General features: G+C 34.1%; 4 protein-coding genes and 2 long non-coding RNA genes across 11 annotated transcripts; 3 read left to right on the forward strand and 3 right to left on the reverse strand.

Moving 5' to 3' along the window:
* Positions 1 to 880: 880 nt before the first annotated feature.
* LOC123882873 (WD-40 repeat-containing protein MSI4-like) lies at positions 881 to 6,666 on the reverse strand. The gene is made up of 15 exons (XM_045931516.1): positions 6,258 to 6,666; positions 6,096 to 6,159; positions 5,833 to 5,919; positions 5,324 to 5,386; positions 4,821 to 4,886; positions 4,647 to 4,721; positions 4,361 to 4,436; positions 4,048 to 4,249; positions 3,707 to 3,788; positions 2,985 to 3,058; positions 2,716 to 2,827; positions 2,533 to 2,607; positions 2,347 to 2,423; positions 1,569 to 1,668; positions 881 to 1,249 (listed from the first exon to the last, which is right to left on the reverse strand). Exons 1-15 carry the CDS (start codon positions 6,533 to 6,535, stop codon positions 1,133 to 1,135), a joined length of 1,548 nt encoding a protein of 515 aa, XP_045787472.1. The 5' UTR covers positions 6,536 to 6,666; the 3' UTR covers positions 881 to 1,132.
* Positions 6,667 to 21,975: 15,309 nt separating this feature from the next.
* Positions 21,976 to 23,919, reverse strand: LOC123882874. The gene is made up of 2 exons (XR_006800017.1): positions 23,143 to 23,919; positions 21,976 to 22,930 (listed from the first exon to the last, which is right to left on the reverse strand). It is a non-coding gene; the product is annotated as an uncharacterized LOC123882874 (long non-coding RNA).
* A 1,595-nt stretch (positions 23,920 to 25,514) lies between these two features.
* On the forward strand, positions 25,515 to 26,611 carry LOC123882875 (rRNA 2'-O-methyltransferase fibrillarin-like). The gene is made up of 2 exons (XM_045931517.1): positions 25,515 to 26,102; positions 26,183 to 26,611. Exons 1-2 carry the CDS (start codon positions 26,009 to 26,011, stop codon positions 26,422 to 26,424), a joined length of 336 nt encoding a protein of 111 aa, XP_045787473.1. The 5' UTR covers positions 25,515 to 26,008; the 3' UTR covers positions 26,425 to 26,611.
* A 3,213-nt stretch (positions 26,612 to 29,824) lies between these two features.
* On the forward strand, positions 29,825 to 30,572 carry LOC123882876 (glycine-rich RNA-binding protein 3, mitochondrial-like). 2 transcript variants are annotated; one of them, XM_045931518.1, is made up of 2 exons: positions 29,825 to 30,011; positions 30,088 to 30,572. In XM_045931518.1, exons 1-2 carry the CDS (start codon positions 29,918 to 29,920, stop codon positions 30,378 to 30,380), a joined length of 387 nt encoding a protein of 128 aa, XP_045787474.1. In that variant the 5' UTR covers positions 29,825 to 29,917; the 3' UTR covers positions 30,381 to 30,572. The 2 variants fall into 2 exon arrangements, with proteins under 2 accessions (XP_045787474.1, XP_045787475.1); XM_045931519.1 differs by having other exon boundaries at positions 29,831 to 29,999.
* A 298-nt stretch (positions 30,573 to 30,870) lies between these two features.
* Positions 30,871 to 46,321, reverse strand: LOC123882878. Of its 4 annotated transcripts, none has more exons than XM_045931521.1 (22): positions 45,734 to 46,321; positions 44,910 to 45,035; positions 44,462 to 44,542; positions 43,999 to 44,247; positions 43,772 to 43,906; positions 43,178 to 43,405; positions 42,950 to 43,084; positions 38,747 to 38,995; positions 38,519 to 38,653; positions 37,968 to 38,108; positions 37,750 to 37,872; positions 37,509 to 37,643; positions 37,227 to 37,304; positions 36,322 to 36,450; positions 35,691 to 35,897; positions 35,361 to 35,453; positions 35,158 to 35,253; positions 34,600 to 34,971; positions 34,212 to 34,511; positions 33,015 to 33,392; positions 32,208 to 32,451; positions 30,871 to 32,055 (listed from the first exon to the last, which is right to left on the reverse strand). In XM_045931521.1, exons 1-22 carry the CDS (start codon positions 45,804 to 45,806, stop codon positions 31,395 to 31,397), a joined length of 4,368 nt encoding a protein of 1,455 aa, XP_045787477.1. In that variant the 5' UTR covers positions 45,807 to 46,321; the 3' UTR covers positions 30,871 to 31,394. The 4 variants fall into 4 exon arrangements, with proteins under 4 accessions (XP_045787477.1, XP_045787476.1, XP_045787480.1 ...); XM_045931520.1 differs by having other exon boundaries at positions 35,361 to 35,461; positions 35,690 to 35,897; positions 45,734 to 46,305; XM_045931524.1 differs by lacking the exon at positions 44,462 to 44,542 and having other exon boundaries at positions 45,734 to 46,315.
* A 6,535-nt stretch (positions 46,322 to 52,856) lies between these two features.
* On the forward strand, positions 52,857 to 54,855 carry LOC123882879. 2 transcript variants are annotated; one of them, XR_006800019.1, is made up of 3 exons: positions 52,857 to 53,227; positions 53,910 to 54,090; positions 54,296 to 54,855. It is a non-coding gene; the product is annotated as an uncharacterized LOC123882879 (long non-coding RNA). The 2 variants fall into 2 exon arrangements; XR_006800018.1 differs by having other exon boundaries at positions 52,859 to 53,227; positions 53,932 to 54,090.
* The last annotated feature ends 17,234 nt before the right edge of the window (positions 54,856 to 72,089 follow it).

Genomic DNA, 72,089 nt, shown 5'->3' on the forward strand with positions numbered 1-72,089 from the left:
TCGTCGGCGAAGCTTCGCTCTGATTGTGACACGGGAATAAGGGGTTTTATATGTATATAGAGTCCCTTGTCTAGGTTGTTTTGTATAATCAATAAATACACTATTTAATTCTATAATTTGTATAAACGAGTTTTACTAATTAATTACATTAGTATTATTTTTGTAAAGAGGAGTGTAATATCTCGAACCAACAATTTATCAACCATTTGACTTAAGTCTAGAACTTTATTCCATCTGCTGCGTCGTTTTTGAAAAGGAAATTTTTTTAAAGCCATAATAAAGACAATAAAGGGTTTGGGTGTTACACTAGAGATCTCGGGTTCGATCCCCAGCTCAATTGCAAAATAATAAATAAATTATTTAGGTGTGTTTTCGAGAATGTAAGGTAAAGAATCTTACATTCTTAGGGTTGTTTTAAGTCTTAACAAGTTATGTCCACTCTTTTTATTCAAGGAATGTATACTACCAAAACAAAACAAAAAGATAAGTTAGACATGTTAATACTTTGTAATTTTATAGGAATTTGCACTACCAAAACAAAACAAAAAATACAAACATTTGAAGTTGTTTGTTGTAATATCAAACAGTTCTGAAATATTATAAAAGAAAATAAAATCTCTTATTGGCAGCTGAATCAATAAAATTTAATATTTATAATGAAACTACAAAGCTCTTTATATACAACAAAATTAAGCATCATTATGAGTTGTTAAATTTGATTGGTATAGAGAAGGATCCAAACGTTTCAATCTTATCTAACAATTTCGCATCATGTCGCTCATGTTTTTGAAAGTATTGTTTTCATTATATTTTGCGCTTAGTAAAGTTCGTGCCTAACAGGTTAATGAAAAACGCTCTAAAACTCGAGAAAGAAGGATCATTACCAAACAACTCTACTTTGATCATATAGTCATACGCTACAAGATTTAGACGATAAATAAGCTAATCTGATTTGCTTACAGTAGAGAACATGTCTCGAGTTAATGAGCCTAAGCATTTCAAATCTCCAACCTGCATCATGTTCTGTCTGAGAATGGAGCCATATGAACTAAGAATTACATGTTGTGTTTTCTAAAATGGCTATGAAACATCCACACCATAAGTTTTTACAATTCATTGTCTACGAAGTAAATCATTTTTCGGCCTTCTCGGTCTTTGCAGCACAAGCCACCACATGAGCTTTGAATTTCTCCAGCTCTTCCAAAACCTCATCCTCTGGTCTGTAAAGCAAGTCACTCATGCGCCATATCTGCATAAATGAATTTGAATGAATCAATCGAAATAATTTATGTTAACACGACCGAAAAACATTTTCATAATGGAAAATGCTGATAAAACGTTATTGAACACAATTCAAGTTTGAATGTGAACGTTTGGATGACTTTGTTTAGGTAATTTGCGTTTTAAAAGGGAGGGAAAAGTAACCAAACGTGGATATTTAAATATACAAGTGGATTTTCTATTTAATTGAAGTCGTTGTTGCCACAAGTAGGCAATAGCGACTTCAATTATATGAAAATTGGATAATTACTATCTATACTTTAAACATGGAAAATTATTTAACATACCTGCAATGTTCCTCCTCCGCCAGTACTTTCACAATCATCGGACACACTAACAATTGTCCATGGATCATATGCATTCCAGTGAAAGTCAACAACTTTGTCTCTGCAAGTAAATAAGAAGTTCGTGTAAAAAAAAAAAATAATAATAATAATAATAAGGTTGGGGGAAGGGAAGTAGTAAATATTTTGACCAACAAAGTTAATACAAACTCCAACAAATCCAATATTTTTTGACATTTCACAACATCGGATAGACAACGCACAAGGAGAAACAGTCAAATCAAAGCAATCTGAGGATGACACAATGCTATGCAAGAAAACCATTAGATCGATGTTCGATGTTACCTAAAGAGATCTGTTCTACTGGAATTCATCAATTGGTATTGTAAGCCTTTGACAGGTACATCTTAAATATACAGTTTCTAGCAAGACTATGTTTAGAGCAAATCGCGGATAAAGATTTTGAAAAGACTAATATTTTATGCAATTATAATTGATGCTCTCGGACTTCATATGAAGTTGATATCAAAATATGGTGGAGCATTACAGATGAACATGTTAAATATAGAGAATCAGACAACATAAGAGACAGAGAAACCTAACAGGTGTAAGAAGCCTAGGAGAAACATCGGATGAACAAAAAAACAGGTTAAGAGTCAGAAAAATTTGTTTAACAATCAAGTTAAGAAGTAATCCTTCAGCTACAGATCTAGATGGCTTACATGATTAACATTAAAGTATAATTATGTTAAACATAGTGACAGTCACAGTAGGTTCATACCTATGACCAGCATGTTGGAAAAACAGCCCTGCAGGAGAATTTATTGTTTTTCCAGCTCGCTCTATCTTTTTACCAACCTGGTCACAAAACAAAAGTATAAAAAATTGACACCTAGCGGTAAATTATTATTGTTGTGGCAAAAACACAAAGCAAAATAGTAAATACTATTCAATTTTGAAACTGCACCTTCTCATAATCCCAAATGTTCAAGAGACCGTCTTCTGCTGAACTTCCAAATATGGATGCTTTGTCTGGAGACCACTGAATTAAACAAACTGTTATTAGCATATTCTGCGGCATTATCATAATATCTATAGTGCCAGAAGGCGTGGAGAATTATCAGAAGACAAAAAGTGCGTCTGAAATCACCTGAACACAAAGAACAGCAGCTTTATGAGCCTCAAATATATGGATGGGAGATCCAACCCCATTGGAGGTGAGATTACGACGATCGAACAAGCGAACAGAATTATCCGCAGACCTGAAGTGACATGGTTATAAGTCGAACACAGACGTCATATGATAGGAACCAAACATATATTGAAATATAAACTGCATCAACGGAAACAACTCCTACAACTAAAGGCTGTTAAACAACCGATTAGTGATATTTAGACATATAGAATGGAAGAGCATACCCAGTAAGAATCAGATTATTATCATGGGGATTCCAGTCAACACAGTGAAGATCAGCATCGTGAGCTTTTTCAACCTGTCGCCAAAATAATGAAAAATCAGACAATAATATAATGACCCTTTACTTTGTTACACAGACACAGTATGAAAAGAGCGTTCAAATGTGTAACTATTAATGAGTATGCAAGTAGTGTTAAAAATGTAACATAACATCAAATTAGGACAAAAATATTGTCAATCCAAATCTAATTTGATGCAAACTCAATTTTGGTATACAATTAGTAAACATGTTATAACACATACCAAATCACATTTACATTTTCAAATGTGATTTTACACACTACAAATGGTAATCCAAAATGCAAGTTGTGTCTTCTTTTGCTAACTTAGATCTATTCCAGTTTCAAAACACTTTTACATGAGAACCACAATTTATGACACTACTAAGTAATAACTTCTATTGTTCAAAAAAAGTAATAACTTCTATCTTCTGTTGCAATTGTCCACGTTTTACGACTCTTATTTGACATTGTACTTAAGTCATACAGCATGTTGCATACTGGCAACGACCTAACAGAACTATTAGTACATCGGCAATCACTGCCATAAAGATTCAACTAAGTTTTACGTTCAATACCAACAGCCTAAAACAACCCTCTTTTATGTTATATTAAATCAACAATAAAGGAAAGCAAATTAAAACACATAAGTATAAATCATATACCTTAACCGCAGGACTTGAGCCAACACGTGCGTCCCATAATATGAGACAAGAATCATCTCCAACACTACAGAATTCCTGCGCACTACAGCATGATCATACTGATGTCAGAAAGATACGGTCATCCCGGAAATTACATATTAAATCCATAGTGCAGATAGATGAAAAAGGAGCAGTTAGCTCATTGACAAAGGATAATATGAAGTTGAAGGAACGGAAAGAATAGAGGGTGACCTAGATTTCACCGTAAGTTCATAATAACGTGAAAAACAAAATGAGAATAGTGACTTCAATAAAGAAAAAACACGTAAATAAGAAACTACTTAGTAGGGTAAACAACATACCTAGAAGGGCAAAAAGCCACATCTTCAACAGTATCATCATGACCAGAATAGATACCTCTTGGTCCGACAGAAGGGCTATCAACATTTTTGTCATTACCTTCCCCAGATTTTTGTTTGATAATGGATCCACCAGATTTGGAGTCTGTAGCAGAAGATGTTACATGGTCTTCAATACTCCACAACACCACTGTTTTATCCTTTCCTGCAATGCAACTCAGTTTTTTCAGATACCTAGTAACCACGTCCTCAACAATGAATGAACCAGGATTTCAAATCCTAATATTTTAGTGCGAAAACAAACAAGTTTGCTAACCTCCGGAAAGCACATAGGGCTCAGTTGGGCACATTGCAAGAGCAAACTCTGCATTATCTTGGTGTCCGGTCAATATCTGCAAAGAAGCTCTATGAATATACCAACAAAAGAAGCATCAACCATGACAAATAAAAACAATAACATAGGAATAAGTTTTTTGAAATAGGACGATTTGAGGGAACTAAAGATGGAATCCATATAATTCAAATTGTAGATTTTGCTTCAATTTGTAGAAGGAAGAATGTTACGAATTATTAGTGCACGCTGCACAGTCAAATAGGCATACCAAATCAGGTCGAGAATTTGTAGCTCCAAGGACAGCATGACGGTTAGGTTGACTTTCAACATCCCAAATGAGAACCTGATATTTAAAGAGTCACAATTAAGGAACAAAATAGCCACCAAACAAACAACTTCGCAATAATAAAAACAACAGAAAGGAAAACTGTAAAGTTCTTACATCAGGGCTGTCCGTGTGAGTAGCCACAATCTTGGAATTTTGTGGCAATTCTCTAATTCTGTTCACCTACAAAGCATAAAGATCAGATCAGAAAACATGAATACCAAAAATCACCAGCATAATGATATATTCAAATCAAACCAATACTATAAACCATTTAAAAACGTATATTAATGAACAAAATCTTGTTCAAATCTCCAAAACAAATCCAGGGCAGATTAGGTAGCGAAGTTATTATTCATTTATCTTTAAGCAACATTGTCAATCTCAGATAGTGGAAAATAGTGGATTGTAAAATTCCGCTACGCAATAGTGCTATAGTGCCGCTATACCCTCTATTTGAAAACATTTTGTACTAAGTAGCATATTGCAGAACAATAGCAGTTTGTCTAAATTCCGATATGCCATAGAGATATAGCGCCTATGGCTGCTATTTAACAACACTGACTTTAAATAAGCTTCAAATGCATCAGCTTTTCAGAATGTCAATTCGAAATTTATACCTCTCCTGGATGTATGATAGTCTTGTACTTCTTCACAAATGGAGAGCGGGCCTCTTCATTAAACTGAAAAACAAGATAAAAACATTAGCACATTAATTGAATTTTAAACTATGTAACACCATCATGTGTGGCTCCATTCAATAATTCCATTTTCTCAATTATTACACGTGTCAATGTGTTAATGACGTGTCTAGTGTCTTTGTCAGTACTTCATAGATTTTAAACTATGTAGCACCAACACTTCAAATTGAAATATTGTCACTTAACCGACAACACCAACATGGTGACTACATTCAACTATTCCATTTTCTCAACTTAACTAATGTCAATGTGTTAATCTCATATATAGTGTCTATGTCGGTACTTCATAGATTTTAAACAATATAAACCGAAACTACGAAAAGGTAAGAAACATCACATGGCATCACATACTGTCAAAAAAAATCACATGACATCACATCACATTCAAATAACAATAAATCAAAAAAAAATAATAATAAACAAATCACCTGAGAAATATGCTCTGCAGCTGCAACCCTAGTCTTGACAACCTCACAATTCGCAATCACCAAAGTATTCGGAACACTACCATCAGTCTACAAAAACAAAAAAAAAATCAAAAAATCAAAATGGGTTTCTTCACATTCCATTACCCACATCAACAAATCCACATTACACCAAAACCCAACTTCAACAACAACAAAATCAATCAAAAAAATCAATCTTTAAATCAATTTCAACAACAACGAAAAATAAAAATTCAATCTTTCACCTGCTCAGAAAGATATAATCGCTGTCGATTCTTATAAGTAGCTTGTTCAAGCTGAGGACCCCAACTATTACAAAATCACAACATTCATCAATTAAATCAAAATCAAAATCAACCCTAAAATTTCACAAACATAAACCCTAGAGAGAGAAACAAAAAACAAACCGGCAAGAGAGAGAAGGCCAAACAAGATTATGATTAGCGAGCCAATCATAAAGAACAGGAACAAGAGATTTCCATTGAGTGTATTTCTCGTCAACAGAAGCTTGATGTTGTTGTTGATGTTGTTGATTTTGTTGATGTTGTTGTGATTTTTTCGATTCTCTTGGTGATTTGACATTTTGTTGTTGTTCATCTTTTTTGTCTTCCTTTGGTTTAGGTTTTCTACCTCTTGTTTCCTTCTTCTTCACTACACCACCTTGTGTTGAAGGAGGAGTCTCCATTTTTCTCACTCACTCACTCACTCAGTTCTTTCTCTGCTACTTTCGATGTGTTGCTGTTACACTCTCTCTCTCTCTCTCTCTCTCTCCCTCTATTTATTTCCACTTCAAAATTATGGGTGAGTTCTTTTTCTTTTTTAAACGGTGCGTGAGTTTTTTTTTTAAGTTTTTTTAGGTTATTGCTAGTTGTTTGATTAATATTCGACGGTTTAGGTTTAAGCTTTTTTTTTTTGTAAGATTTAGATTTAAGTTTGTTAATTTTTAATATGTGAAGATTCTCTCATTTTGCACTTAGGTGGACAACTGGATATCTGATTGTACATTTTTTATGACATGACATGTATACGCGGAAAAAAATTATTTTTTATTTATTTTTGATGATGTGGCATGCAAATTTGAAAAAAATTAAATTTATTTTTTAATAATAAATTATCTGACGTAAAATTAAAAATAAATTTAAATTTTTTTCACGTGTGCATGCCACATCATAAAAAATGCACAGTCAGATAATTAGTTATCCACTCAAGGGGCAAAATGAGATAATCTTCATATTACAAGGGGGGTAAACAGAAAAGAAAAAAAATTACGCAGGTAAATCAAATTTCGCTAACTTTCCAAGAGATAAACAACCATTTACTTTTTTTTTAATTGTTGGATGGAGATCAACCGAGTTTCTATATTTCAAAGGCATAAGTTATGGTGCATAAGCCTTGCTTATGCACACCATGCATAAATACCTCAGATTGCTTAGCGCACCCCCAGTTTGCTTAATGCACCCCCATATTACTTAGCGCCCCCCAGATTGCTTATTGCCCTCTAGTTTACTTATCGCACCCCCCAAATTGCTTTGTGCGCCCCCAAAATTTCTAAGCGCGCCCCCAAATTGCTAAGCGGCCCCCCCACCCCCAACATAAATAACACACAAAATCATTCCACAAGCCGAATGGTTTTGGATTACAACCCTCTAAAATCATTTGACAGTAAAAATGGTTTTGGCATTATAATTTATAAGTACATCTAATGTGAAACCATTCCAAAAAAAATGGTTTTGGGGGGTGCGCGAGAAAATTGGGGGGGTGCGTGAGAAACAATTGGGGGCGCGCGAAAAATTTAGGGGTGCGCTAAGTATATGGGGGGCGCTAAGCAATTTGGGGGGTGCGTTAAGCAATTTTCATTATTTATGCATCATAACCCCTCCCTATTTCAAATGTATAATCATATATTAATGTTGAGGATTCAATTTTTTTTTATAAACTTTTTTTGGTAGAAATACTTTTTTATAATGTAATAAAAGATTTAATCAAAATAAATTATGTAAGAAAAATATATCGGAGATAAACCTAATTCAGATGAAAATTAATATTACCTTCGTCCCTAATTTATAAGATTTCATTGAAAAATTACAGAGATTAAAAAAGTGGGTTGTGGAGTATTGTTTTTACAATTTTATGTTTCAAGAAAGAGAATGAATTAATGTTCTTCTAAAATATTTATTACTGATTGTAGACAAATATGTTTTTTAATTAGGGGTTTGTTGATAAAAAAATAATTATTGTCCTTGAAAATTTGAAAGTGGTCTTATAAAAAGGTGACAAAGAAAAATATGAAGAGGGTTTTATATTTAAGGACGAATGTAGTAATCACTATATAAAAAAATTAATAAATAAAATAATTTTCTTCAAATTAAATAGAATTTGTACCATTATGAAGGTTAAAAATGAGAACCTAACTTTGTGATGAAATTTAAGAAAGACAGTTTTGAATTGTGTTTCACAATTTTTGAAAGTTAATTATTTTTCTTATTAACACAGTTTACAAATTATTTATCAAAGCAATTAAATTCTGTAAACGAGTACTTTAAGAGTTGAAGTTAAATCATATATGTTGGGTTTTTGTATATTGGCTACATTTTGCAAAAACATATTTTAGCCAAGTGTTGAGACAAGTGTGCTGACCCCAAGTGTTGTGACAAATGTTGTTACACTTTGGAACAACACCTGACTCTGTTCTGCGCGCGCCAGCTGGATGTTATTATTTTCTACTCAATCTTTTGAAGATCTGTTTGAAGAATTATGTCAAGGTTTCTTACAGAAGAAGGCGCACGTGTTTAATGTGTTTCATGAGGCAGCCAAACCCTAGTTTTATTTTCCAAAGGAATTATATTTTTGGAAAATATATTTTTGCGGTTTCAAAAATATAACTATTATTTTCAGAAATATATCACTGCTGCCGCAATTCTAGAAGCCCTAATTTTGTCTTGAAGCCCAAGTCGTTCTACTGCTATAAATACGAAGGCAAGCATATGGTTTCAAGCATCTAAAATCGTGTTCTTACAAAGCGTGTGTTTTAGGATTTTAGAGTGTTAATTGTGAGCCTTTCTTGTGTCTCATTGATGCAAGCTTAGGACCTGAGTGTTATTGAGTTGTAAGTGTGAACTTCTCCTAAGCTTTGAAGTACGGAGATTGTTCTATTGTGTTGTGTGGTTTACTCGCAAGCTTTTAAGCAAGAGTGAATCCTAGTTTCTTAGGAGTGTGTCTCCACCTGTTGTGTTCGTGGAATTGAATAGCAGCGCTGTCTGTGTTGCTAAGGTGGGAATTGGGACGGGGTCTCATATCTAGGAGTTCCTAGGTAGAAGGGTCATTGGGTAGTGATTAAGTGAGAAGTTGTAAACGGGTGAGTTTAGCTTCGAAGTAATACTGCTGATAGTGGACTTCATTCCTGGATTGGTATCCCCCAGAGTAGGCTTTAGGCTGAACTGGGTTAACAACTCTCGTGTGTTATTTACTTTACTGTTTGTGTTGTTTTATGTTATTTGCTCTGTTTATAGACAAGTGTTGGCGCACCAGTTACAACATCTGTCTACAACAGACAAGTGTTGCTACACCTTGAGCAACACCTGTCCACTGTGTGCCAGGAATTTCAATTGGCATCAGAGCAGGCACCCTGTTCTGAATTTTAGGGTGAGCTCCAGGGAAATCGTTTCTGGCAAGGATGGACAAAGAAGGAGGTTTTGTTACCAGACCACCTCTCTTGGTTGGCGCTTCAAACTATGACTATTGGAAGTCCCGCATGATGGCCTTCTTAAAACAAATTGATAGCAAGACATGGAAGGCAATTCTGAGAGGATGGACTCCACCTGTGAAGATGGACAAAGATGGTAAACCAACTCTTGAGTTGAAATCTGCTGAAGAATTGTCCAAAGAAGAAGATGAGCTTGCTCTTGCAAACTCAAAAGCATTATATGCGCTATATAATGGTGTTGACAAGCACATATTCAGACTCATCAAAAAGTGTGTCTGTGCTAAGGAAGCTTGGACAATTCTTGAGACTGTTCATGAAGGTACCTCTAAAGTGAAGCTGTCTAAGCTACAACTCCTAACAACTAAGTTTGAAAATCTAAGAATGAATGATGATGAAACCATTCAGGATTTTCACATGACCATACTTGATTTTGACAATCAATTTGATGCCTTGGGTGAAAAGATACCTGAAGAAAAGCTGGTAAGAAAAATGCTCAGGTCTCTACCTAAGAAGTTTGACATGAAAGTCACAGCTATAGAAGAAGCAAAGGATATCACAGATATGAAGCTAGATGAACTGGTTGGTTCACTACAAACCTATGAGGTAGCCACAAATGAAAAGATGGATAAGAAAAACAAAAGTATTGCTTTTGTTTCAAATGCTGAGGAAGAAGATCAACTGAGTGACACAGAATCTGAACAAAGCATCTCTGATGCAATGGTTCTTTTGGGAAAACAATTTAATAAGGTGCTAAAGAGAATGGACAAACGCTCTAAGACAGGTGCAGCTGACACTGGTCGCAACACTTACAGGAATTTCAGAAAACCTGTAACAGATGAGAAATCAGCTCCAAATAAAGGTGTTCAATGCCATGAATGTGAGGGGTTTGGTCACATTAGAAGTGAATGTGGAACCTATCTGAAGAAACAAAAGAAGGGGTTAACTGTAACTTGGTCAGATGAAGATTCTGAAGGAGAAGCCGATACTGCAAAAGCTATACATGTATTGACAAGTGTTTGCACATCTGACACTGAATCATGTGAAGAAGAACTAACCTTTGATGAACTTGCTGAATCATATAAAAAGCTGTGTCTGAAGAGTGCAGAAGTCTGCAGAGTCTCTGAAGAGCAAAAAGAGACAATCACTAAGTTGCAAACTGAGAAAGCTGCTAATTTGTCAAGAATCTCTGAATTTAGTACTAAATGGGAAGATAGTTTAAAGATCATTGAGGAACAGAAGGCAACTATCATCAACTTAGAAGCTGACAAGATCAAACAACTGACTGAGATAGCCCATCTGAATGAAGAGGTAACTGAATTAAACTCTCATCTTGAGAATTTAAAGAAGCATGTTCTTAGGCTATTCAAAGGAAGTGATCTAGATGAAATCCTGGAAACTTTGCCTGCTCCTAGTAGATCCAAAACAGGCATTGGGTATGAATACAAAAATGTTAATAGGATTATGGATTACAACAAAGAAGGGAAATATATGCCTGAGATAAGTAAACAACCGTCTCCAAAAATGCATGACAGGATGTCGTCACACCTGTCTCCTAGACAGCAGAGACAAGTGTTGCCACATGTGGCACCACATCAGCAAAGATGTCAGAGACCTAGGTTTATACCTAGACCAAGAAGCAGGTACCATTCATGGAGATGTCATCACTGTGGAAGAAAGGGGCACATAAGGCCTTATTGCTACAAACTGTATGGTTATCCAAGTGAAATTCCACAAGAATCTGATCAATCCATCACTAAAACAAAGATGGAATGGAAGCAAAAAGATGATGCAACCAATACCAAGGAGTATACAGCTGAAAGCAGTGGGAAAAGTTTGATTGCCCATACATCACTCAGAGCCTCATCAAAAGAAGACTGGTACTTTGATAGTGGTTGTTCCAGACACATGACTGGTGTTGAAAAGTATTTGAAAGAAATAAAATCCTATGCCACAAGTTTTGTGACATTTGGAGATGGAGCAAAGGGGGAAATCAAAGGTATTGGAAGACTGATTGACCATGGTCTACCAAAACTTGAAAATGTTCTCCTTGTAAAAGGACTAACTGCCAATCTAATCAGTATAAGCCAACTATGTGATCAAGGCATGAAAGTCAACTTTACAAAAAATGAATGTCTGGTCAGCAATAATGAAGGAGACATCCTTATGAGGGGTGTTAGATCAAAAGACAACTGCTACTTGTGGATCCCTCTTGAAGAAGGTAATGTATCTACATGTCTCTTGGCTAAAAATGAAGAGGTTAAGCTGTGGCATCAAAAATTAGGACACCTTAACCTGAAGAGCATGAAGAGAGTCATATCAGAAGAAGCTGTCAGAGGACTACCAATCTTACAGATACAGGAAGGCAATATCTGTGGAGAATGTCAGATTGGGAAGCAAACCAAAGTGTCGCACCAAAAGTTGCAACACTTGTCCACCTCTAGAGTTCTTGAGTTACTACATATGGATCTGATGGGGCCCATACAAGTTGAGAGTCTTGGAGGTAAGAAATATGTTCTTGTTATTGTTGATGACTTCTCTAGGTATACTTGGGTAAATTTCATTAGGGAAAAATCTGAGACTTTTGAAGAATTCAAAAATCTTTGTGTACAACTTCAAAAGGAGAAAGACTGTGGTATTGTGAGAATCAGAAGTGACCATGGTAAGGAGTTTGAAAACTCTAAATTTGCTGATTTTTGTGCTGCTGAAGGAATAATTCATGAATTTTCTTCACCAATTACACCTCAACAAAATGGTGTGGTTGAAAGAAAGAATAGAACCTTACAGGAATCTGCAAGAGTAATGTTGCATGCCAAAAATGTTCCTTACAAGTTCTGGGCTGAAGCCATGAATACAGCTTGTTACATTCACAATAGAGTAACATTAAGAAAAGGTACTGCTACAACACTGTATGAATTATGGAAGAATAGGAAGCCTACTGTGAAGTATTTCCATGTGTTTGGGTCAAAATGTTATATTTTGGCAGATAGAGAACCTAGAAGAAAATTAGACCCCAAAAGTGATGAGGGGATATTTTTAGGTTACTCAACCAACAGCAGAGCGTACAGGGTTTTTAACTCCAGAACAAGAACTATGATGGAATCAATTAATGTTGTTGTTGATGACAGTGATACAACAAGTGCAGATCCAGCTGAAGAGACAGATGTCATAACACCTGTCCCAACACCTGATGATGATCAAACTGAACCTGAACCTGATCAACATTCTGAATCTACTACAGAGGTTCCTAGACCAACCAAGGGACCATCTACTAGAACACAGAAGAATCATCCTCTGGAACTTGTCATTGGAAATCCAAATCAAGGAATTGCAACAAGAAGATCAAAAGAAGCAATCTCCAATTCATGTTTCATATCAAAGATTGAACCAAAGAATGTTAAAGAAGCTTTGACTGATGAATACTGGATCAATGCTATGCAGGATGAACTAACTCAGTTCAAAAGAAGTGAGGTATGGGATCTAGTACCTAGACCAGATGGTATAAATGTTATTGGTACAAAGTGGGTGTACAAGAACAAAACTGATGAAAATGGTGATATTACTAGAAATAAAGCCAGACTTGTAGCACAAGGATACACCCAGATAGAAGGAGTAGATTTTGATGAAACTTTTGCTCCAGTTGCTCGCTTGGAGTCCATAAGATTACTCTTGGCTGTGGCATGCATTTTAAAATTCAAGCTATATCAAATGGATGTAAAAAGTGCATTCCTAAATGGCTATCTAAATGAAGAGGTATATGTTGAGCAACCAAAAGGGTTTGTAGATCCAAGCTTTCCTAACCATGTTTACAAACTAAAGAAAGCACTCTATGGATTGAAACAAGCCCCTAGAGCATGGTATGAAAGATTGACTGAATTCCTTGTCAGCCATGGATACAAGAAGGGTGGTAATGATAAAACCCTGTTTGTAAGAGAAGAGAAAGGGAAGCTAATGATAGCTCAGATATATGTGGATGATATTGTGTTTGGTGGAATGTCGCGACAAATGGTGGAACATTTTGTGCATCAAATGCAATCTGAATTTGAAATGAGTCTTGTAGGTGAGCTAACTTATTTTTTAGGTCTTCAGGTCAAACAAATGGAAGACACCATATTTATCTCTCAAGAAAAATATGCAAGAAACATTGTGAAGAAATTTGGAATGGAAGGTGGTAGTCACAAAAGGACACCTGCACCTACACACTTGAAGCTTACCAAAGATGAGAAAGGGGTTGATGTGGATCAAAGTCTCTATAGAAGTATGATTGGGAGCTTGCTATATCTCACAGCTAGCAGGCCTGATATCATGTTTGCAGTTGGTGTCTGTGCAAGATATCAATCTGAACCGAAGATGAGTCATCTGACTCAAGTAAAGAGGATCTTCAAATATGTCAATGGAACATGTGGCTATGGAATTTTATACTCTCATGGTAATGATTCTACCTTAATTGGATATTGTGATGCAGATTGGGCTGGAAGTGCTGATGATAGAAAGAGCACCTCTGGTGCATGTTTCTTCTTGGGAAACAATCTAGTATCTTGGTTTAGTAAGAAGCAGAATAGTGTGTCTCTATCAACAGCTGAAGCAGAATATATAGCAGCTGGGAGTAGTTGCTCTCAATTGTTATGGATGAGACAAATGTTGAAAGAGTATAGTGTGGAGCAAGATGTCATGACACTCTACTGTGACAATCTTAGTGCTATAAACATTTCTAAAAATCCTATTCAACATAGTAGGACTAAGCACATTGACATACGTCATCACTTTATAAGAGAGCTTGTAGAAGAAAAAATTGTTACACTTGAGCACATTGCATCGGAAGAACAATTAGCAGACATTTTTACTAAAGCGTTGGATGCAAGTCAATTTGAAAATTTAAGAGGCAAACTTGGAATTTGCCTTTTTGAAGACAAATAGCAGTTACAGCATGCAATGCGTGTAACTACCTCTCATCACTTTAAGTTACACGCTAATCAAGGAAGTTCTCATTCAACTTCCCACAACCTCCATCAACCACAATCATTACTTTTCATCGTTTCTCTCTCTCACGCTCAAAAACTCTCTATCTTCCTCATCAACATTTCTCTGACTTCTCCTCTTCTCAGCAAACTTCAATTCCAAATCATGTCTAACTCCGCCAAATCTTCACCAACAAAGACAGATGCTACTCCATCACTACAAAAGGTGGTAATCGATGCTGTTCCTCTCACCACCATACCTTCCATAAGTCCAACTATGAGGAGAAAATCAGTTGCGAAGAAGGAAAAATCATCACGAACAAGCCCAACTCCTTCATCTCCCTCCTCTTCAATTAAGAAAACGAAGAAGAAGAGCAAGAAATCGCGAACTAAATCGAGAAGGGCCTATACAATGTCTGAACTATATAATGATCCACTGCCATCGAGTGATGCTCCTACACCTGTCATTAATCCTGCAGAAGAGAATGTTGACACATCTGGTAAGACTTCTGTTAATTTAGGTCTTAATGTTGAAAATCCTGCTGAAACCCTAGGTTTAAAGGACCCTGCTATGTCTGAAAAATTGGGGAAAACTGTTCCTAACCCCCCTACTGTTGTTGATGCTAATATTGGTGCTTCCACTAAGACCAATGAGGCTGTTGCTGATGAGTCTCTCAAGAAAACTGCTCCTGAGACTCATGTTGCGCCAAATGTTGCAACACATGGCGCTGCGCCAAATGTGGTGCCAGATGTTCCCACATCTTTGGCACAAGAAAATCTGGTGGACTATTCTGAGTCTGATGAGAGTCCCCCACCTAAGGCTACTGATAAAGAAGCTGTTCCTGATAAAGTTGTGAATGAAACTCCTGAGGTAATAATTGTTAATGAAAATGAAACTACTGTTAGTGATAAGGCTATTCCTGCACATTCTGAAGCTAGTGTGGCTAGGAGGACTAGAAGTAGGGCTGGAAAAACTGTAGAGGCTACTAACACACCTGTCCAAACACCCAAACCATCTAGGGCTGAAAAAGTTACTGGTAAAAAGCCCCTATATGGACCTCCAAAATCTGTAAGTAAGGTGGTTCCTAGAACTGAGACTAGGAAAAGGAAGGCTCCACCAACTAGTGATTCTGATTTTGAACCTGAGACAGATGTTGCTGCATCTGGCAGCACATCTAGGAAGAGTATAGGAAGGAAGAAGATCCCTCAAACAGTTCCCTATGCTCCTTTAGACAATATATCATTTCATCTGGAAAATGGTTCTGCAAGGTGGAAATTTGTGTATCACAGGAGGCTGGCTCTAGAAAGAAATTTGAAAGATGATATTCTTGAATGTCCTCTTGTTGTTGAAGCTCTTGAGTATGCAGGTTTGATGAAAACAGTGGTTGGTTTGGACAAGTGCTATGACAGGCTTGTCAAGGAATTTTTGATTAATGTGGCTGCAAACTGTAATGATCCAGCAAGTCCTGAATACAGGCAGGTTTTTGTTCGAGGAAAGTGTGTTCAATTCTCTCCAACTGTGATCAACCAATATTTGCAAAGGGATTCTGAAGAAGTGGCTCCTCTGAAAGTCACAGACAATGAGGTCTGCAAGGTCCTCACAGGTGGCAAGATCAAGGTATGGCCAAGCAAGGCAAAATTGGCTGCAACTTCCCTCTCTCCATTTTATGCTGTTCTGAATAGGATTGCTGCACATAATTGGGTGCCTACAACCCACTCAGGTGATGTAGCAAGAGGATTGGGTAAGTTCATTTATGCTGTGGGCACAAAAGCCAAATTTGACTATGGTGCATATTTCTTTCAAGAAACTCTGAGTCATGCTTTAACATATGCTGTTGAGAAACCAGTTGCTCTTCCCACTCTGCTATGCAATATTATACTTGAACAACACCCAGATATACTAAGAAGTTCTGATGTTCCTTGCAAAAGGAAATGGGTGTTGGTGATTGAGCAGAGGCTGCTGGATGGGACAAATGCTGCAGCAGGTGTTGGCACATCTGTCCAGACTGGGGTACTCTCTAGGAAGCAGATGATTGCAGACTTGACTGAGACCAGCAGAGCTCTTGAGGCCAGGAAGCTGAAAATAGACCGTGTGATTGAGGCACTCAAGGCTGAGGAGGCTGCTGAAATGGCTGAGGGTGAGCCAGATGGACAAGAAGGAAAAGAGGCTAGTGAGTCTGAGGATGGTTCTGAGGATGTGATGGAGGACTCTGATGAAAGTTCTTCAATCTGATTTCTGATGTTTCCTTATATTTGTTACTAATGTACTTTTGGTGTTTCTTTGTTGTTCCTTTTATGGGCAAGGCCCTGGATTTCTAGCACCTGTGTGTGCTCTATGGACTGTAATAATTGCACCCTGACACTTCTATTTCCTATGCATAATGTTTGTCTAAATTGTGGCTAAAAAGGGGGAGTAGTATGTGTGTGTGACAAATGTGAAGACAGATGTTCCCACATCTGGTGACTGTTTTTGTGCTATTGTTCGTATGCTCGTATTGAGGGGGAGTGTGAGTAATATGCATGTACTGAGGGGGAGTAGTGAATATTCTTTCTCTATCTGGTGTGTGTATGTATGAATTCAGGGGGAGTGTGAGTGATATTATCTCTTGATCGCCTGAATGAATTTGATGACGAATGTTGTGCCAAGTGTTATGGCACCTGACTAATGAGTCCACTATCCACTATGACTGAGAATTTATTTTTCTCAGATGTTTATGGGAATTTATTTTTCCCTGTTGTTCTTATGATGTATGGATGCGCGTTAAACTATTAGGAGTTTATTTCTCCTACTTCTTAGCATCTACTACGGGAGTTTAATTCTCTCTTGTGTTGTTCCATGAGGCTAGTTGTCTTTATTCCGCTGTTGCATTGCCTCTGATACTACTTAACTCTTCTGGAAGTAGTTTTTATTATGTGTTACTTTCTTTCCTAGTTGTGTGATCATGTTGAATCGAAGGAAAGGTAATACTGTATCTCTCTATATACTGGTCTAATATTGTTTTAGCCAAAATTTGCCAAAGGGGGAGATTGTTGGGTTTTTGTATATTGGCTACATTTTGCAAAAACATATTTTAGCCAAGTGTTGAGACAAGTGTGCTGACCCCAAGTGTTGTGACAAATGTTGTTACACTTTGGAACAACACCAGACTCTGTTCTGCGCGCGCCAGCTGGATGTTATTATTTTCTACTCAATCTTTTGAAGATCTGTTTGAAGAATTATGTCAAGGTTTCTTACAGAAGAAGGCGCACGTGTTTAATGTGTTTCATGAGGCAGCCAAACCCTAGTTTTATTTTCCAAAGGAATTATATTTTTGGAAAATATATTTTTGCGGTTTCAAAAATATAACTATTATTTTCAGAAATATATCACTGCTGCCGCAATTCTAGAAGCCCTAATTTTGTCTTGAAGCCCAAGTCGTTCTACTGCTATAAATACGAAGGCAAGCATATGGTTTCAAGCATCTAAAATCGTGTTCTTACAAAGCGTGTGTTTTAGGATTTTAGAGTGTTAATTGTGAGCCTTTCTTGTGTCTCATTGATGCAAGCTTAGGACCTGAGTGTTATTGAGTTGTAAGTGTGAACTTCTCCTAAGCTTTGAAGTACGGAGATTGTTCTATTGTGTTGTGTGGTTTACTCGCAAGCTTTTAAGCAAGAGTGAATCCTAGTTTCTTAGGAGTGTGTCTCCACCTGTTGTGTTCGTGGAATAGAATAGCAGCGCTGTCTGTGTTGCTAAGGTGGGAATTGGGACGGGGTCTCATATCTAGGAGTTCCTAGGTAGAAGGGTCATTGGGTAGTGATTAAGTGAGAAGTTGTAAACGGGTGAGTTTAGCTTCGAAGTAATACTGCTGATAGTGGACTTCATTCCTGGATTGGTATCCCCCAGAGTAGGCTTTAGGCTGAACTGGGTTAACAACTCTCGTGTGTTATTTACTTTACTGTTTGTGTTGTTTTATGTTATTTGCTCTGTTTATAGACAAGTGTTGGCGCACCAGTTACAACATCTGTCTACAACAGACAAGTGTTGCTACACCTTGAGCAACACCTGTCCACTGTGTGCCAGAAATTTCAATATAAGTAAAGTAAAATAAATGGAGTATAAAGGAAGAGACAAGACACTGTAATTTTTAACAAAGATGACAAAATTAAGGGTGGGTCCGTTTAGGTTGGGCAAAAAGATGAATTTGTTCATCTTGGACCCATGTAAATGACCTGAAATCTTTAGTTTGATCCGGTAAAAGATTCTCATGCGCAATACATACGACAACATAATATTTCCTTCTCAATTAAGGTTTATTTTAAAAAACAAAATACAGCTATTTTCTTCTCAATTAAGATTTATTTTAAAAAAACAAAATATAGTTGTAAGCAATTGTTATTGGGTTTTGTCATTTCTGTTATTTAAAAAATACTACCCATTAAAACAAAAGTTTGTGTTAGTTCTATCTCTCTTCAAATACGGAAGTTAAACTAAATTTCTTCTTGAAATCATTCAGTCGTTCAAGAATGTATCAACAATTTCTGAAATCTCAATGAGTCGACTCGTTTTCGTGTGATGGGTGTGTTTGTGAATAGAGGTATGTTTTCTTGCGATTCGTCTCAGTGATTCTTCTATTTCGTATTATTTTTGTTGTCAAATATGAAAGGTAGATTTTCAGAATCAAGGTATATTTTAAGAAATTGGAATCTAGAATTATTGTTGTTATGGGTTATGTAGAATGTTGGTTTAATTAAGTGTGTTGTATTTTTTCAGACAATTAAAGAAATTGTAAAATTAGATATGGTTATTTGATTTCCTAAAGCTGAAAATGGTGGAAGTTTGTTCTAATTCGGTCAATGATGAAGTTGAATCATCTCAGGTATGTCTTTTAACGCAAATTTAACTTTTTTAAATTTATATTTATATTTTAAAAAAATGTAACAATAGATTTCAATTTATTTAGGGAATGGAAAATTTAGCGTTGTCTGATGAAGTGCATGAAGAAGTTGGTGATGACAATGTAGATGATGCAGAATACGGTAGGACACAAGGTGTAGAGGGGTGTATTTTTAGTGAAATTAATATTGTTAATTGTTTGGAAGAAGTCACGAAGATTGACTTTAAACAACTAAACGAAGAAGTAATGAGATACCATTTTATGGATCTTGGGGTGACTTTTACATTCTAGTATTCTACAATTGGTATGTCGGTTTATGTGATTTTGCTGAAAGAAAGAGTAAAGTTATGAAGAACAAAAAAGACGATCAAAATAACTCAACAGACATTTGTCTGCTACGGAGAAGGGGTTAGAGATGAGAAAGTCACTCCAAGTAGCCGAAAGAGAGTACATAAAGCATGCATTAGATGAGGTTTTATCTAGGCAAATTTTGTCTAAAACAATCTTTGGCAGATAAATATCTTGGTCTTCTATCTTCAATGTGCAACTCTAGCCATCAATCTGTTGACCTTCAGATTAGACACACATGTTGTGCATTCATAATTAAGCATGTAAAAGTTACTCATATTTCTATGACTGTAACTAACTAAGTCACCCATATTGCTATGACTGTGACCCAAATCACTCATATTTCCATGATTGTGATCCTAAGCATAAAAGCCATCCATATTTCTATGATTATGACTAAGCACGATGAATCCTCCATATTTCTATGGTTATAAGATTATGATCATGCCCTATGCTACAAGTTTAAATGCTTTTTGAAGTTCTTGAATGCACATCACCCAGAGCAGAAAGTAAATTTTTCTCCCCCTTAAAATATGCACATCACCATACACACATACAGATGCTATACTAGATGCTATATCATTCTTCATCACATCATGCACATCAGAAATATTACTCCCCCTTTTTAGCCATAAATTCTGACAAATAAAGTCAGTACCACAGAATAGGAGCAAAATACATAGTACCACAGAGTATCAGAGAAATAAACTCATATCAGAGGCATGCATCAGCGGAATTAAACACATCTAGCCTCACATAGCTTTATCAAAACTAAGAGAAATAAACTCTCAAAGTGGATTCAAGATAGGAGAAATAAACTCCTTCAGACAGCATAAACAGTCTTCAGAAAAACATCAGAGGAAAAATAAATTCCCACTTCACACGAACATACATACCAGACTGATCACTCAACATCTGGCTGGACATTAATCAAGGAGATAAGCATATACCAAGCATAATCAGATTTACTACTACTCCCCCTGAACACAGACATCCAAATCATCAGAGCAGAAAAATAAATTCTACTCCCCACAGTGCATGCATAAAACTTACTCCCCCTTAACACATGCATAGCAGATCAACATATAGCAGAGAAACATTACTACTACAACTACTGCATACATCAGATGCTAGAGCATCTGTCACCATATTATGCCAGAAATCACAGAGCACATAAACAGAGAGTGATAAACTCTCATAGAAGAACCACACAGGGAGAGATAAACTACCACATCCTGAGAAAAATAAATTCTCACACAGATCAGATCACGATGTCTAGATTCATGGCAGAACACATCGACAAACACCAAACACATACACTAGCAGACTACTAATCATAGCATAAGTTGCAAGATTATCAACATGCTAGCTATATTCTGCTACTCCTCCTTAATAGCATATCAGAAAACAATTACTCCCCCTGAATATGCATACCAGAAGAGCACAAAACATCAGAACTAAATTTCTTACTCCCCTTGAAACATACATATATAAGCAACACCATCTTCTTCCCGATATCCTTCTTCCTTGTCTATAGTGCCAGAAAGTATCTTCCATGGAGCTCACCCAGATATAGAACAGGATGCCTGCTCTGATACCAATTGAAATTCTGGCAGACTGGTGGAAAGATGCTGTGAAAGATGCTACAACATCTCGTACCAATATAGAACACAATAGACAAGTTAAAAATAAATTAAGTGCAGGAAGATAAATAAGACAGATCGTTTGTTAACACAGTTCGGTGCAACGTCACCTAATCTGGAGGATTACCAATCCAGAAATGAATTCACTATAATAGCTCTAGTTCAAAGCCCTCGACCAACACCCGGTACTTGACTTCTCGCCTAGACACTACCTGTGTTATTTATTAGTCTGCTATTTATTTATTTACTTTATTCTGCACCTATCTTGCTGCAACATATGCTATAGCAGGTTGTGCAGCATTGTGTTCACTGCGTGCCAGATTTCACATATTGAAGCAAACAGTGGACGGTGGTACATGAAATTGCTCCACAACGCACACAATCATTCTTTGTTGGAAGAAAAATATACTGAAATGCTACCGGCATATAGAAAGATGACCGACTATGACATTTGGCAAATGAACAACATTTAATTAACTTATTCTTTATAAACATGTGTGTTACCAACCAACATTTATTTACTATCTTCATTCTATTTATTTACTATTTAATAATTCTTAAGCTAAAATGAATTTATTATCGTTGAATTTTAGAAGAACAAGTAAAGTTAAATTTCATTTCACATTACTACTGCACAAACGTGCTAAAAGCAATACACAAGGACAACTAAAATACTACATGAAAGAGACATTTCTTAATACAAAGGACACAAATTACAGTTGTCACTGTAGAGTGCAGCCACTACTGTAGCGTGCAACAATCACTGTAGCGTGCAGTCACACCAAGTCTCAATAGTAGCTAAGTGGCTAGGCTACCTTACACTGCCATCGTTGAATTTAATTTCAAACACACAGACATCATTCAACTCAACATAAGCTAATATTGACTTTTAAAAAATAAAAAAAACTAATCATATATTAATTACTATATTAAACAAATAATTAACATCTTCCTTCAACCTCCACCACCATTTGGGTTCATGTTCATTGTGTTCTTCATATGTGTTTGCTGATCAAAACCAAAACCATGACAAACATAAATCCGAACATTCCAAACTTCAGATTTCCACATGTTTGCTTCATTTCTTTCAATTCTGTCTTCAATGTTAAAAGTTCCTTATCAAAGTCATTTTTCAAGACAAACAAATTGTCATCCACATTATTCTTCATATCAATGATACTATTGTGAAATTCATATTTCACAGTAGCAACCTCCCTTGTATTGCTTCAGCCAATCCCTCAACTAAATTTTGTAGCTTGTTAACTTCGTCTTCCAAAATACTCATTCTTGCATCTCCATAAGGATCAATAGTTTCTACTCTTTTTTTTCATCAACATCATCTGCCATTGGTTCACACCAACCCATCCATTTGCATTTATTTTGCTTACATGAATAAAACGATCGATTTGGGTTTTGCTTACTCATAGAAACCTTGATATTTGAAACAGAGTAACAATGGCAATCCATGTTTGAGTATCAGATCCAACTCTCTCTTGAAACATTGCCACTCTTGCAAGACGACGCCATTTCCAGTTACTCCTTCAACCAGATTCTAATCTATAAAAATTAAAAATCATAAACGTTTAATTAGATGCAAAATATTTTTTTTTCAAACTTATAATTAACAATAACAATTTGGGGATTGTTAAGATGAAATATACAGTTTATTTATGCAAAGTGACCTTTTATGACCAACAAAATGTAAGTCTAAGAAATTAAATTTGAGTCAAATAAATATAGAAAAGAGAAAGAGAAAGAAGGAGGCGAACTTAACTGAGCGATTTTATCTTCACCACTTATTGAACTCAGCGTCGTTGTGGTGCGGAGAAGACGAGAACACACGCGTACGTGGTGTGACGAAGAAGAGAAGTCGTCATATGTAGGTGGTTGTTGCAGTGAGGAGGTAAAGTATTTAAGCCATTCTCAATTTAGGGTTAAGATGAATGAGGAACTGAAGTTGATTTGGGATAAATTTTAACTGGAAAATGAGGACACGTGGGAAGTTATATACCAGAGTAAGAGGAGGGAAGTGAAATTAGTGAGAGAGAAATACTTACCAAAAAACAAAAAAATATTAATTAGTATTTTGATCTTTAAAAGATATTTTTGGTTTAACATTGCTCTCTTAAAAAACAAAAGGCAACATAAGACTTAAGAACTCCAGTTTAAGTTAATCTTGAGTCGGGATGCTTAACATCGAAGATTCAGTTAATCCAAAGCCACATAAGACTTAAGAACCATAGTTTAAGTTAATGTGCGAGAGCACAAATTCGACTATATAAGGATCGGGTGGAGAAGGAATACGTGTTACTATTTTATTTACACCGGTGAGGGATAATTAATTGTTCCCTCACCTTAGATGCCACCAAATATTAAACAGATTTTTGCATATAAAATAAACTAATATTTCATAGAAATACTACATTAATGTAGGTATTTTGAAAATACTCACAAGTTTTTAAATTGTTTATCATATCTACTTTATCCAGTCGAGACATAATTTTTTCCTCCAGATGCACGTAAAATTAGTACTCAACGAGCACATTATAAATATTCAACGAATTTTTGCATATAAAATAAATCATTATTTCATAAAAATAAACCCACTTGGGGTTGGTCGAGTGGTGTTGGCTTGGGCCCTTGGAGTATGCTCCTCTCAAGGTCTCAGGTTCGATTCCCACTGATGCCAATTTCGGTGGGCTAAGTCCATACAGAGCAAAAAAAAACTCTGGCTTTAAATGGGGCCCCCGCAAGTGGGCGGTGGGATTGGTCCCCTTGGATTAGTCGATCCTAAGACCGGATACCAAGTTTTCAAAAAAAAAAATTATTTCATAAAAATACTATATTAATATTTTTGGTATTTTGAAAATATTCACGAGTTATTAAACTTTTAACATATTAACTTTCTATATCAATTACAGATTAACAAGACATAGAAATATGTTTCTACGAATATAAGAACATAAAATTAGTACAAGTATTTTATGTTTATGATGAATTTTGACAAAATTGTTATGTGTACTTTTGTCCAAGTTGTTTACCAATTTCTAAATTTTTTTATATATATATATATATATATTTTTTTTTTTATCTTTGTATAATATTTATAGTACCTTTTGAAGTTATTTTAACAATCAATGACATGTCTTGTCAAAAAATAAATAAAAATCAATGACAGGAAATTTGTGTGACATTTCGAATGATATTTTTAATTTTTGTTCTTGGTATCATTTAAATTGATTTTTTAAATTTTAGTTCGAAATAAATAATTACCGCAATGTTACTCAATTTGTGCGAATGCATGAGTTTTTATTAGTTTAAGATTAAAAATGTATCAAACATATTAATCACTTGTTAGTTGTCATTGTGTGAAAAACCTTCTTACCTCGTTACAAGAGCATGTCCCAATTTAACTCTTCAAAGGTTCAATTAATGTTGATGACCTATCCTCCGAAGGATATTCTATATTATCTTTTTTATTGTATAATTTATAAGATTAAATAAGTTATTCGTCCCTTAAAATATTGAAATTAAATTTGGATTTTAGTCCCTAAAAATAAAAGGGATGTTTTGTTCTCCAAATTTTTTCATTATTGGTCCATACTAATCAATTGATGCTCATTTTAATGTCAATAACTAAGATGTGTTCATGTTATGTCCGTATATTATGTTGAACCTCTATATGTGCATATTATGTTCCAAAAATGTCAAGAACATGTTAAAATCATGTTCATGGGGGACTAAAAACACATTTTGGAAAAATGAAAATATCACATTTTTATTTTTAGGGATCAAAATCAAAATTCTATATGTGTATTTTTAGGAACAAAAAATTATTTAGTCCCTAATATATATTATCTCATCAAACTCTTTAAAATCTTCTTTTATATTCTCCCTCCGTCTCAAAATAAGTGTCACAATTTAACTATATGTGTATTATTCACATAGCCTACTTTGACCATATTTTTTTTTACTAATATATAAAGACAAATATATGGTAGCATATTAGATGTTTTTTTGATTTATCTCGATTAGTATTTTTAAAATATCAATGTTTTATAATTTTTACTTGTTAAAAAAAACTTTTTATAATTTTTAATAATAAATAATTTTTTTTTTGAAAACTTGGTATCCGGCCCTATGTTCCAAGGGGACCAATCCCACCGCCCACTTGCGGGAGACCCATTTAAAGCCAAAGTTTTTTTTTGCTCTGTATGAACTTAGCCCACCAAAATTAGCACCAGGAGGAATCGAACCTTAGACCTTGAGAGAATCATACTCCAAGGACCCAAGCCACCACCACTATACCAACCCCAAGTGGGTTTAATAAATAAATAAATATACTACTCGTTAAAGTTATGCATTGAGTGACATGCGTGATTATATTTTTTTTTATTTATCTCGATGAATATTTTTAAAATATCAATTTTTTATAATTTTTACCTGTTCAATTTTTTTAATAATTTTTTATAAAAATAACTAAATATATTACTCGTTAAAATTATGCATTGAGTGACATGCGTGAATCGGTTAACTGTGATACTTTTTTGAGATGGAGGGAGTATTTTGTATGATGATCACTATAAATAGTTGTTGATTTGTATCTACATTGTAATCTTATCTTAGTTTATAAAGATGAAAACCAAATCACTTATCTTCACTTTATTTCTTTGGGAACTAATTCTTTTCTCTGTTGTGTCAATTGAGTCATCCAAAGATGAGAATCAATGTATGTATATATAAATTGTATGCGTAATTAATTTTTTCTTGTATTATATTCAATAAATTTTTTTTTTTATTGATTTGCAGTTGGTGTAATAGAAGAATCTAAAACCAAAATTGGGATAGATGGTTGGAGAGACTGGGGAAACTGGATAGGTTGGGGTAGAGGGGGAAATGGTGGAGGAGGAGACAAAGAAGGTAAACAAAATGGAAGTGAAAGAGACAAAAGAAGTAGATATTCTGGTGGAGGTTGGAGAACTTGGGGACACTATAAAGGTTTAAGAGGTGGCTCAGGCAGCAAAAATGGAGGACACAGGGGAAATCCATGAAAATTAGGCGCATGTATGTGTGTATTTAGTCACTTACTCTGTCTCATTTCATATTTAGTCTATAATACGATGAACATATTTTTCTCAATTAATATATGTCTTTCACTTATATCATTGAATTGTAACACTTATATTATTACAATTAAATAAAGGGTGTCGTTAACATGTGCATATAGGGCACATGATAGAAATTTAATATTTAATGATACAAAAATTTAATACCTAAAAAGTTAAAATTTAATGCTTCAACATTTAATACTTTCTATTTTTGTTTCCTTAACATGTGCCTTTGGTGCACATGTTAACATTCTCCTTAAATAAATAAGCAATACCATAGTTTCATGTTATATTATTTTCTAGGCTTAAATGCAGTTTTACCCCTCTGTTTTGATTAAATCGAAATTTTACCCCACCTGTTTTAAAACGTGGACTTTTATCCCCCCTGTTTTATAATTCTTTGAATTTTGCCCCCCCTAAAATTCTGCTTTCGAGTCACAACTTCAAAGCATCGCACGCAACTCAATTTGGATCAATAATTCACCAAACGTATACCAAAATGACCGTAATCGAGTTATCTTTCCACAGAATCAAACCTCACTAAATTTGCAGTTACAAAGAGAGATTAATTACCGTTTTAGTGAAGTTATGTCCCCCAAAATTTTGCACAAAATCTGCTTTCGAGTCACAACTTCAAAACTTCGCACAGAATTCCATTTGGATCCATAATTCACCAAACTGATACCGAAATGACCGCAATCAAGTTAGTTTTCCACAGAATTAAACTCCACTAAATTTGAAGTTGTGACTCGAAAGCAGATTTTGTGCAGAATTTTGGGGGACATACCTTCACTAAAACGGTAATTAATCTCTTTTTGTAACTCCAAATTTAGTGGGGTTTGATTCTGTGGAAAGATAACTCGATTACGGTCATTTCGATATCCGTTTGGTGAGTTATTGATCCAAATTGAGTTGTGTGCGAAGTTTTGAAGTTGTGACTCGAAAGCAGAATTTTAAGGGGGGGGGGAATCCAAAAAATTACAAGACAGGGGGGGTAAAAGTCTGCGTTTTAAAACAGTGGGGGTAAAATTCCGATTTAATCAATATAGGGGGGGCAAAACTGCATTTAAGCCTATTTTCTATTATGCTAAGTTGTGTAAAATATTATATTCCAGATTATATATATATATATATATATATATATATATATATATATATATATATATATATATATGTATGGAGAAGATGTGTAAACTAAAAGAATGGAACAAATGAATTGAAACTGCTAGTGTGTGGTTTTGGAAGTTAAAGAAGAGTAATTGGTTTTTCAATATGGATCCTCTCAGCATGTATGGATGCTGTGATCCTAGCAGCCGAGGATCCAATTTCTTGGTCTTGGAAATTATTAAAAAAAAGTGTGATTTTTTATTTTTATTTTTTTATAAAAAAAGCTGTTAAATGGTATATTTGGGGATTTTTACAAAAAAAACAATGTTTTGCCTTTATATATTGGTATAGATTACACAATATTCAGCCTTTTCGGCGCTACAAGTTCAGCTGGTTACGGTGGTCTGATTCGGGATCATAATGGTGTTTTTATTTCGGGTTTCTACGGAGCTGCTAATGTCCGAAGTATCTTATTCGTAGAACTCATGGCTGTGTTACATGGGTTACACATATGTTGGGAAAGTGGGTTCAGTCGGGTTACATGTTACTCAGACTCGCTTCAGTCAGTTAACCTTATTCGGGACGGTGTGTCTGCTCACCACAGGGTCGCTAATGAAGTCTTCAGTATTCGTCAACTCCTCGCTAGAGATTGGGAGGTTGCGATTAACCATACGCTACGGGAAGGTAATGCGTGTGCGGATGCATTAGCAAAGATGGGTGCGTTATCTGACTCATCTTTAGTGGAAATCTCTACGCCCCCAAGTGGCCTCTCTATGCTCTTGTTCGCTGATGCGCAGGGGATAGGCTTCATCCGGGAGTAGCTTTCGCTTCTGTTTTGTCTTTTTGTTTTGTTTTCTCTATTGTAACCAAAAAAAAAAGATTACACAATATTCATAGTTCTTTTATTTTTATTTTTTTTCAAAAAATAAACATGTTCTTTATTGATAATATATAGCTAGCTATATGATGAATAATTTGTTTTTTCTTGATATGACTATTATGGTTCTATGAATAGCTAGAACTATATTTATTTAAGATTAAAAAAAATTATCAAACATCTTAATCACTTGTTACTAGTTATCATCGCGTAAAAAACCTTCATACCTTATTTGAAAAGCATGTCTTAGTTTAACTCTTTAATCCTCACAATCAATCAAATGATGTATAGTACCTTTATTATTGTATAATATATATTATCTAATCAAACTCTTTTAAATCTTTTGTTAAACTTGTAGCTTGCACCAAAAGGTTCTTATGTAACAAGAAATTGGTGCACTTTCGTTGTATATGATCCAACTATATTGTACATTAGTTAATGTGTATACACACTAGGTTAGCTTACCTTGTTCGAGGCAGTTATGTCAGTTGTCAAGGTAGTTAGAAGTGTAACTCTCTTTAAATAACTCCTTGCAACTAACTTGCATCTTAATGATTTAACACTGAAAAGAGTTTAATCCAGTCTTGTGCAACTTTTCTCCCCCTTTCTCGTCATGTTAAAGAATCTCAAGATGGTATGAGAGCTCTTCTGATATCTAATGCACATTGTTTTTACTGTTTATCATGGCCGTGGTGTTGGTAACGCTGTCATTCTTCCAGTTGATGATGCTTCTCAGATTCCCGGTAACATTTTTCATGGATCCGATATGGACCTTCTTTTATTCTTGTGAAACCGGTTCTTAATCACTCAAATTATCATGCTTAGGATCAATGTAACAAGCGCTTCGAGGTAAGAAACATAGTCGGATTGCATTGTCCCTCAATAGCTTTTTAGCTATAAACAAGCTAGTACTTAAGATTGTTGGGTTCGAGTAATGAATTATGAGCTTCAAGCCTTGCAGTAGAATAAAACTTGGATATTTGCGGATGCACCTCCAAATATCAAACCTATAGGAGAGGTATAAAGCAAGATTGGTGGCTAAAAGCTATAATCAAGTAGAAGGAATTGATTTCCATAAAACCTTTTCACATGTAGCTAAGATTACCTCGGAAATTTGACAACAACGACTCTTGATAATTACTATTATGTTTCGACAAATACCTAGAACTATATTTAAGAGTAAATAAATAACCAAACATCATAATTACTTGTTCTATTATGTAAAAAACCTTCTTACCTTGTTTGATAAACATGTCCCAATTTAACCTTTTAATGGCTCAATAGGTTTTATCTTTTAATGACCTATTATAATCACAATCAGCCAGATGATATATATATATATATATAATCAATCTCTTTTTAATCATCTTTTATATAGCTTATCTAGTAATAACTATAAATAGTTCCTTATTGTATTCATATTTACCTGCAATATATTATTAGTTGACAAGGATGAAAATCAAGCTTTTTATCTTCATGTTCTTTCTATGTGCATTAATTCTTTTCTCTGTTGTGGCAATTGAGCCATCCAAAGGTGAAAAACAATGTATATACAAATTGAACACATAATTTCTTTCTTTTTTTTTATTATATTTAATAAAAATATGTTTGTTGATTTGCAGTTGGTACAATAGAAAAATCGAAAACAAAAATTGGAGTAGATGAGTGGACAGTTTGGGGAGGATGGTGGGGAAGCTGGTTTGGAAATGGCAGTAAAGGAAACAAAAAAGGTGGACATGGCTCAAGTGGATCAGGCTCGGAAAAAAATGATGGCCAAGGAGGTGCACACGGAAGTGTCGAACAAAGTAGCGGTACAAAAGACAAAGGAAATGAATACAATGGAGGAGGAGAAGGAGAAAGAGGAGAAGATAATATAAATGGTTTTGAAGGTGACATAGGAGAGGGATCTCCATGAAAACAAGATGCATGTGTGTATTGTATCCCATGCAGTATGTGAAGTAAAAGCATGGTCTCTATCTTACTCGATGTCTAATCTATACTACGATGAACATATTTCGCTAAATCAATGTCTTTCGTTGATATCTCTATATTGTACCGCTTATATTATCAAAGTTAAATAGATAAGAAGTACTATGGTTTTATGTTATATCGTTTTGTTAATCATGCTGCTTTAATTTAAATCATTGATCATGTTGGTATGTAACTCAATCATATAAACGATGTTAATGCGAATGTTGGACCTATTTTTTTAAATCGCAAATAAAGAGATATTGAAACATCGAGTACACGAGTTTCTATAAGAAAAGCCAACATCATCGATAGCTAAATAAAATACACGAAAACAAAAAGCTATGGATATAACCAAAATAAGGGAGAGAACTACCTGGAGGAATTAGCAGAAGAAATTTTCACCAAGAGAAAGAATATTGCAATCAAAATCGTCATTTTCTCTAAATTGCATTTCTGTCTCATTCAAGTTTCCATGCCACTAGGTTACTTAGCTCTTATACAGTTACACATAATTATCAGCATAAGATTATTTACAAAATGTGCAGCATGAAAAGTCAGAAATGTTTTCAAGATACATCAAATTCTATAGAACTAATTTACCATATTCCATTCCCTCCTCATCTAAATACAAGTATGTGTATGGTTTGAACATTACACAATTCTCTCTGACTAGTATATGACAAATGCAGGTCCTAGTGAAGGCTAGTTTTTTTCCAGTCATATTCTAATATCAAAGCTAGATCCACATTGCTTCTTCTCTTCATAGAGTCAGTACTAATAAGATATGATTTTGCATGTTAGCAAAAAAAGAAAAAACATGTCACACCATATTTACATCTTGCTTCTATTCTCATGTCAAACTTCAAGGTACAGTTGTGATTTGTGAACTGCAGATTAACAATTTGAGGGAGAGCAATATGCACAGAGAAACTTTGATGGATGAATCGATACTTGTTTGTTACTTGAGCATAACTCCGTGTTCACTGACACTACCACCAGAAAGGTTTCGAATTATCTGCCATAACCGCTTGCTTCTTCCTGTTCTTAGAGGACCTGAATATGAATGCCTTCTAAATGATCCGGATACTTGTCTTCCAAATCTTGCTGATGAGCTGAATAACTCTGATGCTGCCAATCCATTTTCGATATCAACTCCATAATCGTAATTAGCGGCTGCGAAATGGCCTCGGAAACTATCTGGTAGTTGTTCAGAAGCGGTAATGAAATCAGAAGATAACTCTTCCTGGCTAGAATTTGTTGAACCTGCTTCTTTTGCTTCATCACATTCATTACAAACAAGTTTCAAAGCCTGAACAACCTCACCCATGAAAGGACGGTCCGAAACCTCTGGTTGTACACACATTGAAGCAATGGCTGCAACTTTAGCCACACTATCAAAAGGGATATTGGCTCCTAGAGATGGATCGATTAACGCTTCCAGTCCTTCTCTACTTGTGAGGAGCGGACGAGCCCACGCAACGAGATTCTCTTGACCAGGTGGTTGTGAAAAATCCACGGGTTTTCTTCCTGTCAAAAGCTCTAGAAGAACAACACCGTAACTGTATACATCACTTTTCACGAGAAGATGTCCAGTCATTGCGTACTCAGGAGCCACATAACTGAATTAATATTTCAAATATGAAAGAAAATACCATGTCAGTCAATTGATAATACAATAATAATATTATAATAGTAATAATCAATAAGGAATTAAGATAATTTTCCAAAAACTACATGCGGCACAGATATTTTGGGTAAGAAAACTGTGTACCCGAAAGTTCCCATGACACGTGTCGATATGTGCCTATTATCCTCATCAGCTGCCGTTCGAGCCAATCCAAAATCAGAAACTTTTGGTGTAAAATCATTTTCCAGTAAGATATTGCTAGATTTGAAGTCCCTATGTATGACATGTGGACTTGAATCTTCATGCAGATATGCGAGACCACGAGCAGCACCAAGTGCTATCTTTATCCGAGTACTCCAATCAAGTGGACTTTTTTCCCTATCAACTCCTACCAGTAGACCAAATGTAAGAAAAGAATTAAATTTTGATACACTGTAGATGTAAAAAGTTTTACACTGTAGTGTCAACAAACCACAATCACTCATATATGTGACTTTAGAAGCAATTATGATTAAAGTAAAATGTTTTTAATGATATGCCGATTATGAATGATCAGTGGTATAAAACACTTCAATCGACAGTATACTCCCTCCGTCCCATATTGTAAGCAAAAAAATTACTTTTTCATATCCCAAATTATAAGCAAAAAACATAACTTTTATCATTTTCAAGATAAACTTTTACTTAATTTACTCTCTCTTCTTTTCCCCATAATCAATAACCAATAAAAACTCTTTTTACATCTTCTCATGAAACTTATTTCAACAAAAACACAAAAAGTTATCCTTGAAATTATCATATTTTACTTTTCTTAATAAGTGTGAAAATATTTTTTTTGCTTATATTATGGGACGGAGGGAGTGTATGAGTCAAATCCATAAGAAAACCATTATCTTGAAGAACTAAACAATAGACGTTGTGCATGAGGCTGAAGCAAGAAAATTTAAGTACCATGTAAATGGGATTCCACACTGCCATTTGGAATGAGTTCATAAACCAGACAGCGGAAACTGAGTTCTGTACATATACCAATCAACTTTACCAAATTTCTATGGTGAAGGCGGCTAAGCATCTCAACTTCAGATAAGAATTCACGATCGCCATGATGATCCTCCCTTTTTAGAACTTTGAATGCTACTTTTGATCCATCTTCAAGGTTACCGCTATAAACAAGCCCAAACCCTCCTTCTCCAAGTATTCTAGAAGGGTGAAAATTATCAGTTGCTTTCTCTATTTCATTCATACTGAAAGTCTTAGCAGATCCTGCATACGCAGCAATGCTAGATCGAAATGATGTTGAAGCTGAAGCAACTGATGGCCCAGCTGTACCTGTGAAATAACATGCTGGTTTCTTAATAAAAAAGGCTGATAAATGATAAACCAATCAAATTGACAATATAATTGGGCGGTAAAAAACCATTCTGAATTGAAGGACTTCAATGATTTAGTTTCAAAATATAAAACACCATAATTTTAAAATTATGCTATTTATTGAAATTGCTGCAACTAAAATTTTCTCTTTTATGCCTAGAATTCTGCCTACCATTGTCTTCATATCAAAATTCTAATAAAACTTGGTTTGTGAGACAGGAATTTGGATTCTAGGGATGATTCTGGTAAAATACACGATGTTGCAGCAAATGCTGTAACAGTTTGTAATTTGCAAATGAAGTGTTTTTCTTATTCCGTTATTATTTTTTTGGTAGACTATATAGTGTTCATTTTATTGATTAACCATGACAAGACAACATTTAATAATAGAGTAAGGAAGGTCTGAAATAGTCTTATTTTTAATATAGTAACAGTAATATTCTAGCAAGGTAAAGTCCACTAAATTACCATATTATACCACCTCCATGCCTTTTTATAAACACCCTTCAAAATTTCAAAAAAATATTAAGAAAAATATGTAGTGTATTTAATATGTCAGTTTGGTTTATGGATGTTCCTAAAATACCCTTTAGTATAAGAATGTGTTCAACTTTGACTTTTCATCTTATAAGACACTTGGTAGTATTAATTAGGGGTATATTTGAAAATAAATGTATCTAGAAATTTGAAATGAGACTTATATTTGGGGTCAAATTTTATTCCCAAAAGGGGGCCTATAGTTAAAGGACAGTGGTAGTATACATTCTCCCGAATTACCTGGTGCTTTGACAAGAGACGGAGGAAAAGTCCGTGGGGTTGATGTTGGTTGAGACTCGGGCACACGATCTCTGAATTTTGATAAGGCTAAAACAGTAGCAGAGCATAAAACAATTGCTAGAAATGCTGAAAGAGCAATAATAGCTATAATGCCCTTGCTAAGTCCACTTTTATGCTGTTTCTTCTGTATGTCAACCCCAAGAGGCTTTATTGTCCTACCATTATTTCCATTATTTGAATATGGACCACCATCGATCATGTTAACACTTGAAGGTGGTAATGGAGGAGATGGAGGTAAACCTGCATATTTAGAGGACCCATAAATTTTTTATCCATCAAAGTCATAAAGAGAGAGTACAAAGAAAATTGAGAATTTACATATACATACCTGGATAGCTTACATATAACACTTCATAATCTCCAAAGTAAGAATTTTTTATAACAACTTGTTTATGCCAAAACCTCTCAGAAGCTATAAAGGCTGTAGTGTTTTCAAATATTTCCCCAAGTGGTATCAAATCAATGAGGGCATCAGTTTTATCTGGCTGGTCAGTTGCTGTATTGGCCCCCATAATACGAACTTGACTTTGTTTCATGAAAACTCCGGTGGCTATTTCAGAAGCAAGCTCTGAAACTAAAGGGAAGAAGGTATACAGAGGAACACTGAGGCGAAGGCCAACTCTCATTGGCCAGACACACATGCAGGGCACTCCGGGTGGTGAATTTGTATAAGGCTCCGAGCAACTAAATGATATACAATCTAAAGAATGAAAGTAAATACTTCAGTATAATGAATCATATAGTCATAAAAATCCAATTTTATATATTTAATTTGAGTTTTCGATCTCGAATGTGAGAATTTTTTTATCTACACTCCTCTAATATATATTGTACTGTTATGTAAAAATTTGTTAATTTCTTAAAAGCAATATTCAGGTGTGCTAACCTTGATTGGGAGGTGGGGGTGGCAATGCTTGAATTGGCTTCTTAGGGCTCCTCAAAAAAGGCCGCAGAGGAGATTCTTTAGGAGGATGAAATGGAACTTGCAACAAACACAATGAATAGATGCAAACAGATAAGTAGACGGTGAAAAAAGACAAGTTTATTTTGAAGTATATGTAATAAATATGGAATTGCAAACTTTCTTACTTTTGGTGGAGTGAGGGAAATTGTTGAATGATGGAGAAGGAGCAGGTGAAACCTGGCTCACTGGTGATTGAATAGGAAAGGTAAATGGAGAATCTGCAGAATGTAAAACAAAGAAATTTGTCAGTAATTAATCCCTTTACTTATCAATTTCATAGAAGAAACATCTTAAAAGTTCCTAATGTCTTTGTCTAATTGTTGGAAGAAACGAGGAGGAATTGGTTGATCTATATTAAAATAATCAAATAAAAAGTAATATAAATTCAATTAATTCCAATGAAAATAAGAAGCTTAAATTGTGACATAATTTGATGGATTAGCTAAGAACAAAACCTTGGTGTTTTGAAGTCGGAGGAGAAACAAAATATGATGATGCAGGAGCTGGGCTGGTTATCGTGTTCCTTGTATGGTGATGCTTGTAAAATGCTGTGGAAGGTGAAGATGCAGGAGAATGATCTTCTTTGTTGAAAGGAGATTTAGGAGGTGAAATCAATGGCTCAGGAGCATGGTGTAATGGCCTTGCTTTATGTCCAGAAGGAGCTACAGCAGAAAATAAAATATCAATAAATCAACTGCATGCATGAGTATAAACATATTGTTTACGTAGGAATTTGGTAAACAACCGCTAGTTTAAGTATTTAAACTCGCGAGATCAACTAGTAACAAATTTATGCCCAACACATATACTCCTTAAGTATGTTGTTTTTGTGATAGTATTAATGTTTACATTCCTTATTGACACAATTTTTCATCAGCTAGAACTTAGGGTTTTCGATATTCAATTATTGAACATGATAAAAAAATAATGGTTGTGCATATGATCATTTTAAAATGTAAACACCGAAATTCCAAAAGAATTCAAGCCTGATGTCAATTTCGTGTTAGAGATACAAAACCATATCGGTCCTCATCCTAGTTAAGAATATGCATCTCATCAAAAGCAATTTAATGTTACCATATGTACCTTGAGCAGGGGAATGAACTATAGCTGGTGGTGACTTTGGTGTTTTGTACAGAGGTGCAGAAACAGGTTCTCCACTGTTTTTCCCATTGAATCTTCTTGAAGGTGTTAATGAGGGAGAGATGACAGGTGCTGCACCACATGATTAAGAATTAAGGAATGATTGCACAATAGCATTAACAATGTAAAATAAATTAAAGCAAGCAGATGCATACTTTGAACACTCTAGAATGGTAGTTACTGAAGAACATCTTTATACAGAGAAAATATAATGAAAATGTAAAAACAGAAAGAAAAAAAAATTGACAAAAAAAGTTGACATTGTAAAACTACTATCTGAAAAGTGTGAATGCTATAGTTGTAACTAAAATCAATTAACAAGTAGACATTTTAGTGGTTACATATTCTTTTGAATGTTTTGTAGCAGCTTTGTTTCTTCAGTTATTTTTTTCTTGTTGAAATTTTTTGTTTCTTTGGTTCTATTTGATAATTTACATGCATAACTAATCAGACAACATTTTATCTGCTAAACAGACTCATAAATTATAATCATTCTTTTATATATATTCCAATTTGAATAGAACAACAATTAGGCATGTTAAGGAAGATCAATATCACTCATGATTGTCATTTTTAATCTCAATTGAATAATTAAGATATCTAATCCAAATTTATAAGCATGTGATATTGAAATGAGAGAAATACAGTTCAAAGTTCCAACCAGTAACAGATTATCCAATAATGCATAATATTGTGTTTTAAACCTCTATCATTGGCATTATAGACAAACAACAAATGTGGGAATTTGTAAATGTGAAAATGAAGAAATTAAATGATGTAACAGAAAGTACTGTTAAATATTTCATAAAAATTGATACAAAAACAAAATCATTTCTCAAAATTTGCACCTGGTAATTCATGTGGAGATGCAGCTGGTATTACTGGGTGAGCCAACGGCGGATCTACTGGAAATGTACTTGTTGGTGCTGCAAGAGTACAATAAAGTAGATAACAATAAACAAACACACAAAAAATACGACAAAAATAAAATTAGAGATATTGCACCCTTCTCCCTGCTTTCAATTAAAAGGAGTAATAAGATTAACCAATTGAAATGTGCTTTAATGAAAAGTAGGAATTTTAAATCATATAGTTGAATTATAGAGATGATTTGACAAGATACAACATACGTGGCATTACTGGCTCTGGAGTGTGTCCCTTATGTACAGTTGTATTATGAACATTAGGTGGAAAACTTCCAAGACGAGTTGGTTGGCTGGCTGGTGATTTTTTTGGAAAATTTGTAGGAGGTTCTGCAACCGGGGCTGTTCAAAATGAAATAAAAAGCATGTTTAGGGTCAATATCAAGATAGAAATTAGGAGTTAAGGAATTAGGAAGAAAAAAGAGTTATAAACATCGATTAGAATTACCTTGTGAAACAGGCTCCAGTGTGTGCCTGATACTGGAATTGCCTTTATGTACAGTAGGAGGCAAACTTCCAGGTTCAGTTGGCTGACTCACCGGCGAATATTTTGGCAAATTGAATGAAGGGGCTGTGTTTAAAATAAATAGCATAATTTTTTGTCAATAACAATTGGAAGTTGGAGAAGTGAAAATTAAAATTTAGGAGTCAACTTTTAGCACATGCCTGGTGAAATTGTCTCCGGGGGGTGAGGTTTATTTGTATTTGTACCATTTCCATGAGCATTAGGAGGCAAACTTCCATTATTAGTTGAATGGCTTATTGGTGAAATTTTGGGCTCATTGGTAGAAGGTGTTGCAACTGGGGCTGTTCCAATATTTCAATAGAAGAGCATATCTTTGGATCAATAACAATTGGAAGGTGGAGAGGATAAAATGGAAAACAATTCTAGAAGAATTATTACTGAGTAAACAGTAATCTCAATCCCTAACTGTGTCAGGTGCTATCACTATATTCCTTGATTGTATCAAAATTAATAAAATATCCCTAAGTGTGTCTTTTAGTAATTATATGGACCAAATTGACTAGTATAAGACACATTCGAGGAGAAAATTAACTAATAATGAAAGAAATATCCGAGAACCAAACTGACTAACAAAAGACACATTTATCTATGTTGTTGTAATTTTGATACATTCAGTCATTCAGAGACTATTGTAACAACGTCTCACACATTTAAGGACCCACATGACTCTTTACTAATTTTAATCACATACCTGGTGAAACTGGCTCTAGGTTGTGATTCTTACTTTCATTCCTCCTACCAACCTTAGGAGGCAAACTTCCATGTTCAATTGGTTGGCTGATTGGAGAAGTTTTAGGCACATTTCCAGGAGGTGTTGTTACAGTAGCTGCTCAAGAAGCAATTGAAGAGAAGAATCTTGGTCAATATCAATATGAAAGTTCCCCCAATAAAAGAAACTTCTCACTTTTCAATCATGTACCTGGAGAAGTTGGTGTGGATATAGGAGGCCTAACAATAGGTATTTGCTTTTGAGGTGGAATTGGTTGCATGGATGGTGGAAAATTCCTTTCAACAGTTGATGGCTCCGGAACAGCCTTAAATGGTGGCGGTAACGATTTGGTGCTTGGACTAGGACTAGGTGGTATGGATGATTCAGTTCCTTTAATCTTTGGAGGAATTGGAGCTGATGTAGGAGGTGGCAATGCAACTGGAGTGTGCATGAAAGACCCTGGATAATGAAAACAAATTTTTACGTCAGATGATCCTAATGTGGCCTAATAGATGTTTAGATTCACTTTTGGGAGAACCAAAAGTGATTCTGAAAACTTAAAATTGATTTTAGTATGCTTGGGAGTTCTGTACTAGAATTGATAATGCCTGTGGAATTGATTAAATTGAAGCTAAGATTTGTTGCTTTTGCTTCTAAATGTGATTTTAACACTCACATTTGTTGCCTAGTCAAAAAAATACTCAGGTTTTGTTCAATTGACTTTCACGCGAATGTATCCAAACACAAACCATTTTACCTTAAGTCTTAAGATCACATTTAACTAAGATAATTTTTACTAAATTAATTAAATCAAAATCAATTTTTGCAACTATATGACCAAACACAAAGTCCCTGAATGATGAAATTGTTGTGAATTCGTTAATAAAAATCACACCAATACGAAACTTGATGTGTGGAGCAATTGAGTCAAGCAACCAATATCAAAGAGTAGATAGAGATGATGATAATAATAATCCAAAAGCAAGTAAACAAATAAAAGAGAGAAGAGACACAAATCTTTGTTTACCCAGTTCGGTTAAAATAACCTAGTCTGGGGGAGAGAGCAGCCCTCCGTTCCACTAGAATCAAATAAGTCACTTACAAGCAATTCCCAAATTTGGGTTACAAGAATTAGCAAACCCTAACTCTACCCAAATCCCGAATTCCTTCCCGTGATGAAGAAACTCAATTTGACCTAGTCTACCCAAGGTGAACAAAGCAAACAATAAACTTTTGCCCTAGAATTATACCAAAAGAAAACTCTTTTGTTCTCTCTCTAAAACCCTAGCCTTTGATGGTGGCAAATCCTTATTGTTCCTTTCACTCTCTTATTTTTCTATGAATAAAGTGATCCCTATTTATAGAAAAATATATGCCAAAAAACTAGTAACAAATCTGTTTTAAAAATAAAACAAATCCAAGTCAGAGTACCCTCCAGGAAAAGATTTTTCCCAAAAAAACAGCAAAACAACACATGCTGTCAAAACGCGCTGCGCCTGGGCGTGAGCTCCCACGCCTGGGCGTGAGAAGGAAGATTTGATCCCAATTCTGCACGCCTGGGCGCCAGCTCCCACGCCTGGGCGTGAGCAGGCAGAATCTCCCTAAAAACATGATTTTCTGACTTCTTGTTACCGAGATTTCAAGGCATATCCAACAATTCTCCACCTTGCCTTTAAATCGATGGTGATCCCATCAACCACCATGCTGCTCTCTCCATCTTGAACCTCTATTCAAGATCACCGGCCAAGTCCAAGTCCCACTTGAACCTTGACCTAGGCACCATCCTCCACTTGCTTCCCACAAGCTGTACCTCACCTTCATCCCTCGGAATGCCTTCCGCCCTCATGAAGATCTTGCCTCCCACTACCATAGGATGTTTGGTAGCACCCACAAGATTCACCGCACCCTCTTCAGCCCCCGGAGTAGCTAAGTCCGTCCTCCTGAAGAAACGCTTGTTCCCCACTATCACCGGCATTTTAGATAGTCCAACAAGCTTCACCATCCTTCGACCCCCGGAATGCCTTCCGTCCTCTCGAAGTATTGCTTGGCTCCGAACCCACCCTGGAATTTTAGGCGGTTCCACAAGCTGCAACATCAAACTCCCCTTGCATCCAACTACCTCCAGCAGTCCTACAAGTTCCCTAGTTTGATCACCGTTGCTTTCAATTGCCTCCCTGAAGATTCTCTCAAGGTCTTGCACTTCTTCAGATACAATTGAAACATAACCCACAAGGTCTCCATGGTCATCCCCCTTTGGTTCAACACTACCACCCTCCTCCCTATCTCCGATTAGATAGCCAAGGGTTAATGTTGACTGTCTACCACTATTGGAAGACTCCACCTCAAACTGAGTTTCCACCAAAGTATATTCACCATGATCTCCACCTTGTAACAAGCAAGACCTCTCCAACTCCTCTGAAACAGCCACCCTGAAATCCCCTAACTCTCCACCGTCACGAGCATCATCACCAGACACCACTAGTGCCTCTCCATACTCATAACCCTCATACTCCGATGAGCCTTCAACAACATGAGCAGAATTATTGTCCTTCAACTCCGGACAATCCCTCTTGAAGTGACCTTTCTTCTGACAATGGAAACAATTCCACTTGTCACCGCCCTTTCCCTTAGCCTTCCTACCTCTACCTCCACCTCTCCCACTTGAAACGTTTAAGGCATCCACACCGCTCTCCACCTTCAAGTTATTTGACTTAGTTAGCTCTTTCGACCTCAAGGCCGATTGAACTTCCTCCAAGGTAACAGGGTTTTCCCTGCCGTAGAGCATGGTATCCTTGAAACTTTCATAGGATTTAGGTAACGTACATAGTAGATGTAGTGCTTTATCTTCATCTTCTAGGTTCACCTCAAGGTTGGCTAAGTCATCAATAATCTTATTAAATTCCGCCAGTTGTTCCGTCATGGATTTCGTCTCCACCATTCGGTAAAAGAAGAGCTTTTGTTTCAGAAACTGCTTATGTGCCGCCGACTTGGTCATATACAATGAATCAAGCTTAGCCCACATAGACGCAGCGTTGGTCTCCTTTGCAACTTCTCTCAACACATTGTCTCCGAGGCACAAGATGATAGCACTAACTGCTTTATCATTCAACTCAGTCTTCTCCGCGGCGGAGAGACTCGCCGGCATCCGTGCTTCCCCCTTCAAGGCCTCAACACACTTGTTATGGACTAAAACAGCCCTCATCTTCACCTTCCACAACCCGTAGTCGTTACTACCGGTGAACTTCTCGATATCAAACTTTGAACCCATGGCACTTGATTATCGAATGATCCTTGCCCCACGGTGGGCGCCAATTGTTGTGAATTCGTTAATAAAAATCACACCAATACGAAACTTGATGTGTGGAGCAATTGAGTCAAGCAACCAATATCAAAGAGTAGATAGAGATGATGATAATAATAATCCAAAAGCAAGTAAACAAATAAAAGAGAGAAGAGACACAAATCTTTGTTTACCCAGTTCGGTTAAAATAACCTAGTCTGGGGGAGAGAGCAGCCCTCCGTTCCACTAGAATCAAATAAGTCACTTACAAGCAATTCCCAAATTTGGGTTACAAGAATTAGCAAACCCTAACTCTACCCAAATCCCGAATTCCTTCCCGTGATGAAGAAACTCAATTTGACCTAGTCTACCCAAGGTGAACAAAGCAAACAATAAACTTTTGCCCTAGAATTATACCAAAATAAAACTCTTTTGTTCTCTCTCTAAAACCCTAGCCTTTGATGGTGGCAAATCCTTATTGTTCCTTTCACTCTCTTATTTTTCTATGAATAAAATGATCCCTATTTATAGAAAAATATATGCCAAAAAACTAGTAACAAATCTGTTTTAAAAATAAAACAAATCCAAGTCAGAGTACCCTCCAGGAAAAGATTTTTCCCAAAAAAACAGCAAAACAACACATGCTGTCAAAACGCGCTGCGCCTGGGCGTGAGCTCCCACGCCTGGGCGTGAGAAGGAAGATTTGATCCCAATTCTGCACGCCTGGGCGCCAGCTCCCACGCCTGGGCGTGAGCAGGCAGAATCTCCCTAAAAACATGATTTTCTGACTTCTTGTTACCGAGATTTCAAGGCATATCCAACAGAAATGGAAAACAATTCTGCAAGAATTATAATTGAGTAAACCGTTACTTTAATTCCTAAATGTGAGACATTGTAAGTATAGTCCCTAAATGTATCGAAATTACAAAAGCATTTCTATGTGTGTCTTTTGTTAACAATTATATGGACAACCAAACAATCTAATAATGAAACAAACATTCGATGACCTAATCGACTAACGAAAGATGCATTTATTTTTTATTTTTGTAATTTTGATGCATTTATAGACAATTGCAACAACGCCTCACACATTTAATGACCAGCATGACTCTTTACTCATTTTAATCACATACCTGGTGAAATTGGCTCTAGGTTATGACTCGTACTTTCATTCCTCCTATCAATGTTAGGAGGCAAACTTCCATGTTCAATTGGTTGGCTGATAGGAGAAGTTTTAGGCAAATTTCCAGGAGGTGTTGTTACAGGAGCTGCTCAAAAAGCAATTGAAGAGAAGAATCTTGGTCAATATCAATATGAAAGTTCCCCCAATAAAAGAAGCTTGTCACCTTTCAGTTATGTACCTGGAGCAGTTGGTGTGGATATAGGAGGCCTAACAATAGGTAATTTCTTTTGAGGTGGAATTGGTTGCACGGATGGTGAAAAATTCCTTTCAACAGTTGATGGCTCCGGAACATCCTTATATGGTGGCGATAACGATATGGAGCTTGGTGATTCAATTCCTTTAATCTTCTGAGGAATTGGAGCTGATGTAGGAGGTGGTAATGCAACTGGAGGGTGCAACAAAAACCCTGGATGATGAAAATCCAATTTTATATCAGATGATGCTAATGTGGCTTAATAGATGTTCATAGCCAAAAGTGATTCCGAAGACTTAAAATTGATTTTAGTATGCATGGGAGTTCTCGACTAGAATTTATATTGCTTGTAGAATTGATTCTAAATTGAAGCTTGTTGGTTTTGCATGTAAACGTGATTTTAACACTCAAATTTTTTGTCTCGTAAAAAAAGTAATCAATTTTTTTGTTCAATTCACTCAAATTTTTAGTATGCATGGGAGTTTTTTTTTTTTTTTTGTGTAACTTAAGCGACTATAGTAAAAGCGCGCACACATATTTAAGAACCAAAATGAATTTTTACTCACTTTAATCACATACCTGGTGAAACTGGCTCTAGATTGTGACTCTTACTTTCATTCCTCTTATCAACCTCAGGAGGCACACTCCCATGTTCAATTGGTTGGCTGATAGGTGAAGTTTTAGGCAAATTTCCAGGAGGTATTGCAACAGGAGCTGTTCAAGAAGGAATAGAAGAGAAGAACTTCGGTCAATATCAATATGAAACTTTCCTGATAAAAGAAACTTTTCACTTTTCAATCATGTACCTGAAGCAGTTGGTGTTGATATAGGAGGCCTAACAATGGGTGTTTTCCTTTGAGGTGGAATTGGTTGCATGGCTGGTGGAAAATTCATTTCAGCAGTTGATGGTGCCGAAGCAGTCTTATACAGTGGCGATAAGGATTTAGTGTTTGGACTAGCACTAGGTGATATGGATGATTCAATTCCTTTAATCTTCTGAGGAGTTGGAGCTGATGTAGAAGGTGGTAATGCAACTGGAGGTTGCACGAAAGATCCTGGATGATGAAAACCAATATTTTTTTGTCAGATGATCCTTTTGTATATGACGTTTATTATGCAATAATTGTTGTCGGCCCATTAATCATACCGGTAGGTATAGAGTAGTCTATTTAAGCATATTACCATCTGTACTCTATTTACAACTTTGAAAATTATTTCTCAATTCTACATGTCCCAATGTGGCCTAATCGACTACGGGAGTTGAATTACCATTTGGATGTAAGAGGCTTGGTGCTTTACTAGGGGAAGGATCCATAGGTAATGTTGATGGAGATGGCGATATGACAGACTCTGGAAGAAGGAACAAAAGTGAATAATTGAAGTTCAAAAGCTCATAATTCAATTTCAGTACATTCTCCAAACACATTCCGTTTTCATTTTTAAAAAACTGTGTTCATTTTAAAGTGCTAACATGAAGATAGAAGACTCGTGTACACAATTGTGATAGACAGAAGATGGAAGACAACATTAGAAGAATGTATTTCCGAAAACAATGAAAACAGTATTTTTCATTTTCAAAATTTCTGAAAATTTGTAGATGGGTTTACAAAAATTGTAGTGAGTGAAATAATAAATTATCTATATTCTCTTATTTTTATTAGTTGAAGTGAAAATATAAACAGAAAACAGGAAAAATTGGCTGTTAGATTAGATGTACCATCTGGATCTGAAGGGCTTGATGCACTGCTTCTCCATGACTGTCCATTATGGATAAGACCACCAGGTGCTTCTCCATTAGGCTGAACAGCCGGAAGAAATGCCGGAGATGGGGATATAATAGACCCTTAAAGAAGACATTATCAGTTAGAAATTCAAAAATCAACAGAAGAAAAGGAAAAAGTTATTGAAATTTTTATATCAGCAAGATCAAAATTATCAAATCATATAACTGGGACTTCTCAATCAGATTAACTAACATATGAGCTCAAATTAGCAATATCTTTTGCATCTTGGCATATTGTAGGTCTCTAAATAGTTTAAATTTGACATAAAACTAAAGGATCTGTGCCCTCCAATTGAAAGGAATTTATTTGAAAGAATTTATGTTTTCTACATCTACAAATTCAAATATTGCACACAATTAGCTTCCTTTAATGTTTAATTCAATGACGGTTAAGAAATCAAATCACATGCAAAAATAACCCTAATCAGGAAAGCCTAAGCCACTAAGCAAAGCTTTTTAGTACCAAATACATTTTTATTTTATCAAACAAGCTTATAAGCTAATCTAACAATAAGCTATAAACAAGCTTATACATATCATATGATAATTCTTCATACAAAGCAGTTATAATTAAATTGCAAAATAAACAATAATGTTTAGGATCTTTATGGTATCATTTATTTGTAATTATGATAATTGATAACAACAATTCAAAAGATCAATTTCTTCTAGCATCAGCATAAGTTCTGTATCATAATCATAATCTCTAACAAACTGTGACAAATTAATCATAGAGATTTTGAAGATTAAGTAGCTACCTTCAGATCCTTGAGCTGCAACAACAAAACCAATAACAAAAAGCAGCATAATAATTTGCAAAACCAACCCCATCTTCAAATCAATTTCAAAACACAACCTCCTCAAAAGTGATGAAAATCAATAACAAACTAACAATAATTAAGTGAATAAATTACAGATTCAGAAGTTGATAACTTGAAGCAAAAGTACAAGTAAAGTTTAAATTGAAGAACTTCCACATATAGTGACACAAAAAGTATGAAAAAGAAGATCATAGAAATTGCCTGCAAAATGTTTGATGAAATGGGTAAGAGAAAAAACAAGTGTATGTTGAGAATATGAGTTCAAAATTTGGTAGAAACAAAACTTAGTGAGTTCCATGGTAAAGAAAGAAAGTTAAAAATTATAGTTTTGAAGATTAAGGTTAAAAAATTTGTAGTGGAATAATGAAAATTGTGAAGTTTGTGTGTTATAGAATTCATTGACACTTGAAGGAAACTCAAGAATGGAGAAAGTGAACTAACAGACAGACCTCTTCTCTTTCTCAGAGAGAGAGAGAGGCAGTTGGAGTGGGACAGAGAGCCTGAAGGACAGAACAGTGTAGGTATATATATATATATATTATAGTATAATATAGGTGTAATTAGTAAGTTAGTTATTTAAAAATTGTTTTTCTTTTATTTAAAAAAGTTATAAAAATGAGTCGGTTATAAATTTGCAACGATGTTTAGTTGATAAAAAGTTGATTTATGCTACCTAACGCGTTGCAGATGTGAACTAATATATAAGGTAAAATGTTTTATTCAATATTTTTTTTGGTCAAATAGTCTGGTGACTAGAAATTTCACCCTTAAGATGGATAAGTTATAAGTGAGATAACCAAGTTCGAACCCCGACTTCCTACATGTATATAATGCAACGTTTGTCAACTAAGCTAAACTCACGTAACATGTTTTATTGAATTCTAATTTTAGGATTCAATCAACGATTATATAATTATTTGAATTAATAGAATTCATATTTATACGTAGACTCGTACATATTTAGATATGATTGTTCGAATTGCTTTTGTGCATTAAGATTAGTAGTTAATTTGATTAACAATGATATTAATATAAACTTGTTAATAGTATATTATTTTCTAAATATTCAAAATTAAAATTTTCTATGTAAAAAGATCATATATAATTTTCTTGTAAAAGAAGCAAACAAATATCAAATGTCATAGTATATAACACATGAGGTTTGCATTTACTATTAGTATGAATTATAGATATAGATAGATTCAAGAGAAAAAATATATTTACACCAAACTAGATTTATGAGTTGGTGGTGTTGTCAATGGGAGGATAATTACCAAACTTTGTTTAATTTTCAGTTTAGTGGAAGTTGCCTAGTTGCTTTTCTAGTTTCTTTTGGAAGGTCTTGTTGGCCATCTTAAGAAAATGATTTATAGGTAACATACAAGGTATGCCACGTGTCAAGATCTTGATAAAAGCATGGAATGGGGCGGGTTGAGAACTGATATTGTCCTCCCCAAACCCACAAAAGTTCGGGTTTTCCCAAACTCATCTCAATTTCGAGCGGGGATAAAATGTATAACCTCAAACCCATACCCAACTGGGATCGGATATCCCGACGGGGTTCAGGTATCCCCGGTATGCCTTTTTCCACATGAATTTGGATTGTATTTTAGTATTTTTTTTAAAAAAAGAAAGAAGTTAAATGTCCAAAATTATTTTGTTTCAACAATATTTTTTTAAATAAAAAAAAGAAATAGAGAAAATTGTTTGTTTAATACTCAAATTAAAAATAAAAATAAAAATATGAATGTAATTTAAGAGATTGTTTTAAGAGTTTCTAATGTAAAATAGGTAAAATCTAATTTTAGTATCAGCGGGGCGGGTTCGGGGTGGGTATCAATGTCCCCATTACCCCTCCCAAACCCGAATCCAAACTCAGTCAACTCGGATTTTCCCCGTCAAAGTGGGCAGAGTTTGGGCGGATTCCCATGAATATAGGTTTTATTGCCATGCCTTGATTCTGATACATCATCAATCACTCATCCCACATGATCTCATATTATTTATGATTAATTGACTTGCTAAACAATAATAAATGTTCATCAATTACAGTAAGTTAATAGCAGCTATAATAGGGTCTATGTTTTAAGTTAGTAGTAGTTTAGGAAAAAAGCAACGGATTTAATTAATCCTTAGTATATATTTCTGTGTATAAATAAAGACCATGCTTTCAATTTTGAGAAGTGACTTACTAGTATTGAAAAACAGAAGAAAAATAAATCGAAAGAAATGATATAAATAAATGTCATATGATTAGGAGTACACTTTGGAACTATATAAAGACATCACTTTTTTTTTTTTTAGGTTAAAGACATCACTTTATAATAATGGACAAAAAGCATAACTTTAGGGTGATTTTATCGGTTAATAAAGTGAATATAAACTAATTAACAAAGTACAATTTGAATGGTTAGTAGTTTGAGTAATTTTAATCATCTTAATTTTTTTTTGGTACAATAGAGGCCAGAAAAAATAAAACTTATAAAATTAAGTTGACATTTTGAGATATGCAAGCTCTAGGATTATCATTAAAGATAAGTTTTTGTAGTTCACTACGATGAATCTCCAATACAAACAAATTTAAATGATGCACCAAAATACTAGAGTTAGCAAGTCAATAAGTACTCATATTTCTTTCACACCAATTATAAATAATTTACACAAGTCAATTAATCTTTAGCAATTTCATGACATGTCAAACTACGGTACTGTTCTGGACTGGGCCAAGAGCTGGCCCAATCACTTCTGCCCGATATTTGGGGCACAGCCCAATAAGGGGAGACTTCCCCGACACGTCAGCCAATGACGTGTCCTGCTCGACATAACGGATAGGCAGCACGTTAAACACGTGCTCATCTATCCATGCATGTTGATCCACTCCGTCATAGCTTAACAGCTAAGCAGCACGTTTAGCACGTGCTCATTCACCCAACCATATCCGTCACGGAGCTTATCCCTTACCCGCGAATAGCGGAACGGCTCCAACCAAGATAGAGGCAAAATAACGGCCTCCCCTACGATACAGGGACTATCTTGGCAGTTGAGTCTATTGGGCCGGTTATCCCGGCTCAGTAGACCAACCTTTGGCCCAGCGCCGGGGGCACTATATAAGCTCTCCTAGACAGGAGAGCCAGGTATTCTGAATCATTATTCACTCTACTCTCTCTCTTCTTTTGTATCTCTTGTTCTCTTGCTGACTTAGGCATCGGAGCACCTGCAGGTACAAACCCCCCCTTCGGTGTGAAAGCTTGCTCAACGGACCGACCTCAACCTTTCTGATCAACATGTTAGATCAGGTACGGATATTTCTATTAAACTTGAAATTGTCAGAGATTTGTCAATTAAAAAGGTCATTTCCCACTATCTTAATTTTCTAATTATTAGGACAATAAGACTCTACGAATTTGAAGATGGAAAAATATAAATAGTTTAATAAAATATCATCTCAATCAAGACAGAAATAACAATTCATTGAAGCATTTAAACTCGATCACTTTCTTTTGAGTTTGAGTTTTACAATAATTATATATTTATCACTAAACTAAAGTTCAATTAAGTGTTTAGTATTTGAATTATGATGATAGAAATAGAACTACTTTATTAGAAGAGGATTTTACCACTACCGATTGTGGAAATAAAAGGGAACCCACATATATAATGAGAAGTCAAACAATAGCAACGGAATTATCAAGTGTTTAATAGCAGTTGTTCATATTGCACCATCCAATTACCTTTTCAGGTTGATTATTGCCTAACTATTATTTGCCTAATTTTTATCAAACACCTCTAATTGTACTCATAAATGTGTATATTACATAACTTTGATGATCATTATACGGGATAGAAAGAAGTAACACTCACTTTTTTTGCAAGATAAAATTTGGAGCTTCTAACTTATACGTTTGTATAACTAAAATATTAATGTTTGATATGAGTAACTTTTCTTACGAGCTTATAACTTTTAAATTTAAACTCTTGTTCAACACCATCGAAAACAAAGAATTAAACAAATAATAATGTTAGTCAAAACAAATCAAATAGTAATTAATTTAAGGTTAAATTGTAGTTTTAGTCCCTCATATTTTCTAATTGTGCGATTTAAATTTGTCCCCTTTTGTTTCAAATGAGCGAATTTGGTCCTCATGTTTCTTAATTGTGCGATTTTGGTTTCCCTAGTTTCAAACTAGCGATTTTGATCCCCCACATTTGTCCTCTTTTGCATTTCTTAGTCTCTGTTGACTATTTTGACCAAAAAACTATTGACATGGATTTTTTTGACACATGTCTTAATTATATTGGACAACCTATAAAAAAAAAATTATACAGTATATTTAAAAAAAAAAAAATCAAAGAAGGGTTACCTGAGTCTTACATAATATGATGACGCTAGATGCATTGCCGGTTGTAAAAAAAAAATATTATAAGGTTGTCCAATATAATTTAAACATGTATCAAAAAATTCCATATCAACAATTTTTTGGTCTAAATAGTTAACATGGACCAAAAAATGCAAAATGGGGCAAATGTGGGGATCAAAATCGCACAATTATGAAACGTGGGGGACCAAAATCGCTCGTTTGAAATTACGGGGACCAAAATCGCACAATTAGGAAACGTGGGGGACCAAAACTGCAATTTACCGTTAGTCTAATAATTATGTGTAAAATAAAATCATTCAAACAATCAAAAGAATAAGATGAAGGTGGAAAAACACAAGCAGGGGGTTGAATTGTGTTTTAGTGTTTTAAAACTTTTTCGAGTTAACAACGGATAAAACTAAAGCACAAGGAAAGGAGATAGAGAGGAAAGAAGAACACACGAGAATTTATACGGGTTCCTCTCACAAATCGAGAGTAATCCAGTCCTCTTGCACTTCCAAGAGAGTTTCACTAAAATAATCACAAAGATTACAACCACCTACTCAAGTTAAAACTAACAAGAGACTTCCTACAGCTCAAATGCTCAAGTTACCTAAAGAAGGGACTTCTAATAAACACAAGGTTTATAAATGAAAGTATAGAAATACACCTAAGACTTAAACAAACATAAGTATGATAAGTTACAAAGTGTTTGATCAAATATCAGAATATGATAGATTCAGAGCTTCAGAGCTTTAAGTCTTTGTGCAGAGTTCTATCAAATCGATTGTGTGCACGTAAGTTATGCAGAGATGCAATTCGTCTTGTATATATAAGGAAATAAAATAGAGATGTTGCATTTGACCGTTGATGAAGATAAGATTGTCAGCTTGGTCTGAGCTAACTTGTCTTGACATGAATTTGAATTGCTATCCAAAAGTGAACAAGAGTTTCCACAACTTTGTCTTGATGCAGAAACAATTTTCTTTCTCAGCAAAGAAGTTCAGAACCATCACGTTACTTCCTTAAGACTAGGGATTGTGTAAGAAACCTATCATGAACCATTTGTATAGTCGCTTTCGTCTTTGATAAACGTGTTGACTCAATGATTCAAACTAATAAACCCAGTCTTCAAAAAGATCAGAGATCTGTGCAGAGGTTTATCATCTTCTAAACTTTCAACTTCTGAACTTTCAACTTCTGAAGCTTACATCTTCTGAACGTTGATATCCTCTGAGATTTCAGAACTTCTGAATGGTCATCTTCTGACATGTCTTCAGAGCTTATCTTCAACATAATTCTGCATATTTGAAATCAAATTTTAGTACCTCCAATTGTACATTTAATACTTTGTTATCATCAAAACCTTTAATAGTGATTGAGGAATTTATAAATCTCAATTTTGTTCCAACATAAGATAAAGAGAATAGAAGAATAATAAACACACCAAAATTGTTTATTCAATTTGGCCCAAATTGACTACGTTTGGGGTCAAGAGCAACTCTCCGGTCAATCACCTTGTTGCTCTCTCCATCAGTAGTAATCAAGTCAAAACCTTGGTTGAACCTTGATCTAATTAAGGCATTAATTAACACTTGCGTCCAACTACCACTGGTAGTCCTACAAGCTTGACTTTTACCTCATCAACCCTCGAAAAGTGTCTTCCACCATTTTGAAGAACTTGCATCCAACTACACTACGCTTTTTAAGTAGCTCTACAAGTTGCACCATAACCTCTCTCGCCTCTAGAGTGTATCTTTCTGTTCTTCGACCATCAAAATATGTTTTGTACTCTTAATATTTTTCTTGTATCTAACTACATTTGGCTTTTGAGGTATTATAAAATATGCCTCTTCTTGCACTTTTTAGCCTAAATTGAAACATAACGCACAAGGTCTTCATAGTCATGCCACTTTGGTGCAACAATATCTATCATTCCCCTATCTTTCATTAGATAGCTTGGAGTCGTTGTTGATTCACTACAACATTTCTTGCTTCTAGCAACACTGTTTTTTGCAACCCGTGTAAACTGTACTCTAAAAATGGTATAGGCAACAATTTATGACTATTACCAGATAAGTTTTCGCAACATGAGAGAATTGTTCCCTAAAATCTTACTGGGAACGGTTTTCAAGCGTCGCTTTGACATTGTTTTGGCAATAGGCGATAACTGTTCCCTTAACCATCTCTAGGAACAGTTTTGAACAGTTACACTACTTTTAATAAAAGGCTACATTTATCAATTGTTACAATTAAAATTCAACACATAAATTGTTTTGCGGTGGCTTCCCTCTTTCACTTTTTTGACTCAATTGGTTTCCCTCTCAAGTATAATGATAAACTCAACACATTAATATAATGATAAACTCAAATATCTAATAAAAATTAGTAGACCCGTGCGAATGCACGAGTCTTTAAACTAGTTTATTATAACAATCAAAGCAAAATTGCAAATTTTATTTTTATTGTATATTTAATATATTTGTTCTTCATTATAAAAATAACCTTGATTAAGATGTGAATATAAAACAAAAAATTAAACTTGAATTCTCTTGATTAGTTTATCATAAGGGAGCTCGTTAACACCACTTGAACCTAATGTATTGGTTAAATCATTGGAGAGAACCAAAACATACAATTTTTTTTTTTAATATTAATATTAATATTAATTAAAATAAAATTGATTTATGAATTATTTTTTATTTTTATGTTAGTATCTCCCGGTTCAAAAACAAAAACGAGAAAACCTTTTTTGCCAATTGGAAAACCCTAACCCCTTTTCAGATTGACATTGAGAGAAGCTTCGAGATGAAACCACGAGAGGCGGCGCGGTGAGAACCCTTCATCGGGACTAAAATCGTTGTCGAGACAGAGAACGACAGCGAGTTCTGATTTCGCGAACGCTGCCGATTCCCCTGTCATCGTGAACCCTTCCGATTGTAGTGCCGTCAAGAACTTCCCACTGCAGCTTCCAATTTGCAACATCCTTACCGTTCGGCTCATGTTGCCTTCGAAGATTTGAGACCACGCATGCAACAACTCAGTTTCGCACTTGACCCTTCTATATTCAAAGGTTAGTTCAGTTTCCCTTTACCCACTCTGATTTTTTTATGTTTTGTTTCTGGTTATAGAAATAATTGACATATCAAAATTTATGTATTTATGTAGTATGTGTCTTATTCTTGTTGAAGGTTTATTATTATGTTAGTAAGAACAAGGTTTTATGATTTGTTTTGTAGGTAAAAAGAAAATGGTATCATGATTTGTGTGTAGGCGATGACCTTTATATTGTAGAGAGTTGATGTTGCTCATGTTGTTGAAACAACATAGACACCCTTTCATATGCGTGTTAAAATGGATAGTGATAAATGATATGCAAATCTAAGCAAATTGGATTTTTTGAAAACTTAGCACACTTTATTGGACCTCATCCTCTGATAGATAGTTGATGTTCATATATGCCTCTAGTTTGGTGTGGTATAAAATAATTCTATGATGAACTTCTGTACTGAATGGTTATATTTTTATTTTTTATTGAAAATAAACATGCCAAAGATGAGTTAACTAACTCTTTATCTAGGTAGAGTAGTTAATTTCCGAAGTCTTTACTTTAAGGACATTCTTATGCATTAATTTTAATAATTTAGTTCGGATATAGGTATTCAGTTTTTAATATTTTAATTTATGAATTAGTTCTTGTTGGGGCTGTGATATCTTTTACATAGTATTGATCCTTTTGCTTTTAACTTATTTAGCTTTTAATTCCTGTAATTTAAGAGACGATGATTGTGGAAAGAGAGCATTCTTCAAGTAGTGGTTCTTCTGGAAATTGGCTTTCCCAAAACAAGGAACATGAGAAGACTAGTGTTGTAGCAAGACATGTGTGACTCGTGTGAGTACAAATTTCATTTGCAATACTCATATCAATAGTGTGAGGTATGCCTTAACAATTCTATTTCATTTTGTCTTGGACTTTAAAATGCATATTTGAAAAGCTTTGAATAAAGAATTTTATGGCTTACATTGTAAGATATATGTAAGGCATATGTGCATACTCTTATTATACTATCCCATTTATGTTGTTTTTTTTCGGTCAGAGGTTGATTTAATTGCTAACATTTGATTTTGAAATGATTTTCAGAGAGCAACATAAATTTTGGTAGAACTAGGAGAATAGGTAAGAGTTGCTTCTCTACTTGATGAGGAGATGGAGCTACATAAATATCAGTAGAACTAGAAGAATATACAAAAGCTAATTCTACTCGATGATGAGGGAAGACCACCAACCCCTTTGTGACACTTCAATTTTTTCATAAAAATTTAGTCGAAAGTTTCTTCTGGTGTGGTGCAGATTTTGCTGTCATGATGCCGTGGTAACAGTTCTAATGTTGTGAAGTTGATATTCTCGAATATTGACTCATGGAAGTTTGTGGGAGCCTTAGTCTCTTTCTATGCCTTATTTATGGTTTTATAAATGGTTCTTAGGGCTAGGCAGCCATAATATCCTTCTAATGGTGTGTCCTAGTTAGGATATGGTTGCTTAATGTTTTGTCAGAATGTAACACATTTAGGATGTTAGTCTTTGATCATATAGTGCTTGGGTGAGACACTTATATCTTGTAAAGACTTTGTAAGATATTGTTTGAAATTTAATTGTGATTATGATTCTATTTGTAAAATAATGGATTAAACATTACTGAAGAAATGTTTAATTAGTATTAGAACTTTGCCATTTAATTTTACAGACAAAAAATATCTAAAATAAAAATGTTGTCTATATTATATTGATACCGTTAAAAACCGTTGCATTTAAGTTTTGGCTACACTCAAAAATTGTTCCCTTAGTTTAATGTTTAGGCAACGGGTCCAGACTGTTAACATCAATGGCAACATGTAGAAATCGTTGCCTTAGATTCGTTGTAAAACTGTTCCCTTTTCCCCGCAACTTAGGCGACAGTTTTAAATAGTGTGCCCAAAAAGCAAAAAAACTGTTACCTAAGACAATAGGTAACGCTCGCTTACAAAACAGTTGAAAACTGTCGCCTAAAGAGATAGGCAACATTTTTCATAGTTTAGGCTACAATTTTTAACTGTTGTTGAAAAGCAAAAATGTTGTAGTGATTGTCTTCTTTTAGTCCCACTAGTGAAAGACTCCACCTCATATTAAGTTTGTTCCACCACATCTTCACACACCAGAAACCCTTAGCTGTCTAACCTTCCAAAACTCAATAACATGCTTTGAAATAGACTCCAAGTCATTGTCAGTCTCCAAAATTTTCACTTTAATTTCATCACCTAGCAAACCCTATTTATCTAGTCCAACTAAATTCATGCCACAACCATGCACCAACCTAGAATCCCATAGTTCAGCTATACCATACGAGTCTTGACTAGCTAATGATGCATGAGCAATAATATGTATAAACCACATACTTTGGTACCCCTACCTATTATATTTGTATCATGCGAAATCTCCATTATTACATGCTCAATTGTAGTGTCATAATCCAACAAATTATATTTATTGTTAACCAAATTTGCTTAAGTTCGGGATCATGCCTCACATTTAGCAAAAGAAACTCATAGTTGTGAACAACATCATAAGAGGAACTAGCTTCATACCCTAAACCATTTTGTCATCTCCAAGGTAAACAACTTCACATTAATTCTTCCGGCTTTAGAGTCTCAAAGTATTTTTTTCTTTGGACAATGTGATAAGAGCACTGCATACAATTCATGACTAAACTCTCTTCATGGTTCAATATGCCTCAACTATTAAATTTTTGAATGATTTTTGGAGTCATATTTATATTATAAAAAGTTGTTCCACAAAAATTTAATTTTTTTAACATGTGATGAATTAAATATAACCTTTTCAAAAGTCAAAATCTTAAGATAAAAGTAACAATTTAAACCTATAAATTGAATTGAGTTCGTTTTCTTATATATATATAAGAAAAAAGAACAAAAAGTCTCCTCAGCACGTGCCCAAGAAGACTATGATAAGTTACAACTTACAAGAGAGTCAAAATACAAAACCAAAGAGAAATACAAGGCCCAAACAAAGCATATGACTAGACCACCAGCTATGGCAGTTCAAAGCTAAAATACTACTCGTCGCTTTCAACCACCTATAAGAAAAAGTTTTGATCTTGTCCAACAAGTGATGTAATGAAAGTCGATGAGCCTCTGAACAATTTGTGGTTCCTTTCTGTCCACACAACCCACACACAAGCTATTCATATGAGTTGCATGAAGGAACGCCGTGCCCGAAGACCGCCTGCTGAAGAAGTAAACTGAACGAAGTGATGTGACAGGGTCTGAGCATGCACCAAAAAAGAGTCAATTCAACAACTGACAAGAGCCCAAATAGAACCGAAAGTACTGCATGAGAGGAACAAATACTGAGCTGGCTCGGCCTCTCCACAACCAGATACACAAGAATAAACCTCCGGAGATAAAATGCCTCGAGAGACCAGGTTGGCTCTGGTGGGTAACCTGTCTCGCAAGAGTCGTCACCCGAAGATGAACACCTTCAGAAAAACCTGAGATTGCCAAATAAGACCTAACGCAACATCTAGAATAACCGCATCCTGAGTTCGTTTTTTGTGTAGTAATTTTTTAGGGATTAAAAGTTAGAAAGAAAATTTTCTATGGGCTACAAACAAAATGTTAAAATTTTATTGAGATTAAATATATTTAGTCAAAGATTATGGTTTAGTGTTGCTTAGAATTGAGTTTGGTAGAATTGAGTTTGACAGAATTGATTTTGGTTAAAAGTGAGTTGAGTAGAATGGATTTATGTTTGGATAACTTTATGTAAAAGTGATTTTTATCAATTTATGTTGTTTGGATAGTTTGGATCAAAATTACTTTTAGATGTGTAATGACCAAAATGGGTTTTAATTGTTATTAAAAGTTAAAAATATATTTTTGTCAAAAAAAATAAATTAAAACTATATAATTCATTTATATTATACTAGATAGTTATTTAAATTTAATTTAATAAAATAAATCAAAGATTAGTAAAAAAAAAATCAATAAAATCTGATAGTGTACCCAAAAAAAATCTGATATTTCTTTTTTTTTTTTTGCTAAATGATATTTATTATTTTAAATGTATTATATATAAATATTTATTGTTATTGAACACGTAATATTTTTTTATGTGCAAGTGATTCTCAACATTTGATGTTATTTGGGTAGTTTGAATTAAAATTGCTTTTGGATGTGCAATTACCAAGATGGGTTTTACTTGTATTATATTATATATATAACTATTTAAATTTAATAAATAATTAAAAGATTATTAAAAAATTCAATAAAATATGATAATAATCAGGCTTAATTATATTTTTAGTCTCTTATCTTTTAAAAGTTTCAAGTTGGTCCCTTATCTTTTCTTTAAGTTTCAAGTTAAAAGTTTCAAATTGGTCCCTTAAGTTTGGTCTTAGTCATGTTCAATGTCATTTTCTTTTAATTAAAAAAACAAAATTAAAACATAAGGGATCAAATTGAAACCTAAAATTTGACGGGAGGACTAACTAATGTAACAGAAGAAAAGATAAAATAATGCAATGGAAGAAAAGATAAGAGACCAACATGAAATTTTTAAAAGATAATAGACCAACTTAAAATCTAAAATAAAGATAAGGACAAAAATGCAATTAAATATAATAATTATATTAAAAAATGGGCTATTTATTATACTAATAAACAAAAAATACTTCTTTAATACACTTATTCCGAAGAAGGATCATCCGCAGGATCTTTTTGATTACCGCCCTATTTGTTTGATCGGGAGCTTGTATAAAATTCTTTCAAAAAATTTGGCGAATCGTTTGAAAAAGGTGTTGGGAAAATTGATCTCCTCTTGTCAATCGGCTTTTCTACCACAACGTCAGATTTTAGATGGGGTGTTGGTTCTTAATGAAGTCATCGATCTCGCCAAACGTAGGAAAGATAATTGTTTGTTGTTCAAAGTTGATTTTGAACGCGCTTACGATACAGTTAACTGGGGTTTTTTGGACCGCATGATGTCTAAAATGGGTTTCTCAGAAGGTTGGTTAAAATGGATGCGAGCATGTATCTTCAAAAGTTCAATGTCCATATTGGTTAACGGCAGTCCTACTGAAGATTTTACAGTGGGAAGAGGTTTACGTCAGGGTGATCCATTATCTCCGTTCTTATTTCTTATTATCGCAGAAGGCTTGGCAAGTATGATGAAGAAAGCTGTTGATGTAGGCAGGTTTAGAGGCTTTAAGGTAAATGTCAATCTTCACTTCCAATTGTTACAATTCGCGGATGATACCATTATAATGGGAGAAGGCAGTTGGGAGAATTTTTGGACTATTAAGTCTATGCTTAGAGGTTTTGAACTGGTGTCCGGTTTAAAAATTAATTTTGTGAAGAGTAAACTCTACGGTATCAATGTGGGTGCAAGCCTTCTTGAAGCTGGGGCCTCTTTTTTAGCTTGTAATACGGCGACAATTCCCTTTAAAATTTTGGGAATACCGGTAGGAGCTAATCCACGAAGGAGAGAGACTTGGAAACCTGTTGTTGAGGTTATGACTAAACGTTTGAATTCTTGGCATAGCCGTCATTTGTCATTCGGTGGTCGCATCACTCTGATCAATTCTGTTTTGGCTAGTATACCTCTTTATTTTTTCTCTTTTTTCAGGGCTCCTTGTTGTGTGCTAAAAAGTATCGAGAAAATTCAGCGGAACTTTTTGTGGGGTGGTGGTGCAGAGGAGAGAAAGGTATGCTGGGTTAAATGGGATCAAATTTGTTTACCTAAGGAGAAAGGTAGTTTAGGGGTAAAAAATCTCGAACTCTTTAATTTGGCTTTGCTTAGCAAGTGGAAGTGGCGTTTTTTGAATCACGACAATGCAATTTGGGCTGACTTGCTTCGTTACCGTTATGGTCACCTACCTTCTCTATTGCTGAGTGGTCTTGATATTACGCCTAGTGCTCACTCCTCTTTGTGGTGGCGTGATATTATTAGTCTCGGGCGTGGGATGAGTGATAATTGGTTTAAATCCAATATTAGTTGTTGCGTTGGTAACGGTAATAACATTGGATTTTGGCAATTTAAATGGTACGAAAACCAGGCTTTTTGTGATCTTTTTCCTGATTTGTATGCTAAAGAAGCGATCAAGAATGTTAAGGTTTCTGAACGTCTGCGAGGAAATGGTTTAGTGCCATTATGGAGGTGGAATTGGTCTGAATCATTGAGTGTGAACGAAGCTCGGCAGCTTACTGAATTACAAGGTCTGTTCGATGGTTTTTCCCTCCACAACAATAATCACGATCAGTGGCGCTGGATTCCGGATTCGAATGGATTGTTCACGGTTAAATCTTGTTACACGTATTTATTAGACCTGCGGCAGGTACAACTTCAAGATGCTCTTGTGCTCGAGGCCATTCAGCGCCTTTGGAAGTCGGATGTTCCTTCGAAAGTAAATGTTTTCGGTTGGAGGTTATTATTAAATAGATTACCAACTAGAACAGCTCTTCATCATCGTGGTATTTTGACTAATCATCATGAATTATCATGCGTCTTTTGTTTTCAACAAGCTGAGGACGAAAATCATCTTTTCTTTTCATGTCCTTTTAGTAAGGGAGTATGGAACAAAGTTTTATCTTGGTTAGGGACATCGTTACAAACCGGAGTCGAAGGTAGAGATCATTTTCTTTTATTTGGTGATTTGTTCAAAATGAAAGACAAAGGTCGTGTTCGGTACTTGGTATGGTTGGCAACCACTTGGAATATTTGGAATCTTCGCAATAAAGTAATTTTTAAGGGCAATATTCCGGATGTTTCGTCATTATTGGAGACAATTAAACTTCATTCTTGGTTGTGGTTCACTAGTCGGTATGGGCGTAAGACTTGTATTCATTTTCCTTTTTGGTGTTTAAATCCTATGTCATGTATTATGAGCACTTAATTTAGTGTTTTTTGTTGTAAGGGTTTGAGTACCCCTTTGTACTCCTTATAATAAAATTTTGATTATCAAAAAAAAAAAAAGTAGTATGTGTGGACGTTTTTTATCCATGCTTGCATTTTTAATCATGACATGAGTATATATAATAAAGGGCAATAGGGGGAAGTTACAATTCCTACTGAAAGTTATATTCTAAAATTGATTCCAACTGACGCAGAAGCTTTGATTTCCAGCTTCGGTCAAACGCAATTCTAGAGGATAAAAAGCAATTTTATTTTAAATACCCAAACAACATTACAACAGGTTAAATCACGTTTGGGCTGGAAAACGTACGTTTTAAGCCTTCTAACGCTCAACCAAACATAGGCTATGTCTTATGATAGTTTATGTGATTCATAGGTAGGTATTGGGAAAGTAGAACATAAGATGGAGTGAGTGACACATTCAAAATGGTATAGAGAGGGACCCTAAAGTAGGAAGAACAAAGGTCCTATAAGGAAAGGGATGGTCAGCGGTGAGTGATGGTTTTCTTGGATTATAGGTTAAGAGGCAATTGTGGACTTGTGGTGGAGTAGTATGCAATCTACTGCTGTCCACATGCACCATATTGCAACATACTAGCACTAGTATATATTATTAAATGATTGAATTGAATCAGGCCAGGTTGGTAGGGTCCTTATGCAAACTCTTTGTTTGTTTTACATAATTTTTTATAGGAAAAGTTGTCTCACCAGACATTGATTAATTTATATGAATGGAATTCAGTGCCTTATGTGGTATCTAACTGACAAAGGTATACCCCCTTATTTAGGAACACATATCAAAGACAACTCATTTGCAGCTAACTCGATCAAAATTTGAAAGTGGGGATGGCAGGATTTTAAATTTTCAATATACAGCATATATATATTAACAGTATAGTACTCTTAGTAAATACTATTTTAAAAGCCAAAATGAAATTTGCTTCTCATAAGTTTTTTTTTTTCTTTCCTGAAAAGCCAAAAAATTTAAAGCCAAAATGCCCTTCCTTGATTTAATATTCCATAAAATAATATTTGCTTTACATTTTTCACAATTTAGTTTATGTAGATAATTATATTTCTGCTCCTTGCATGATTAAGGTGTAGTTTTTTGGATATGAATTCTCACTTATAGGCTTTGATGCAATTTTTCACTGTAATCAGAGGCGTATCGCACACATGTGCGATGTGTGCGATGGCATCGGGCCTCAAAATTTTGAGGGTCTCAACTCAAAATTTTGAGGTCCTATAATATTACTTATATATTATTTATACCTATAAAATATCAAATGTATATTAATAGATTAATTTTTAGGCACTAAAATAATAGTTATATATTGTTAATGTTCATAAAATATCATATGTATCAATAGATTAATTATCTATAATCGTAAATATAGTTCTAGTCCATTTTAATCTTTGCATACAATTTGATCTTAGATTAGGATGTTCCTTTTTGACGTTATATACAAAGATAATTATTTTGTATTTTGTTCCATTTAATTTAATGCAATTGATTTAATATTGATAATTTATATGTTTATAAGAATGATTTTTTTTTTATATTATATGCAATTTAAATCAACAATTTTTTTTAAAATTATATTTTTTTTTATTAAGGGGCCATTTTTATATTTTGCACAGAGTCTCCTAAAACTCGGAGACGCCCCTGACTGTAATAGATTTCGGCTGTTGATTATTGAGATCGAACATTTTTAATGTTACGTACAATTTTATGCATTAAAATATCAACCGTCAATTCTAAAATCAGACGGTTTATATTACTTACAATAGGACGCTGAAACTACAAGAAATTTATTTACTACTTCCTTCGTCCCAATTTGATTGACAACGTTTACTGTTGTGCACTATTCACACCAGTGGCGTCTACACCACATGTGCCACATGTGCAATGCCTAAGGCCCCATAAAAAATAGGGGCCTCTAAAAAAAATTATAGGTAGTAGTATTAATAAATGAGAGCTATAAAATTAGGGATTATAGCCTTTTAAATGAGAGATTGTGTTGTCCTGATATTTGAGATTATCTTTATTCTAAAACGAGAGATTTATTAATTACTGTCTCCGGTCCTATATATAAGAAAAATTTTGCTTTTTAGGTTCATTGTAAAATGAATGTATCTAGACTATATTTAGATACATTCATTTTACAATGAACATAAAAAGCAAAATTTTTCTTATATATAAGATTGAAGGGAGTACAAAATATCCTAAAAGATATTTTTCTATTGTGAATAATTTTTTTAGACGTTTTATAACTAATTGTTATACTATAGTTTTATCAAATGGATAAAACTATAGTATAATAGAGATTGTCCTATTTATCAAACATTTTTTATAGTAGTGAAAAAATGATTATTTTTTAGTGTTATCGATGTTATTTGTAATTTAAATCAATGATAATTCTTTTGATTTTCTTTTTACATTTTTTCTTTTATTAGGACCTATTTTTAATAATGCACATGGTCTCCAAAAAGTTGGAGACGCCCCTGATTCACACACGTTGCTTTGACGTTATTTTTCTACTAATAAACAAAAATAAATATTAGCATATAAGATGTTGTTTGATTCGTCTCGATGAACATTTTTAAAATATCAAATGTTTATAATTTTTACTATTATACAATTAAAAATATTAATCATCAAAATTTTGCATCAACATGCGTGAATCGGTCAATTGTGTCAATCAAATTGGACGGAGGGAGTAGTTTTTTTTTCTAGATATTCGACCCTCTATTTTTAGGAAAAGGAAAAAGAAAAATTATACTACAAAACTTATCATGAAGATTAACTACTATTTTTTTAATAAGCAACTATTATATCTAAAGAGAAAATTCTTGAAGAGCATTTAGTTAAGATTACACAATATTTTTCAATTTGTGATTCAAATTTGAACGCTAAAATGTAGCCAAAATAAAACTTTAGAAAGAATATTTGATTGGATGATCATACTTTAGAAAGAATATTTGATTGGATGATCACCCACTAATCTCTACAATATTCATTTTAACCCAAAATAAAAATAATATATACAAATTATTTTTAGTTACAAAAGAAAAAATAAAAGAAAAACAAACACACCAAGAAACTACTCCCGGATAAAGACTACACCTGCGCATCAGCGAGTAGAGGTATAGAAAGATCACTAGGAGGAGTAGAAATTTCCACTAAAGTCGAGTCAGATAAAACACTCATCTTTGTCAACATATGCACACGCATTACCTTTCCGAAGTGTATGATCAACCACAACCTCCCAATCTCTCTCAAGGAGTTGACGAATACTAAAAATTTCATTAGTGAAACAGTGATGAGCAGAAACACCTTCCCGAATTAAACTAACTGTCTTAAGCGAGTCAAAACCCATTCTCCAAACAGATTTATAAATCATGTAAAACTTTGAAGAACAAGAGTCAATTTTACAATCTAGGGAGCTCAATTATAATTTATAGGAAGATAAACTTTTTTCCATAATTAATAATTCACCTCTCCTCTTTTCAAATTATTGTCCTATTTCAAATTATTATTTCCTAGTGGGATAGTGAAAACTTAACATATTAATATTGACAACCACCAACAACAAAATCCTTAAGAATCAAAATGGTATTAATGTCAATGACATGAAGTCAACAAATAAGAATTATATTCTGACTAATCTACATCAAATATATTGTCGTAGGTTCAAAATACACAAAAAGGTCAAATTGGTAATTTAATTAAACTAAGTTAGCTGGGATGGGACCTTGTTCATTATCATATGGAGACCATATATTCCAAAATTGAACTATCAAAAATAAAGAAAATGTCACGTGGTATATATATGTGTGGATGGAAGAATATATATGCCAAAAGGAATATATAATTATATGCCACGTGTATACACTAAATAAGGTCCACTAAATAATGTAACAAAACTATATTTTCCAACTTTAATTTCCAAATATGGATCCAAAAGTTTCATAGAACAATTTCCAAAAATGTTCCTTAAAAAAAAAAAATCCAAAAATGTTAGTTGGTCAACAAAAATATTATCCAAAATTTGTATTTATATTGTTTAAATATGATTTGAATTTAGTTGTTAATTATAAAGATATTGATATATATATATATTCTAGATTTCAACTCACATTTTATCACGTGTTTGTAATTAAGATGTTGAGTCTAGTTATTAGATTATTTGATAAAAGAATTGATCTAATTTTTTTTCCTTCTAATTTCTATTCTTCATATCAATAGTGTTGCTCGTCCTCGAGCCAAATTTACTTTCCCATTTTCTTTCGGTTTCTAATGTATCATAAAAAAGTTTGTTAAAATACAATATTTCCCCTATTCTAAAATAAATCACTCAAATAAAGTAAAATATTTGTTCCAAAATACAAATTAACAAACTTAACTTTCAAGCAATATTTACAACTGTATTCTCTAATCATTTATATTTTTACGACTCACACAAGTAAGTTATTTTAAGGACATGCTTGATGTTTGCACTCCTTGTGCTGAGCAGGACTTGTTATTATTAATGGAATTCATTTTAGTTCGTTAAAAAAAGAAGTTATTTTAAGGACAATTAAAAAAAATTACATTCTTTTGTTTTTAATTATTAAACTCTTCCTAAACTATGTGAAATGATCAAACAAATAATCTAATATGAGATAGATGAAGTATTAGTATTTTTCTATGTTGGCTTCCCTAGCATCCTTCCATTTTCTTGCTACTTACTCCATCCTCTCTTACTCTTTTTGACCCATTTAATTCTTTATCCTTTAGTACACTACCTATCCATTATTACTGTTTCATCTTTCATGGCATCACCCTAGAGAGCTAAGCCATAAAGCAATGAACTTTTTTCCTATGAGATAATAATCATGTTACCAAGGGAAGAGGGGACCAATATAAAAGAGTTAACCCAATGATTCATACCATGTGCAAGAAATAAATATGCGATCGAGTTGTTAAACTTTGTACTTTATTGTAGAATTTTAATTTTTAAGTACACAGGTTTAGGATCTTCCCTTTTGTTAAGGCTGTAAGACACGTGCAAGATCTTCAAGAACATTTAGCATGCTAGTTAGTTGGCTCCTTCATATATCCTTTTTTTTTTCTTTCTTATTTACCTTTTTTTCGCCCGTAGCGGTTCACTGGACCGTCTAATCTAGTTTTGAGGTCAGTTATGACATCAGGTGATTCCATCTCCCACCTGATCACAGTAATAGGGGATGTGGATTGAACCGTGGTCTTCTCTATCGAGTCCAACACCAATCACCAATGAATCATTTTTTTTTTGAAGAAACTAAAATGAGATATATTACCACAACAACCTCCGCAGCACAAGACGTGCCAAGATAGCCTACAAAAGTTTACAAAGAGTCATAGAAAAAGAATCATAAACAATCATACCATGCCCAAACAAATCATAGGACTAGACCACCAGTTATGGCACCGATGAATCATTTAACTATTAGTTTTCCTTATTTACTATTTTAATCAAGATTTATTTTAGTAATCGACTACAAATTAAGTTAAATCAAAGAAAAATCTCATTATTATAATAACGGTGGCTAAATAATTTTTAAACAAAAGCTTAAGTTAAATCGACATTTATAAAAATAAATCAGTGCATTTCATACATAATTAAACTTCAATAAAGTAGTTATGAAAAAAAAGAAGAAGAAGAGGACGTTTTTATAATTTTATTGACCAAAAAAAGAAAGAAAGGAGGTTTTCAATGATGGGTTGATGATAGTCATGAAACGTTGCCAAGGCCCAGTACTAGATTGGGCCCTAGGCTTTTGGGCTGCTGCAAAAGATTACCCCTAAGTTTGGAGATTTTCACCCTATTTAAGTAGCGAACGCTGTCATAATGAAAATTTTTTGAGAAATTTTGTCATTGCCATCCGCTACTTAAATAGCGGACCAGTCAGTGGTCAAGTCTTCTGCATCAGTCAAAGGTCTGTCATTGGCCAATTTTAATTGGCCACTGATGCGGCCACAATGGCTATAAAAGGAGACTTTCAGGCTATGAAGCCCCTATACGTGACATGATACATATACGATACGACACCGATACGGGAAATTTTTTAAAATTCTCGATACGATACGGGTGCGATAAGTTATTTAAAAATTAAATTTAAAATTAAATATATATAAATATGCACAATATATAAACATAACTAAAATCGATAATGATGAAAAATTAACATTCAAATTACTCAAATTGAGCAAACAAGTGACAATTATATATCTTAAGTTAAGTACTACCCAAAAAAGGGAGTGAGATGGGTAACTCAACTGGTTAAGCTAGTTGAGCTAAAGGTTAAGAAGTTGGAGATCCAGGGTTCAAGTGAGAAAAACTAACGTAACAATATAATATACTAACACTTTGCTTATAAAAAAAAATATGTACTACCCAAAAAAGACATAGTTGGTAACATCATACTTTAACATTCGATATTTAAGAGGAAACACGAATTGTATCAGTCTCATTTTCTACGTTTCCATCATCAAAGAGCATTAATTGTCTCATACTTTTCCGATACGCGTATCGAAGAAGTATCCGACACGTATCGGTTATTTTTTTTTAAAAAAAACATAATATTAATTTCCGATACTTCTTCGATACGTGTATCGGAGAGTATCGAACGAGTATCAGTATCGAGTACATATCGGACACGATACTTCATCATTTTTGGAGTATCGGGGCTTCACAACTTTCAGGTGGTGAGTTAGTTTAGTCTTCTGCTTTAGTTTGTTTAGTTTTTGTCATTTCGTGTGTAAATGGACACATATAGTCATTCGTCGGCTAATCATATCGCAGCCACTGATGTTGGTTAGTCACCATGGTTGGGTGCGGTATCTTAATCGACGAGAGAATTTTTGTGTCCTAATTGGGTAAGGTATGACTCTAATTGAAATTGAGGCTCATAGAGAAGTAGAGCTGTAGGACCGCTAGGGGGATAATGTCCAGAAGTGAGACTTTCCCGAACCCAAATGGAACTCTCCTACCCTACTAAACTTTTTAGTTCGGATCACCTAAGTGTCTACATCACTACATGTGTCTAATGTTGAACAAGTGATTGAGTATGCTAAAAGGAACGTTGATAAACGTTGGCAGGTGAAATATCCTCATCTTTTTCGTTGTTATTGTTAACACCAATTCTTCCTATCTGAACCGGTCCTTCTCGTTTGATTTCTATTTATAATATTTAGTTTCCCTCGGACGAAAATTTCATTCACTTTGAAAATGAAACACTTGACGAAGTGTATAAATCAATGTAGCTAAGATAAATTTGAATAAACGATCCAAAGTTTGTTAATTTGAGTTTGTTGAGTAAAATAACGATCCAAGTCATTTTAGTTTGTTGAGCAACTTTTCTTTTTTTTTTTTTTTTTGGTCAGGTAGCCTAGTGGCTTGAAATTCCACCTTTAAAGATGGATAAGTGGAGTGTCCAGGGTTCGAACCCTGGCTCCTGCATATAAAATGCTGATGTCCCAACCAATTGAGCTAAGCTCATGGGGACTGAGCAACTTTTCTTTTATTACTATAAGATAAACTCAATTTAAAATAAATCATTTCTATCTAAATACACTTAATTGAGCTCATTCTAGTGAGATTCATAAACTAATCCCACCACTTACACACCGCATCCCCTTCACTTCCTTATTATTGTTTTTTTTACGCGATTTCCTTATTTTTGTTAAAAACTCTTACTAAACTCTATTTTCCACCTAAAACTATTTTCTCTTATTTTTTCTTTCTTAATTAAATTACTAAAATTAATTAAAAGTCTATTTTAATTCTAATCATGCTTTTCTCACAAATTTACCACCTCTACTCCATCTAACTGGTTAAATAACACCTAAACACATCAGGCCATATTTAATTAAATTCAAATAAAAATAATAATTATAAAAATCGGGTGTTACAACAAACGTTCCGGAAAAGAAGAGCGAGTGCTTATTAATTGTTCTCTATGCGAAACCTATAGAGATTCTGAAAGCCTGACTCTGGATGCAAGTTTCTTCATATGTGGATTTAATCGGTGTTTAAAAAGGAATATCTGAAGTGGAAGCCCAATATAGCAGGAGGGGTGGGAGCCCTTGTAGCAGTGCCCTCATTTAATCGGTGTTTCAAAAGTAATATCGGAAGGGAGGCGTAAAAAATCAAAAGTTGAATACTATAGTTGTCCTAGATTTTAACATTTATCTCAAAATGTGGTAGTTAATCTATTCAAATAAGAGGCTAATGTTTTTGACGAAGACGAAAATTCAATTGTGTTAGAAAAAAGTAGGTTGAATTTAAAGATCAACAAATCTCTAGTTTTGTTTTGGTTATAACAAAGTATATAAGAGGATCATTTACTTCCTATTGTGTGTTAAGATGTGTAGAGCATATTAGTAGTGGTCTAACGACTAAAGGCACCATATCTCTACCGAGAACCTTGAAACATTGGGTATGTTGCTCACATTTATTATATAACACATTCATAGTTGATGTTAATAGTCAAATATTGAATTAGATATGACATAGACATGTATTTATAATTGTGTACAATTCTAACCTTATGATCTGGTTTTATAAGATTGGCTTAAGTCCATGTCAAATTATAACCGTGAATGTGAGACTGGCCACTCACAGAGTCACACTTAATTTGAACAAATTATACATCTAGGTAGATATTTATACTATTTTGAAACACAAAATCAATATATTAAAAATGAGCAAAATTAATATATAATACCGCAAATAATAAATACCTAGAATTTTTTTCCTGGTAAACTAAAGACATCCTCCACGCACAACTGCAATTAACCTCTTCTAGATATAACTGAAATATTATTCGGAATATTAATAAATAGTACCAAATAAAGTAAAATTACAAATAATGTTTTAAGTTTAGCATGACAACCAATTGTCTAATACATAAACTAAACATATAGTTATTCAATCTTAGTAAAATATCCAGTCCAACTACATAAATTTAAATAAAACTGCAAATAGCAACATAAACTCCAAGCGACCGCTTCTACATCCAGATGTAGTGATACCTACGCATGTCTATCTGAAAAACATATAGAATGAAATAAGACCTTCATTGTTAATTGTTTATGAATAAAAGGTGTAACACTCAAATTATATCAATTATCTTGATAACTTTTATAATTTAAGGTCACTTTGAGGTGAGCTTTTCACAAAGACAAACAACAGTGGTGGAGCTAGTATAAAAAATTGGGAGGACCGCTATGAATATAAATCGAATACACAAAAAAAAATTACTAAAAAAATTATATTGAGAATATGTCCAATATGAATATCTCAAAACTAGTCACATGATAGACTATTACCATTTTTCATAAATATTATGAAATATATGTTATGTTAAGTCATGGGTAAACTTCATACTCCAACAAAAATTTAAACTTCATTTTTTTTTTATACACAGGGTACATTGTCAATTATACAAGTTGTTCCATAGAGATAGTCATATTAACTCACCTCTTCTTTGAGACGAGCATTTTCAAGACAAAGTTGTTCCATGTTTTCATGATTCTTACAAAATGGACGACCACATGTTATGCAAAGAGTATTCTCCAATTGTTCCTTCAACTGGATGTTCTCATTGCGTAGTCTTTCATTTTCAGCACGAAGTTCATTGTAAGTTGCTTTCTCATTTTGAGACTAGAGGTCATAATAAATAAATAAATTATTAGTGTGTCTATATACCACTTGGTAAATCATGTAAAATACTTTTGTCATTAAAATGAAAAACATCATATTAATAAAAATGAAAATATATGTACCTTTTTCATGGTCCTTTTGTTTTGAAACCAAAACTGCACTAGGGTTGGGGTAAGTCCGACCTCTTTTGCTATCTCACCTCTTTGGATCGCAGTCGGATGATCGATTGTCCTAAATATTCTTTATTTTGAAAGAAGAAAAAAAAAGATCCCATGTATGTGAGAAAATATAGAAAGAACTATTGAATAACACACAAGAACAAATTGAAACATATAATTTATGAACCACAAATCTAATAATAATAATAATATTGTCCATATATTTTAATTTTTCAAAATAATAACAATACATTATGATTTTTTTATTTAATAATAATTTTTTATTAAATTAAATTATAATAATATTATTTTTAAATTTTATTATTTAACATACACACACACACTTGGTCATTTTATTTAATTTTTTTAAATAATATAATAATATATTATAAATATATTTTTATTATTTAATAATAATTTTATTATACTAATTATAATAATATGTGTTTTTTTTATTTCATGTTCGCGATTCGGTTTCGATCGGTTTTGAGGTAAAAACTCATTTGATTCAAAGATAAAGTTACACGCGCTTATTACAAAGTTAGTTTGGTTTATTTTGGATAAGTTTTTGGATATCCAAATTAAAAATTGTAGTCTTTTTATTAAATATTAATATTATAAAAATACAATAAAATATGTTAAAAAAAAATATTACCGAATGTTAGGTTAAAAATATGGGTGTTCATATCCGATCCGATTCAACGATTTTCACAAAATAACATATCTAAACACATCCAAACATATTTGGGTTTATGCGGTTTGAGATTTTTTGATCGGTTTGAGATTTTAATTTGTATTGATTTGAATTTGAACACCCCGAATTTTAACTCGACGGAGGCATGCGTTGTTTTTCGTAATAATTGATTTAAAAAATAGGAGCGCTGAACCCATATGAGTTGGTGCATTGTATTGGCTTGGGACCTGAGAGTGTGCTCCTCTTGAGATCTGAGGTTCGATTCTCTCTAGTGCCAATTTGAATGGGTTAATTTAGCTTCTTAAAAAAAAACAAATAGGAGCGCCGCCATCCACCCAGACTAGAGATCTAAGCTTAACCATCTCGGGTGGCGTATAGGATCTTGGACATGAATAATATTGTAATCCAAATCGATAGGATCTAGCTAATTAATAGTGGATTGGATGCAAAATCATTAGTCAAAATATAATGAGGGATGCAAAATTCAACATAATTTTATTAATTGGGTTGGATCTATTACAAGGGATTAAGGACTAAGGTGTAGTCCTCCTCTTTTATATATTTTTGTTTTATTTTTTAAATAAACTTTTGAGATATAGGTATAAAATGGGGGTGATTAAAGGTTCAACAATAATGCGAATTTAATACTCTTTCACAGGCTAATAAAATGAATTTAAAAAAAAAATCTAAGAAATTTTTCGCAAGTAAAGGATTAGTTGTCTTACTCTTCCAGTCTACTTGTTTGAATGACAGAATGACGTTTGATTCCTCTTTTTGGTTTGTTAGAGCCTTCTTGTTGAGCATCAGCTATGTTTCTTGACAAGTCCATCTCCAGTTCAAAAAACTTGACTTTGTTTTATCTCTTTTGACCTAAAAAAATCAAAGGATGGGAAAATGACCTAAAAAAAATAGTGAGTAGTACTTGTAAAGAATTTGCTGCCTCAAAATATAGAAAAAAGTATATTCATTTGATAATATCAAGTATAATTAATTTTACTCAATTTAACGTTGAAATTCCTAAAATATCATTTAAATATTATATTTAAAATAATTAAAAAAGTCTTTTGACGGTTTCTTTTGATGGAAAAAAAGTCTTATTATAAAAAATATGATTAAAAAGTCAAATGTATTTAGGTCAATATTTGATCAAATATATTTGAGATTTTAATTAACTTATATTTAAGACAACAATGGGTATAGTCCCCGCGAGCATAGTTCGATGAGTAGGAACATTGCATATAAATGTCAAGGTCGGGGTTTGAACCCTAGTACTCTCGGTTATTCACTTTAAAAAGTATAAGTTTTATTAATCAGGGTTAATTAGTGTTGATCATCCGGTAATGTTAGGTAATTTTGGTATACACCTTAATATTTTTTCAATTACCCAACATGTAATGTCAAGATTCTTCCTTTTTAGTCCGTCAATG

The sequence above is a fragment of the Trifolium pratense genome, linkage group LG5 (genome assembly GCF_020283565.1).
Source record: "Trifolium pratense cultivar HEN17-A07 linkage group LG5, ARS_RC_1.1, whole genome shotgun sequence".
Taxonomy (NCBI): domain Eukaryota; kingdom Viridiplantae; phylum Streptophyta; class Magnoliopsida; order Fabales; family Fabaceae; genus Trifolium; species Trifolium pratense.

Excerpts from the sequence above, each read along its gene's own strand:
- LOC123882873 (XM_045931516.1), bottom strand. The coding sequence starts at position 6,535 with ATGGAGACTCCTCCTTCAACACAAGGTGGTGTAGTGAAGAAGAAGGAA. Across the intron at positions 3,789-4,047 it reads GTGGCTTTTTGCCCTTCTAG|TGCGCAGGAATTCTGTAGTG; the intron begins GTATGTTGTTTA and ends ATCATGCTGTAG. Across the intron at positions 2,828-2,984 it reads AATAATCTGATTCTTACTGG|GTCTGCGGATAATTCTGTTC; the intron begins GTATGCTCTTCC and ends ATGTCACTTCAG.
- LOC123882875 (XM_045931517.1), top strand. The coding sequence starts at position 26,009 with ATGAAAACCAAATCACTTATCTTCACTTTATTTCTTTGGGAACTAATT. Across the intron at positions 26,103-26,182 it reads ATCCAAAGATGAGAATCAAT|TTGGTGTAATAGAAGAATCT; the intron begins GTATGTATATAT and ends ATTGATTTGCAG.
- LOC123882876 (XM_045931518.1), top strand. The coding sequence starts at position 29,918 with ATGAAAATCAAGCTTTTTATCTTCATGTTCTTTCTATGTGCATTAATT. Across the intron at positions 30,012-30,087 it reads ATCCAAAGGTGAAAAACAAT|TTGGTACAATAGAAAAATCG; the intron begins GTATATACAAAT and ends GTTGATTTGCAG.
- LOC123882878 (XM_045931520.1), bottom strand. The coding sequence starts at position 45,806 with ATGGGGTTGGTTTTGCAAATTATTATGCTGCTTTTTGTTATTGGTTTT. Across the intron at positions 45,036-45,733 it reads TGCAGCTCAAGGATCTGAAG|GGTCTATTATATCCCCATCT; the intron begins GTAGCTACTTAA and ends GTCTTCTTTAAG. Across the intron at positions 32,452-33,014 it reads TGTGGAATCCCATTTACATG|GAGTTGATAGGGAAAAAAGT; the intron begins GTACTTAAATTT and ends GTCTACTGGTAG.